General features: G+C 39.5%; 1 protein-coding gene across 4 annotated transcripts; it reads right to left on the reverse strand.

The window, feature by feature from the left end:
- Nucleotides 1-1,913: 1,913 nt before the first annotated feature.
- Nucleotides 1,914-45,150, reverse strand: tncb (tenascin Cb). 4 transcript variants are annotated; one of them, XM_060884358.1, is made up of 29 exons: nucleotides 44,744-45,148; nucleotides 33,287-33,841; nucleotides 31,124-33,088; nucleotides 30,763-31,026; nucleotides 30,538-30,653; nucleotides 29,574-29,727; nucleotides 27,660-27,929; nucleotides 27,316-27,501; nucleotides 26,302-26,391; nucleotides 25,061-25,324; nucleotides 20,725-21,000; nucleotides 17,854-18,120; nucleotides 16,927-17,049; nucleotides 16,131-16,274; nucleotides 15,899-16,021; nucleotides 14,455-14,598; nucleotides 14,143-14,265; nucleotides 13,605-13,748; nucleotides 13,341-13,463; nucleotides 12,451-12,594; nucleotides 11,786-11,905; nucleotides 10,426-10,569; nucleotides 9,067-9,197; nucleotides 8,180-8,312; nucleotides 5,802-5,953; nucleotides 5,104-5,200; nucleotides 4,800-4,961; nucleotides 4,144-4,307; nucleotides 1,914-3,482 (listed from the first exon to the last, which is right to left on the reverse strand). In XM_060884358.1, the coding sequence occupies exons 2-29, from the start codon at nucleotides 33,756-33,758 to the stop codon at nucleotides 3,372-3,374; spliced, it is 6,606 nt and encodes a 2,201-aa protein (XP_060740341.1). In that variant the 5' UTR covers nucleotides 33,759-33,841; nucleotides 44,744-45,148; the 3' UTR covers nucleotides 1,914-3,371. The 4 variants fall into 4 exon arrangements, with proteins under 4 accessions (XP_060740341.1, XP_060740342.1, XP_060740343.1 ...); XM_060884359.1 differs by lacking the exons at nucleotides 15,899-16,021; nucleotides 16,131-16,274 and having other exon boundaries at nucleotides 44,744-45,150; XM_060884360.1 differs by lacking the exons at nucleotides 17,854-18,120; nucleotides 20,725-21,000 and having other exon boundaries at nucleotides 44,744-45,145.
- Between the last annotated feature and the right edge of the window lie 26,939 nt (nucleotides 45,151-72,089).

Here is a 72,089-nt window from a genome sequence, read left to right on the forward strand (position 1 = left end):
ATAAGGACATTAAAAATTGACCCATGCTTTTTTGCTTAAAGGTGAAAACCCAACTTTATGTATGTTCTGTAAGATTCCCCTATCTGTCAAACATATTTTATTAGATTGTCCTGGACTTAACACAAGCAGAATGCTCTTTTATCAAGTTACTTAACTTAAGGACATATTCAATGACATTATGTCTGAAAAGGGTTTGGATTTTTTTTCTTTTTATCGTATGTTAATTTAATAAATGTATAATATGACTTGCTGTTTATATTTGTTTTGTTTTTATTGCATTTATATGATATTTGTGTTTTTGTAATTGAATTTTTGCCATGAAAATAGCTTTTGATTGCTGACATGGTATTAAATAAAATAATCTGAATCTGAATCTGTTTGTAGATTCCCAAGTGATAAACAGAGACGAGTTGCAGTTGCAGCACTAAACACTTTTTTTTTTAAATGGTTAATTCAGCTGACAGTCCTGGAAAGATGTCACCAGTTAGGTTGGCAGTTCAGCCTCAAAGTCAAACTTTGTGGGTTTTTTTTTGGTTTATGTGCCTTTAGTACATACATTCATTCATTCATTCATCTTCTACCTCGGGTCACGGGGAGCCTGTGCCTATCTCAGGCGTCATCGGGCATCAAGGCAGGATACACCCTGGACGGAGTGCCAACCCATCGCAGGGCACACACACACACACTCATTCACACACTAGGGACAATTTTCCAGAGATGCCAATCAACCTACCATGCATGTCTTTGGACCGGGGGAGGACACCGGAGTGTTCCTCCTTACATACTTATTTAATGTGGTAAAATATTGCGGGAAAAGAATAAATAAAAGATTCAACAGTCTTTGGCACCTCAACTATCTAACTTTCACATTATGTTCCTCTCAAATTTGTGATTTGCTTCCACCTGCAAATTGCTTTGTGTATCATATTTAATAAACCAATACAATTTAAATGTTTAAATGAACATGTATAGTCACACCATTGTAGCAGTGTTACATGCAGTAGGCTATAAGGTAAGTAGTGATTGTTCATTTAAAGTTTACTCAAGTGGAAGAATGTAACTAATAAACTTACACCTACTAGCACTATGCATTATATTGTGAAAAAGTAGATTATCTTGATATAAAAACCTTAATGTTTCTCTGAACTTAATGATAAATACATGTTAAGAGGAGGGGGTCCCCCGTACCAAGATGGCGGCTCAGTTGACGCATTCGCTCCAATGTACTGCCGTATACGAGGCGACATCTAGTGTATATATCTATGCGCTCAGTGATCTGTCATTGCCCTACTCAACATGGCTGACAGAACTGCGATATGAAATATATTATGATATGTATCTCCTGATGTGAATTATATTATGATATGTATTCTGAACGTGCCCGTAATCGTTATGAAAACAGTTATAATAAAATCTCTAGGAAAAAAAATAGTACAAAAATAGTTTTGAGATATTCTTATTTTCATTTTAGCATTCATTACTTATTTTAGTGAGTTATTTTGTATTAGTCTTGTGTGTTCCTCCATATAAATGCTCTTTATAACGTGTAGGTCTCAGCTCTTTAGCTGGTTTTGGCTAACAGCCTGCAGCGAACATGATTCATTATAAACTTATAAACTTATAAAGTTATTCTCCATATTAAACTAGTTTTCTAAGCTACAGTCAAGATCGTTTAGTTACTTCAAACCTTTTCACACACCTCACTCAGACTTCTGTTTCAAAAATGATGTTAAATTACATAAACAAAAAACGAGAAATATGAATAGCCACCATTTTGCCGTCAAATTCAAACATTGTGGTTTTGTTCACTTTTATATACCTAAAAACTTTAAACCTTCGCTTAGCATTAAGCCTTTGTGTGTACACTCCTATACGAAAACCGGTTAAGATGAAATAATTACTACGACATACCATTTTTTTTTAAAAACAAAATCCATTTTATTGTAATATGGGTTACAGAGAAACACCTGTTGTTCACCCAATTAAAAAACGAACAAACGAACAAACAAATCATATTCAAATACCAAACAAGAGACTTTAATTTACACAGGTATTTTATAGGGTCAGTGGTTTAGTCTATAGCAGGAAAGGTGTCAGAGTCAAGGAAGGGAAGGAAGGACAGTGGGGAGGACACGAGGACTCACTCTGTATATTAATTAATTTTGTGTACAATACCTTTTATATAAATGTACAATGTTGATTACAAAATGAAAGTGGCCTTTCTTAAGTATTTATCTGCTGCACAACATTAAATTTATGGCTCTTGTTCATGATCATATTCACTCCTAATCTGCCTGTTTGAACTTGCTTACATCAGTGACGTACTGATATAGGTCCTGCCTTTACTTCGGAGCAGACACAGTTGCTAAAAACCAAATGAAACACCTAGTTGTGCTTCCCAGTGGAAGTGACACTGCAAAATCATCAGGCCATCAAGTGAAAGATTCAGCACCAGTCATTTTAATGTAGCATGCAATAGGTTTTAAAAAGAAACACACCACACTGTGCATAGTGATGATAGTGATGATGATGGAGCAGTGTCTCAGTTTTCAGGCTGACAGACTTGTGTGTGGTATGTCCGGTGCAAACATTTTGGCTACATGATGACGTTCCTTCCTTTCTGTCTGGACAGCTGGAATGATGGTGGAAGGACAGGGGGATGTTTATTGTGTCACACTGAGGCTAATATTCACAAAATGGGTTTCAACTTCTCCACTGGATGCATGACAGTTTGACATGAGGCGCTTAAAACAGTGAAGAGGCACCAAACACTAAAAAAAGAACACACACACACACACACACACTCACTCACTCACCCGCACACAAACAAACAAAAAAACAAACAAACGTTCTACCCTTGGAACGCAAACCGTACTTGAATTAACGTGGCCAGGTGGGTACAGAAACTGATATGTTATTTTTGTAAATTGAAAAGCTTTTCAGAGTCACTCAGGAGGAGTACAGTGTGCTTTCTGAAAGATTTATTAGCTCGAACTTGCGGTCTTTGGTGTGTGTGTGTGTGTGTGTGTGTGTGTGTGTGTGTGTGTGTGTGTGTGAGAGAGAGAGAGAGAGAGAGAACTTTTCACATATAGACTTGTGAGTGTGAGTGAAGCTGTAGACTGGCACTTAAGCTACTGGTGCCGTAAACGATCAATGCCGAACTCTAGTCTGGAACAAGGACTCATAGATGTCAATAATAACTGGGTTATTAAGTGAGGAAACAGAGAGAGAGAGAGAGAGAGAGAGAGAGAGATGGATGAGGAAGATACGGCTAAGCTTCTGCTTTGGTAGCTGAAAATGTTGAACTGATGCAGTAAGGGCAGAATGGCAAAAAGGAGGGCATTTGATTTGTTTTCTTTTTAATGAATCTTTTACGATCGCTTTCTTCTTCCCTCAAAGTTTCTGAAGTTGGACGGTCTGAGCTTCATTTCAGCAAACTCAATGGAGTGCTCATGACCCTTCCAGTGGAACCAGTTGACACCCTGGAGAAAGGGGAAAAGTTATAGGTGTTAACTTTAAAGCAATCTTTCTATCAATATATCATATATATTCATAAGTCATTATAACTGTTCTTCTAATTCTAATAAATAGAATAGATTTAATGCTTTAAACAGAACGCTGTAATGAAATATACAGTATATATCACATTATTAGAGTTTTATGAAGCATTATTATGGGGATCTTTACCAACTCATTACCAACGCATATAAAATATTATAAGCGCTACTATAATGATAAATGAATGTGGGCTTCAAAAAGGTTTTATAGCTTAAACTTCATTCATGTATTGCTGTGCTTGTGTGTGTGTTGTGTAGTGTTGCTTATCCATAAAGCCTACCGTTCATAACTCCTTATAACTGTGCTCTTATATGACTTTTTAACTGATCTGGAATTGATCTGTTTATGATGTTTTGAAACTGTTGAGTAACTAAGTTATTACCTTTGTCCAAAACGCAATAATAAGTGTTTCTACGGGCTTATGTCAGTGGTCATACGAGTGTCGTAGGTTAATTAATAATTTATTATTATTATTTATAGGTCCAATTGTACCCAAAAATGTATGGTCTAAAATGTATACGTTCGTCACTGTGATTTCTTGTGTTTGTGTTATTTAGAAGAAAACTCCTCTGGCAGATGTCCTACTTTGCTGTGACTGTTGTCTCCGTATCTTCCCATGATGTTAACACGGTGGCAGTTCTTATACCAGAAAGCTCCCTTGTATGAGAGGGCACAGTTAGTGACAGCGATGTCATTATCGTGGTCGTAAGTGGAGAAAGGACGGCCATTGTGGTAAGTCATCGAATCGCCTATGAGATAGAAATGAGATAGGAGAAATGGTGAAGAACCACAAAGGAAATGGGAGAATCTTCCAGGAAGTAACTCAGTAATAGACAATGTCATGTTTTCATTCATGTGCATGAACGGATAAATTCCATCTGGGATCAACAAAGTGTCCTTCTCTCTCTCTATCTCTCTCTCTCTGTCTTTCTCTCTTTCTCTCTCTTCCTCTCTTTCTATCTATCTATCAATCTATCTTTCTCTCTCTCTGTCTGTCTCTCTCTCTGTCTGTCTGTCTGTCTAGATATTTATCTATATACTCTCTCTCTCTCTCTCTCTCTCTCTCTCTCTCTCTCTCTCTCTCTCTATCTATCTATCTATCTATACTGTATTATATAATATGTAGGATGCATACAGTATGTTTACAAATTTTACAATAACCATAAACTAGATTTTTTTTTCTCTATAATTAGCTGTATAGATGTTTAAACTATACTCCGTTTTCTTTGAAGGTTTATTACCTGCCGTGCCGCTGTAGCCACCAACGTGCACCTTATAGCGACTGCGTGGCTCTGACACAGAGAATTTGTCGTACTGAGCGTATGCATGCTCTCCCTTATCTCTCAGATCCACTCGCAACTCGTATTGACCAAAGGAGGTGATCTTATGCAGGTTTGAGAGACCTAGACGCAACAGGAAGGACATGAGTCAATAAAACAATTCATTCATTTATTTTCATCAACTCGTACGTGGCTCATGAATTCGTTTGGACCAATTTATTAAAACGTGTATTTTTCTACACAGACATTTCTGCATGATGCGTACCAAGCCAGAATTCGTCATTCATGTCCCCAAACCCTGCAGTGTAGTTCCTCCAGTTACGGAAGAAATCCACTTTACCACTCTGCCTCCTGACAAACACCTGCAGGCAAATAGCACATTAAACAACAATACACCACAAACAGTTTATGTTCCACCTGTTTGGCCAGAGTGAGTCACGAAAAATGAAGAAAGATCTTGAATCAAAACAGGAACATAACAGGGACAATAACACACATGGTTTAAAGGTGAAACTTCACAGATTCTATAGAAAAACAGCTTGTATGGTTCATGCTCAACGTTTAAAATTTGTGTGTTATTGGTGATATTTCTGTACAGAGATGTTTATTTAACTTTTATGGAAGGAGTCTCCAGTGTCAGTGCTTTGTAACAGTCAGAAATAAAGCTGTAATTGAAGGTTTTCTGAAAAACCCTCAACAATGCTAAATGAAAACAGGAGTTTGTTTCATGGACATTACTCCACAACTTTAAAACAGATAACCAGCTATTTTGTAACTAATAAAATAAAGTCATCATTGCCATACTGATGTGGTATAAAAGAACTAAAATGCTCTCAGGAAAATAAACAGCTTTGTGGAGGCTACAGAAACTTTTCACATCGGTTTGCGTCACATGATCATTTTTTCTGTAAAGCATGGTGTTTTATTCCTTCCTCAACAAGGGGAGGGTAGTGAATTACGTACGATCCAGCCGCCTCCGTCTGTAGTCATGTCGCAGTAGACCTGTAAGGGCTGGCTCTCGTCACCACGCAGGTAAATGGTGTAAAGTCCTGAGGTGGTGTCTCCATTCAGAAGAGCCTGGGAACAGTCCTTCGGGTATCTATAGAGAACTCCGACTGCGCCAAAAAAAACAGGATGCAAAGGAGTCGTCAGCGCAGTGACATGAGCAGAGTCTGGAATGGACTTCGTCTAACAAGCCTATGTTATTTCTGAGAGTCTTCTCCTCTATACTTTACAGTTCAGAAAGTTCAAAAATGTTCTCCAAACCTTTTAGCAAAACAATTTATATACATTATAGTTAATTTGTTCAGTTTTTGAATAGAAATATAATATTTCACTAATCATAACATCATTCTTTAGCAGTTATCATAATAACACATCAGACATAGAGTAGTTTTTAAAAGTGAGGTCTGGGGACCATCAGGGGTTTGGGAAGTATAAAGGGCCAAATATAGTCAAGTATAGCCAGGATGTCCATGAGGTCCAAGAGGTTTTTATAGCTATCTGTTTCAGCCGTTTCACTAGATGCTCTAAAGCAGTATTTGTAGTTTTTTTTAAGTGCATCTTATAGCGAATTGGTAGCTCAGTGGTTAAGGTGTTGGACTACTGATCAGAAGGTCGTGAGCTTGAATCCTTGGTCCACAAGCAAGACCCTTAACCCTTAATTGCTCAGCTGTATAATTAAGATAAATACAGCGTTCAGTGTCAGTTCAGGCAGGCCACATAGTCAAGCTCAGCTATCAGCTGATGTCAATTTTCTAACCCCGCCCATCAGCTGATCTGATTCCTAAGCGCGCTATTGGTCCCTTTCAAACAGGGCTCCCTATTTAAATGCTTTTTCAGTCTGTCTGCTTGGCTGTTTCCTCTGCATTGCTGCAACCCACCTCCTCCCCTAGCTCCTCCTAGAAACTTTGTGTTTAACTTAATCAGTGTCATTCTGTTGTCACTGATGCAGGCTCTGTTCTAAATGGGGGATTTTGTCTTGCTGCTTTCCCAGTTAAATGGGAGATTGTCCCCCCACGAAGCTGCTGTTGTTCCCTGACTAGCTTTCATGGAGCTCATGAAAAGGATTGGGAATTCAGAACAGAGCCATACCGCCAAATGTAAATTTTATAAGCTTGCAAATAAAAAATTTAAATATACGTCAAAGAATTGTTTTTATTTTGACTCAAGTGGTCCTGACTGAAATGTAAGTCGCTCTGGATAGTGGTGTCTGCCAAATGTGGTTAGAATACAAAAGAAACCCTGCATTTCTTGTAAACCGAAAAATAATGTCAAGTGGTGATGGATCAGTCATCGGTTGGCACAAAAAGGTGAAAAGTGATCAGGACAAATTAAATGACAGTCAGAAATAAGCGAGTATTTGAGGAACTGACTGAAAATTTGCAGAAGCTGAATATTAACAATCGCCTGATCATGTAACAATAACGTAAACACGTAAACGTTCTCTCTTCCATGCTTACAATAAATAACAAAAATATCTCTCTCTCTGGGGGCACGGTGGCTTAATGGTTAGCACGTTCACCTCACACCTCCAGGGTCGGGGTTCGATTCCCGCCTCCACCTTGTGTGTGTGGAGTTTGCATGTTCTCCCCGTTTGCATGTTCTCCGGGTACTCCGGTTTCCTCCCCCGGTCCAAAGACATGCATGGTAGGTTGATTGGCATCTCTGGAAAATTGACCGTAGTGTGTGATTGCGTTAGTGAATGAATGAATGAATGTGTGTGTGTGCCCTGCGATGGGTTGGCACTCCGTCCAGGGTGTATCCTGCTTTGATGCCCGATGACGCCTGAGATAGGCACTGGCTCCCCGTGACCCGAGGTAGTTCGGATAAGCGGTAGAAAATGAATGAATCTCTCTCTCTCTCTCTCTATATATATATATATATATATATATTAAAATAAAAATAAATAAATTTATAAAATTCTTCTCTGTATTTTTTTTTTCAGAAGGCTTAAAACAGCCAAGAAGGATGCGAAAGTGTTTAAAGCAGAGGTGCACTGTGCTTATACAATTATACTTGTCGACACAGCAATTATGCAAATATGTAGTTCACAAGAATGGACTTGTGATTGTTTAATCTTTGAATAGTTTTAACGGTAGGTTTGTTTGTAGCTACAGTATAGAAGCTGGGGATTTTTACAGGGAATCCTGGCAGCAAAGAAGTTTGAGAAGCCCTAGTAGTCTGTACTGGTCTGTAGATATAAAAATATTAGGGATATTCAGATTTCTTTAAGTTTCAAACATTAATTTGCACGTGCTCAATTTTTTTTCCAGAGTAAAACATTGGCAGCTGATGAGAAATACTATATGTTGTAAGTTTATGAACATAGATGGACTCACTGGTGGTAAAAACTGTGGAGATGATGTGGCTCCTCAGGGGGCCGGAGATGGCCTGCAGGCGTGCTGTGTACTCAGTGGAGGCGCTGAGCTGATTCATGTTGTATGACGTGGATGTGGGGCTGAGGACGACCTCCTGAAACAAGACAGGAAGAGGCAAGTCAGTATAGTACTAGTTACTAAGAGTGTTACTACCATCACAATACACTTTTCTCAAACAATACAGAATTCAGGTCACTACAAGTTTTAAAAACACCCTGACATTTCAATAGATTTCTGATGGTTTATGATGGTTATTTTTTTATTCTGGTAGACTTTAAATAAGCTCATTGATCTTATATCACATTTAAAATACGTTAAAAAACAAAACATTAACTAGAACAAAAGAGCAAACATAATGTATAACAAAAAGAGAATGAGGAATTAAGAACAATCCTCCAGCTTTAGTTCTGATAGATTGCTATCTCCACACTAGAATTAGTTTTGAGCAGAGAAAATCATCTAGCATGCATCGACTGGGAAGAAATTAATGTACGAATTACAGCGAAACATCCCAGAACCTGTGACAGTAAACTTGTACATTTGGTAAATGTGAAGTCACAGTCTGAGAATAACCTCCATTGTTTTTTTTTTCTCCTACAAAAATATGAATCACAAACAGATATCGTCGTATTTTTGCTACAGATGCTGCAGGGAATATGGTGCTTAGCATGTTTACACTCCCGCTTCAAAAAAATATCATGTCGTGGAAAGTTTTCGCACATCAGCACATCAGGGTGTGAATTGTGAAATGTGAGAGTTGCACACTTGTAGTATTCTAGCCAGGTGTAACTGTAACTGTAGCTGTATCATCAAACTTAAACACCTAAGGAATATTTTGCTCCACTGACCCGAACTGTACCATCAGCCGACTCGTAGGTGAGGATGTAGCCAGTGATTTGTGCTTGTGGTGCCTTCCAGGTCAGTGTGGCGCTCTCTGTCAGGATATTACTGGCTTCAAGGTCCTCAGGAGAATCAACATCTACAGCAGAGGATAATGCACTTAAAACTGGCTTTCAATAGATGCAACTAATACAAAGCATCATTGTCCAGTTTCAGACCTACATTCTTCAACACGTATTCCCTTCTGTTTTGTCGCCATAGTAACAGAATCAATATGCTCGTTACTAGTCGCATGCTTTACAATTACATTACATTGCATTTACGGCATTTGGCAGACGCACTTTCCCAGAGTGACTTCGGTTTACCTCATTTTATAGAACTGAAAAATTGAGTGTTAAGGGCCTTGTTCAGGGGCCCCACTGTGGTAGCAACCTTCTGATTGGTAGTCCAATAAACACCTTAACCAATCGGTGACCAGATAATGTAATGTTTACTGCAAAAAATATAACATCTTAGAGTGTCAAGTAAAACTATTTTGAATCTAGTCAAGTTTATTTACCATTACTTATTATTAGATTACATTAAACTACCAATAATTATAAGACTATTAATATTCTCTCTAGGCATCTTTTATCTTTTTTTAAAAGCCATACATTTTCTTATTCTATTTGTCAGATAATAAAATATGACCATTAAAACAAATGACCAAATAGTATCTACCAATAGAAAGCTAGAAAATAGCTTAGAAATAGGTTTAATAAACTAATATTGTAAGTATATCGTTTTATCGTGCTGTAAGATGCATATATATATATATACATATATATATACACACACACGCTTGCTGTGGTGTTACAGTATATGCCATGCAGTATAAAGATTAGCATGAAGAGCATCAAGATACATATATTAACCAAAGCTAAAAAATTAAATGACTGTTAATGAATTCATCTTAACATTACTTATAGGTTAATTAGTATAAATTTAGATGTTTATGGTTAATGTTAAATAAAGCAGTTGTTAATGCTAAGAGAATCTTTACATCACGTGTATAGTCTTGCTATAAATGTTTATTTTATTATTTTTTTTCAAACATCTGTCCTGAAGATTGTATGCCCTGTAAATGTATGTAACTGTACGAACAGTAAGTGTTCTACATCTTCTTATCCCCATTGAAATGAAACCAGGATCATGATGCTACATGAGACAACAGAGGTTTGAAATGTGGTTTTGAAATGTGGTGTTCAAAACAGCAATTGAGTGAATGTGCAAGACAGCATGTGCAAAAACAGCATGTAAACAGATTAATATGGTGGTGTTCAGTACCAGAGCATGCAGGTAGGTTGAGTGTTTGTGTGTGTGTTTACCGGTGGTAAACTGTGTGGTCGTGGCAGCACTCTTGGCTGCTTCCCTCACTGCGTAGACTTTGACGGTGTACTCAGTGCCAGGGTAGAGCAAGCTCATCTCAAACTCCACAGTGTTTCCAGAAACTTGCTCTGTTATCGGGGGCACTATCAAAACAAACAGCACAGCATTGGCGTCTGATTATGGTAATTCATGTAGCGTAGACAGTGTTGGACACATTGCTAACCCAAGCTTTCATTTGGTATGTAGCTACTGTACAATTCAAGTAAAGCATGATTTGTGATATGCCATCATACTGGTTTTGTAGTCAGGTTTGTGCTAGTTGTTTATAAATTCCTTAGCCTGCTCCATTACACACGTATAAGATATATGAACCGAAAAGGGTCATGCAGGAATCTAGAGACACTTACTGTACACACAACTGGACTGTTAAAACTCTCATGCTAGCATGGTGGTATACAATCAAGCAGGAGCCACACCCGATTCCTCCTCAATAATAAGATGATCTTGGGTTTTAGTAGAATCAGGTGTGGCTCCTGCTTAACGTGAATGACAATCTGCACACACAAACAAACACTAGACGGTTGCTAATATGAGCACACACCCCTGTATATCATACACACACGCTTAAGCATATCTATAGAGTGCTACAGAGATAATCAAGACCGGACGCTGGATCAAGTAATCATCTATTTTCTTTAGTTTGAATTATTGTGCTTATCTAGAAAAGGCTGCTAGGCATTTTTATATTATTTATATTATGCTATAACTGGTGGGGGGCACGGTGGCTTAGTGGTTAGCATGTTAGCCTCGCACCTCCAGGGTTGGGTGTTCGATTCCCGCCTCCACCTTGTGTGTGTGGAGTTTGCATGTTCTCCCCGTGCCTCTGGGGTTTCCTCCGGGTACTCCGGTTTCCTCCCCCGGTCCAAAGACATGCATGGTAGGTTGACTGGCATCTCTGGAAAATTGTCCGTAGTGTGTGATTGTGTGAGTGAATGAGAGTGTGTGTGTGTGCCCTGCGATGGGTTGGCACTCCGTCCAGGGTGTATCCTGCCTTGATGCCTGATGACGCCTGAGATAGGCACAGGCTCCCCGAGGTAGTTCGGATAAGCGGTAGAAAATGAGTGAGTGAGAGTGAGTGCTATAACTGTTTAGCCTGTTTACCTAAAACAAAACATGCAGCATATTGGAGCTTTTGTTTTTTCAGTGCACTGGCCAACAAAAATATACAACTCATTTGTTCTCCCCTGTTAGACAATATTCAGCTCAGTCAGCTCTTGGTAATTAGCTCATGATGTGTGTATGTTAAAGAAACTCAGTTTTGTTTTAGGATTTATACTGTGAACTTTTGCGGCTCGTTACTTGTTTCTGTGCTGTAGGTGATTACATATCCATCCACCGTGGCAATGGTAGGCTGCCAGTGCAGCAGCGCCGTGGTGTCGGTGATATTGACTGCCACCAAACCGTGAGGCTTGTCCAAAGCTAAAAAACAAAACGTAAAAAAACAAAAACAAAGGGTTTCACACAGCACCTTCTTCTACACACAAAGATATGTCAGTGTCACAATGTGTGTAAACTAAACAAGACACTGACACATCATAAACAGAAAAATGTTGTTGAGTAGCTTTTCTTGTTTCTCAAGTTTAATGTGAGTTCCTTGTTCTGAGAAGAAACCAGACAACCTGCTTAGTCTATTCAAACATCCATGTGAAAGTCTAAGAGTAGTTATTGGTTCAGTTTGAAACATAAATCCATAAATCTAAAACACTTCTTTTTATTTATTTTACATTTACAGCAATCTTTTTTCTAGTACCTAGATGACTTTAGGTTCGAAACCCTGTTACACTGAAGTACAACAAAGCCTTGAGGAGGGAGTGGTACTGAGCTACTGAGTACTGAATTCTTTAGTCAAATATGTTTGCAAATGAAGCTTTTTACTCTTACTACAATGGAATAAACTACAGAAATGAGAAATAAACACTTTCGAAGTGTGTGTGTGTGCGTGTGTGTGTGAGTGAGAACTGTACCAGTTGTTACTGTGTCAAAGGCTGGCTCACTCTCCTCCAGACCCTTCACTGATATGACGCCCACGCGGTAGGTCACCCCAGGGGTCAGGTTGGGCAACACAGTCTGGGATTCACTTCCATCCACTGTGATTGTCAAAGGTCTTCCTGCAGAGGGAGGTACAGAACCATCTTTTGACAAATGCATGTGATGCAAAGTACCATAAGAGGGCAGCACTATCAGACATAAGATGCTGATCAGTTAAACAGTCTCTCTTCTGTTCCAACTCTGATGGATTGCATCCATTAACAAACTTTATTGATTTGAAACCCGAGCAAACCAAAAAAGGACATTTTAAAGACCTTTGATACTTTTTTGGAGACTATACAGTTTCATGCCAAGCACACTACGATGAATAGCACTGCCATTCCTCAGTCAATATGTTAGAAATATAAGATACTGAATTGTGGACCTTCTTATTAGAATGAATGGATTGTGTCAACATTGTGTCTCTGCACAGATGATGGATGATTTTTGAGTTCTGGGCTTGCAGATCTACTTCTAGCATTTAAAATGACCATCCTACGTACATGCAAGTTCATTTGGAGATGAATCTCTATAGAAGGTCATGTAACAATAGACAAGTTGTGGGTAGTGGCGGCTTAGCAGGAAGTGGTGCCTCGCCGGATTAAACTCTCAGTGATCAGAGGGACATAAGCTCGAGCCCTAACACTACCCCGCTGTCACTGACAGGTCCTTGAGTACTACTACAACGGTGCCATGTCATGGATGACTCTGTGCTCTGACCCCAACTTCATAACAAGATAGGATATACAAACAGAATGAAAAATATCACCGTATATGTGACAATACAGACTGGCTAATATGTCAGAATGTGGAATGTAACACTTACCTCCATGAATGGGCACATAGGTGACTATGTAACTGTCAACATGATAACGAGGGATAGCCCAGTGAACGGTGGCAGAGGTATCAGTGACATCGGAGAAGCGAATACCCTTTAGTTTGCCCAGAACTTGCAGGAGATAGCATGAAACAAGACAACAAGAAGAACAAAAACCAGTGATGATAATCACACATATGTTACACTTGTACCTTAAAATGGTACAGAGTTTCATTAACATTCATCATGCATGTATGTGTGAGTGAAGTGTACCTGTTGTAAAGATATCAGAGGCTGGCTCACTCTCTTCCAGACCATTCACTGATATGACGTTCACGTTGTAGGTCACCCCAGGTGTCAGGTTGGGTAGAACAGTGTGAGATTCACCTCCATCCACTGTGACAGTTATGGGAGTTTCTGCAGAGGGAGTTACAGAACCAACTTTAGACCATTAAGTGCTACAGAGTCATGCACGGATTACAAAGCTCCACAAAACAGATGGTGCTGATGAGGAAAACAGATTACACAGAAATGCTGATTGAGCTGAAAATCTAAACAGATACCTCTAACTCCGGAAATGCTAGAAATTTCATGGTTACTCTTCATGTATGATTGCGCTAGTTACTAAAGGTGGTGTTACTAAGTACTGACTTAAAAGGGTGTGCAAACTTTCTCAACAAAATATATGCTTCTTTTCATTGGTGCACATACCCATGCTATGCTGAACTTAATCTTGGGAAGTGCGTAAGAGATAATTAAAGATACGAATCTCCATTAAGGCATAATATGTAATGAATGAGAAAGTACTTACCTTCATGAATGGGTGTGTATGTGACTCTGTAGCTGTCAATGTGGTAATAAGGGACAGTCCAGTGAACCGTGGCAGAGGTTTCAGTAACATCAGAGACACGAACACCCTTTAGTTTGCTCAGAACTTGCAGGAGACAACACATGATGAGCCAACACAACAATAAGTGCAAACACTCGACACAAATAATCATGAACATTTAGCATTATATCCAATTGTACAATCATTTAGTGAAGTATCTGGACTGAATTTGACTTATAATGTACATTGTCCTGTGAAAAAAATTGTCTGTGTGTGTCTGTGTGTGAAGTGTACCTGTTGTAAATGTATCAGAGGCTGGCTCACTCTCCTCCAGACCCTTCAGTGATGTGACGCTCACGCGGTAGGTCACCCCGGGTGTCAGGTCGGGCAGAACAGTGTGAGATTCACCTCCGCCCACTGTGACAGTTGTTGGACTGTCTGCAGAGTGAGTTACAGAACCAAATTTAGACCATGAAGTGCCCCAGAGTAGAGGTCTTCACGGGTCCACTTAGATCCGAAAAACCCGAGGTCCAACCCGAGACCTGAGCGGGTTCGGGTCTAAAAGTATCACGTGTGCCTCGGACACGGGTCGGGTATAATAATTGCGCCATCGGGTCTCGGGTAATTTAAAATGAATGCGTTTTTACCGAACAGACCCGAGAAGACCCGGACTACTGTATCTTGCGTGTGTGCATCGACTTGAGTCCTTTTCCAACCCCTCCTCTGTTTGCCAAGATCGCTTGCGACATTGTGTTGCTGGCGGTAAGCTAATTTTCGTTGAAACAGACCTGTCAATCAATTTTGAATCCATGTTGTAGTGATTACTTTTCTGTCTAACCGGTGCATGCAGGGCTGCATCGGTGTGTGCAACATTCGGGTCCAGTCGGGTTAAAAAAAATTGCCAACCAGTCGGGTCGGACTCGGGTCTAATCTTTTCAGGTTTGTCTCAGCTAGGGACTTTCTTAAAAAAATAAATAAATAAATAATGCACGTCGGGTTCGGGTTAAAAAGTGATTCGGGCCACTTCGGGTAGGGTACATTTCTTTAGACCCGAGAAGACCTCTACCCCAGAGTCATGCATGTGATACAGAGCACCACAAGATGGCAGCACGGATCAGACAGACAGGGCTGATCAGTAAAACTTTCTACAATGACGCACATTCATTAATATCCGAATACCTGAGTAGGTAATTTCCATGCCAAAACACATTGGGCTTTAAAAACACTTTGAAAAAAACTTCAAATTTTTTATTCATTTATTGCGTCAAAATGATTTCATGATTTCATTCAAATTTCTTATATACAGTACAAATATTGGGAAGACTTGGACAAAAGACATATTGATTATTAAATAAAAAAGTCCAGAGGATATTAAAGAACTAGATGCATTCTGCACAGAAGAGTGGGTGACAATGAATTAAACCTGAATAGAAATAATAATACCTGAATAGAATGGTAATTATAAGTACTAACTTAATTGGACAAACCTTTGGAGCAAAATATGTCATTTAATGAGGGATGTTCAAATTGCTGTATAAGGTATTTATATTCCAGAGTCGAATAAATGGAAGGATTGTGTCAAAATGTTTCATGGATGTTGAAGGATGATGCACGTTTGATGGATGGTTGGTGAGCTCCTTCCTTTGAGAAGATCTACTTATAGCATTTCTGAACCTCATCCTTTACTGACCTTTAGCTGGATAAGTAATTAATGTGGATTGATACAGGAAACAATTACCTTCAAGAATGGGTGTGTAGGCGACTCGGTAGCTGTCGATGTGATAATGGGGGACAGTCCAGTGGACAGTGGCAGAGGTATCCATAATATCAGAGAAGCGAATACCTTTTGGTTGTCCCAGACCTTTCAGGACACAACAAGCAGAGCAAATTTTCTATGATTATAAGACGTATGCTGCACACACTGTATGGTTGCGTTTTCCTGTGTGTGTGTGTGTGTGTGTGAAGTGTACCTGTTGTAAATGTATCAGAGGCTGGCTCACTCTCCTCCAGACCCTTCACTGATATGACGCTCACACGGTAGGTCACCCCAGGTGTCAGGTTGGGCAGAATAGTGTGAGATTCACCTCCATCCACTGTGACAGTTATGGGAGTGTCTGCAGAGGGAGTTACAGAACCAACTTTAGACCATAAAATGCCCCATAGTCATGCATGTAATAGAGAGCACCACAAGGTGGCAGCACTGATCAGACAGACAGGGCTGATAGCTAAAACAGACTACTCTGATGGATTGCCTCCATTAACATGCTGATTGACCTGAAAACCTGAGCAGATTATTTCCACTCCAAAAAGTACATTGTGAAACTCTGGAAGTTATAATTCTGTTTTGCCTTGGTTTTTTTTTTTTTTTTAAACATGATATGATAATGTCATGTCCAAGAAAACAATAATTTTCTTATATATGAGTTACTTTATAAATCATACATCATACAAGAAAAATAAACTAAGAACTCAGGACTTAAGACTTAGGGAACACTTGGGAAAACTTAGATGTAGGGAACTTCCAACGACAATTTGTTAGAGATATAAATGTGAAGAATTGTGGATATAAAGTTTTTAATGAGTATAACAGCACAGATGATGGATGATTCGTGAGGTTTAAGATTATAGTAGCATTTACGATGCCCAAACTACACAGACCTTCTGCTGGAAAAGTACTTAACACATACTAAGATATTATTCTCTACAGAAGGCCATGTAGCAATAGGCAGAAAGCCAGAACATGTCTATGAACGAGGGAACACTTACCTCCATGAATGGGCACGTAGGTGACTTGGTAGTTGTCAACACTGTACTTGGGGACAGTCCAGTGAACGGTGGAGGAGGTATCGGTGACATCAGAGAAGCGAATACCCTTTGGTTTGCCCAGACCTTGTAGGAGACAACACGTAACAGGACAACATGCAAAGCAAACACACAAGTATCAGAGGCTGTTTGAACACAAATTAGACAAGCGTTATTGATGCCAGTCCAAGATGAACCCTGTTAAGTACAGTACGGCTTCAGAAAGACAGAAATATGAGGCATGTAAAATACTAAAAGTTAGTATATCATGGAGAAAGAATAGAGTAGAGTCAAGACAAATGGATAAAAAAGAGCTCAAGCCTTTCGGCCATTTTTCAATGTTGGGCCGCAGAATCCTGCGTGACAGACATGGGGAGATTAACTTGCCCCCATTACGTGAGTACAATGGTGCAACATGCCAACGTCAGACTCAAGAGGGAAGAGAGGCCCCTTGGGACAGAGCCAGACAACCAAAGACAGACACATATTCAGTAAAAACACAGACCCAATTGCTCTGTCCAATGGGTAAACCCCGTGACTGGACAGTTGGTGAAAGATGTCGGGTACAAAAGAAGAAGAAGATTTTAGTATATTTACATTTCCTCTGGAAATCTAAGAGGTTAGGATTTGGTAATTTAGTAACTCAGGACATACAACAAAGAAGACATACAAAAAAGATTGTAAAAGTGGAAACATTGATTGTCTGTATGAAAATTATTCCATCATTACTCAAATAAACAGACCACAACTTCCCTAAAGCATTGTCATAAGTGTGAACGGGAGACTCAGGTCAGGTTAGTACTGTATTCACTAACATTTCTAGACATTGTGAAAAGATGGCGATGAAAGACTGACTTCACCGGCTTGCTTGGCCAAGATGTATCCAAATACCTGTTAGAGCTTTCCCAGAAATAGGCTTGAAGTTCCGTCCTGCAATTGTCCCAAAGAGCTCAATTTCATACTCTGTAGCCTCATCGAGGCCAGAGATCACTTCTGTTCTTTTCTCTCCTGATACACTCATCTGCCTTTGCTTGCCCGTTCGGTCAGAGATTTTGATAATAAACATTTCAAAGATTCCTTCAGGAGCCGTCCACTGCAGCATAAAACCATCTGGCTTGTTGTTGGAGGTGAAAAGATGCTCCACCTCAGGTTCTGCCTCTAGGTGGACAAAGAAATACACAAATTCTGTTCTTCTGTCTTTGCTCTTCAGACATGTTCAGGTCTTTTTAAGCCCCGAAGCCACAATTTGTTACCATGCATGCTTTTCAGTGTTAACCATCAATTGGTATATGTTATGTTTGTTATGTTGAAGAGATGCATACAGTAGCTGTCTATATGTTATGCCAATAAACGCCATCCAGTTAGAAGAACATGCAAAGAAAAAAGGTTGAAATTAATGAACAAAAACGTGCACAAACCATACAGGATTAATTACAGTACTCCTGTAGTCTCACATTAGTATCTGTGATTGGATAGACCATAGCAGTAGATCTGAAGCATAAAGTAATATTTGGTCCTGCTTTTCATGTTCCTTTTATATTCACTAAATTAAATCACTTATCTTTTCATTTGTTTTTTTTTCTTAGATTAACAACAAATCTCTTGCCGTGTGAAATATTTTCTATTTTTATGCAAGACATTGTGTAATAGTTTTATAGTATGTAAGAGCGTAAAAGCACTTGATATTTTATGAACAATATCATTAATGAAATTTTACCCAGCTTTTATAATGTGGGATTGTGGTATGTGGTACACTGAGATCATTTTAGAACATTGTGGCTGACAACCAAATAAACAACCATGTGTTTAATAAAGGATTTAGTTGTTGCCAGTAGAATTTGGTGAGTAAAGTATTAATAATCTCTGGTTGGTTGTGTAACTCACTTGGGCTCCATCATGTCACGCATTTCCTACCACTAAGCTTGGCCAGAGTCACCTACACTCTTTACCACAGGAAAAATGATACAGCAACCAGTTTCTATACATGAAGTCAACATGGTTGTATTTCTGATGCATTATGCATCATATTAAATGCAAAAAGATTCTTCTACATGATGGAAGTATAGCGAGAAGATCGGCTTTAGAAGGTGGAAATGTGAAATAAGAAAACGTGAAACCTAGCATACATGAATGTGACTCCTTTATTTAGTAAATCAAAAGGAGAGCCTCAGAAACTCTTGACCATTCTAAACCTCCTCTCTCTCCCTCAAGCTCGGGCTGACATGAGGTTCGCTAGTTGTTTTGTTCCGTGGAGGAGAAGTGGTTGGAAATGAACCGGAGCGGGGACAGATCCTGTGGAGCCGTCACTCTTCATTAGCATAGTGCTAGCTGGAGGGTTTGTCAGAAGGAGTAATGGGGGGGGGGGGGGGTGTCTGTTTGTGGGCGTTGCGTGAGTGCTAAAGTGGTAACTGCAGATCACTTTCATCAAACTGGTCTCTCTTAGTCTTTCGGCCAGGACAAAGAGCCATCTGTTCGTGAAGGAGGAACAAGGCGCCAGCTAACCTGCAGAAAAGACGAGGTCATGCTACTAAAAGGAACGCTCAGCTCGGTAACCTGACAGGCTTTGGCATTCGGATATAGTTGATGCTCTTAAGTTGATAGGAGGATATGTACAGATATGTTTTAGTCAGCTTCAGTACCAAGAGCTCACATATTTTCACTTTCAACGTTCACAGTTTTAGCCTTTGAATCCATTTTTGAAAATTCTTATAAAGTAGAAATATGATTTTACAGAATGTTTTTTTTTAAGAATACTCTGACTGCAGTCTGCTGTTTAAAAAAGTTACCGATTAGCAAGCATGCTTGAGTATGCACTACGACTAGAGCACTTACAGCCACAGCCTGATAAATGCCAAGAAAATGTGTGAAAGCGGCGCTTCAGAGTTTAGGCCGCTGCAGAGTTCGAAAACCGGGTCTGCATACTGACGAGATCTTTCACAAGAAGTGACAAAAACTCCTTAGGCTCACTTCCATGGCAAACTGCTTCTGCCCAGTCGGCATCTTTATTTGACGAGGAATCAAGCAAAGGCCAAACTATGACTTGGAGCTAATAACCAGCCGCTGTACTATTGTGGGCAGCGGCGGTATTACAGCTCGGTGTCTGAGAATATTTTAATCTCCCGTATTTGGAAGGTTTTTTTCCAACCTTAAACGCCACTTCACTGGCATGCTTAGCATATGCATTGTATATTATGGGTGGTTAAAAATAAAAGGGTATTATTCACTTGACTTTTCTTTGGCTGCAAAGCATAAATAAAGTCTGTGATCATAGAGGGAGGTCAGTGTGTGCACCTGCAGGCTTTGTCTGTGATTAGGCAAGGCACAACATGAAGGGCTCTATTTTACGCTAGTGCAGGTGTGCTCTGAATATCAGTATGCTCCAACACGTAATTGGGAAGTAAGTGGGAGCTGAAGCTTTAAAATATTTGGACCGGATCTACAAAATGCCGCGCTGACATAAAAAGAACTGCTGGCACTTTACAGGGGTAATGTATACATCAAAGAGAGGTGTAATAGCATGTTTGGGTGAAAAGATTAGCAAAAAAAACCTGTTTAAATATGTATTTTTACACCCAGTTTTACAGGAGAGAGAATATAGATGTTAAGAGTGATATAATTAGTAAGCTTATTGTTATTTGGAGGAAAATATTAGTTGTTAGTCTTCATTTGACACATATGTTATAAACTATAAGCTATGTTATAAACACTTTAGTATTCATTCCAAACTGAACCGAAGCACCAGGACTCGTCGAACGGTGGTACCTGTAAAAGCCTCCCCAAACACTGGCTCTAAGAGATCTCCCATGTACAGGCCATATAGAGCGACTCTGTAGAAAGTGCTAGGCGAGAGATCAGTGATAGTCAAACTGTACTCCTGTCCTGATACAGTGTGGTTCTGGGCCTGGGAGAGACCATCTGGGTCAGCCACCTCGATCAGAAAGCCATCGAACTGGCCCCTCTTCAGCTCCCAGGATATATTAAAGCCGTCCCAGGAGAGCGCCGAGATGGTGATGTTGCCCACCAGGGGCTTTTCTTTGTCTGGATGATAAACAGAAGAGATTAAGCGACAGGAAGTGGAGCATGAGTTTGATAGCTTGGTGTGTTTAACTTGAAGTATCAGATGAAGACCAGCAAGAGGACCAAAGAAATGTTGGTTTGCATGTCCATAAAGCAGTCAGTACATTCAAGAACAATACACATGTAGAAGAACTGAAACACTTACCACAGTGCTGTGCCAAAGTGTTTTCTTGTTTATTTTCATTTTATGATGCGCCTTAAATTTGTTTGTTCATCCAGCGATTGTTAGCCCCGCCCACTTTCCATCACTGTAGCAAAGCTGCGAGCATTGAGTACATGAAGTGTCCAACATTCCACACTTCGTTTCTTCGGTTGAATAAGTGCATTATCATGGTCAAACACCCTATTCACACTATGTATACTACACAATGCTATAGAATAGTAGATTTGGGATGCACCTTTGTTTTTTGGTTTAGTTTTTTGCCTGTTCTTTTCAAGAGAGTTAATAAATAGGAGGGCTGTTGAGGAGATGACGGTTTGGAAGCTGATGGAAAATATGTGATACCAGAAACATAATTTCCCACAACATTAAATATTAATCATTAGTTTTCTTGATTATTTTCACTTTAGGATATTTCCGCAACTATGCTCTCTAGGTTAACGGTTTCAAACGCTTAAAGATTAGCATGTACAATGGTATCTAAAGGTATATATGGTACATATAATTGTTCTCCAGGTCAAGGATTGTGAAGCAGGGCTCTACGAGATCTTCTCTTAACATCATATCAATTAACAGTAGGCTGTTAGGCTCAAACAATAGGCTGCTCATAACAAATAATGTGTTAGGAAATTTCCAAGATGTTTCCATGATGTGTGACAGAAGTCTTTTTTTTTTTTTTTTTTTTTCCAAAAACATCAACAAAAACCAACTATGTCAAATGGAAAATTTTTGATATTTTGATGGAAAAAGACCATCTCTTCTGTAAATAACATGTAACAGACATCTGTCTCTGTTAAAATTCAGGTTTACGTCCATCTGTTGCATGCAAAGCAAACATCTGCCCATGCAATCAAAAACTGGCATGTGAAGCCAGTGCAATAATAAACAGTCTTGTTTGCACAAGCCTCCATTTGATTGAACCTCATTCATAATAAATTCAAAAACATGCACGTGACTGCAGCTTGCTCTGGTATTAATGGCTCAGAACGAAGCCATTAATTTTTTGAAGGTTCTGCGTAGTCCGCTTGAGCAGAAGTACGCCGATTGCTTCAAATAAAGCAGGAAGCCATGCAGGGAAGCGCAAACCCGTAATTGAATATCCTTTCGCCCCATCAGCATTCATAAAGAGATGGGAGCAAAGAGCTTGGAGATGCACCATAGGCTGCCATTATCCTCTTAATGCACAATCAAGTGGACACAAGCGTACTGGTGAATTGAATGAAAGACAAAGAGGGTGAAGTGAAAGACTTTTTTCAGTTCCCAGGCATGAGAATTTTAAACTAACATTGCTGGGAAAATTTAACACTGTCAATTAGAGGCTCTAGAAGATCAGAACGATTAATCATTCCCATGCTTGGCCATGATGATTGATGAAATCATTCAACGGTAACTCAAGCATACACTACTGCGAGGTTTGACAAATTCTTTCACGAATTTGCCCTTCCTAGAAAAAATCATAGCAAAGGCTAATTTAGTTTATTCTAATTGAAGGTGTTGATTAATTTTCTATCACAGCAGCTCTGACAGTAGCTCCGGCTGTTATCCGGACACTGACTCCATCACAGGAACTTTGACACCGTATAACAATGTTTTTTTTTTTTTTTTAAAGTGATGCTTTCTGTATGACAGAAAGTTTCCTGCCATGGGAAAGTCCGAGGAATTTAGCTATGTCCCAAATGACATACTACACACTATGTACTTATACTCTGCAGTATGTACTTTACTGTAAAGTGTAGGAATCTTTGAAGAGTAGTATCGTCTCTATTACTAACCAGAAGTAATGCAACGTCGCTAGCCTATGGGGTCAGAATTGTTTCGTTATTCTGAATAAATATACTATGATCCACAAATAAATATAAATAGTTTCACAAATATTTTTTAAATCAACAGGAACAGGAACTAACGTGTCCCAAAACATTAAAATGAGGAAGGCGTAGCTCATTTGAATGCTATAATTTGAATAAGAAGAATAAAACACTTTGGGGTTGTAGCAGTGAGTCTGCCTCGCATCAGGACACGTTAGCACCCGGTTGTTGATTATTTTCCTGTAACAGCATGCTCTGAAGTGTTTTATTCTGTATATATTCAATCAAATGAATTGTTTTTTTTCTAAACAAGAAAAAAGCCAAGTGGCTTTCTATATCTGAAGCTGAATCAGATTCTCAGTTAGATCCTCCGGTGGTATGAGGAGGTAAATAAGTGCTAAGCCTGAAATGTTGAAACGGATCACATTTGACATTAAACGTATATAAAATTTCATCCTTGATTTAATCTTTTAGTATGTCAAAAAAATAATATATCAAGGAAAGTGATTTTCTGTTTTTCGACTTTTTCTGTTGCAGTTTTAAAGGTCATGTAGTGTATGCCGAGCTTTAATACGGCCTTCATGCAGATGGAGAAAAGAGGTTTTTACGATTTTCGCATCACAGTCAATATAAGGACCTTTGCGACACAGGCCTCACAAATCCCTTGTAAAAGATCACTGTTCATTTTCCCACCTGAATGACATTATTCTGTTAATGAGATTCTATTAAACTGCCTTGGGATGCTTGCTCAGAGTGTACTGCTCCATATTGATAGCACTTTATCGGTCCCAAGTGATTCTTGTAATCCTTTCAGTGTTCTCGATGTGTGTCTTTCAGAAAGAAAAAAAAAGCCTAAATCAAGAGGATTCCATTCAGCACACCCCGCCTTCTCTCATCCTATAATGGGCATGTGGTGAGTGTTATGCTTCATGTTTGTACTTCATGTCTGAGGCTGATAATGGCAGCAGAAATGAATCTGTGGGATTATAGCACTGCTGATTTCGGAGACAATGTTTTAACAGTTGCCCCGGCAGGGGGGCTATTTATTATCCCACCCCTCATTTTATCCTGGTCAAATCACACAAAACCAGAGGGGAGTGGCCTCATTTTGACAATTATCACATGAATGAGCTGTATGCGTGTGTGTGTGTGTGTGTGTGTATGTGTTTGTATGTGTGTCGTTGTTTTTGTGTGTGTTCCATATTCATACACCTGATTTTAGCCCAATTTCTTCTTGAGGTACAAATTAAAAAAAAACAAAAAAAAAACTGCAGACCATTTAAAGCCAGAAGAATATGTATATGCCTTTTCTATTTTTGTTTTCCTCTTTATTTTCTTCCATGCCTGCTCTCTCTCTCTCTCTCTCTCTCTCTCGCTCTCTCTCTCTCTCTCTCTCTCTCTCTCTCTCGCTCGCTCTCTCTGTGCAAATTTCACCCCCTTTAAAACGATCTTGTTACACAACAAAAGGCATTTAATGCAAAGAAATATTTGGTTTGAACGTTTAAACACCATTCCAACCGCACAACTTTAAACAAAAGCCATAAGCATCTGAATTTGTCTTCCTCTTGTTGCTGTAAGAAGTCAAATAAATCCACATGTTGTTGCTGAAATGGGACTCACACAGGATGTAAAGCTGGAACTTACAATGAATTCAATTCATTCCTGAGCTTGGCTCAGACGCCTGGAGGCACATTGTATAGAAGGAAAACGATCTCCCTGGCCAAGAGGCAAGGAAACAGAGTGAACCTCAAATTAAATTACACAGAGTGCTAAATCTAAACCTTCATACTCCAAAAGAAATATTGATACTTTTTTGTAGAAAAAGTCAGGATAATTCAGTCCTTATTCTTTTTTTTTTTTTTTTGCATGATGATAAAGTTACAAAACCCACAAGTTTCCCCTTCTTTAGAAAATAACTCTGAGATTTATGCAGAACTATTATTCATTTATTCATATTATTTAAATATTCTTTTAAATATCAGCAAGTTTTAAATAAACATCAGGCAATGCTGAACACAATGCCCTTGTTAAGCAGCGATAGTGTTATAGGACTGACCTGTAGATGCCTGAATGCTGGCTGGAGCGCTCTTCTTCCTCCCTCGTTCAGCAGTCAGGGTGATGGTGTACAGCATGCCAGGGTTCAGGTTCTTTAGTATGTAGGTGCTGACACTGTCTGGAACTTCAAACTCAGACCTGTGGCCATCAGCAGCCACGAACACCAGCTTGTAGACATCAATCTTAGCTACAGGTCTCCTCCAGATCAGCGTCAATGTGTTTTCTGTGGCCTCGCTCACCTCCAGATCTTTAGGAGCATCAAGATCTGACAAGAGGATGAGTTTCATTTAATTAACGTATACAGTAAAGACAGCTTTGGCACTGGAGCATCACGGTCATGTGGGACGAGGTGTGATACGAAGGATGTCAGAAAGCTACAGTGAATCCTCACAGCTAGTGTCAGATTAGATGATGCAGTAGTCATCGTGTTCCATATGTAGTTCACAATTGCACTTGTTCGTTCTTTATATACTGTTTATCTGTCCACATAGTGAAGTTATGTATATAGTATAATTTACGTTCTAAAACAGATATGTGCTTATCCCTCCATCAAATGAACTAATAACTTGAACAAATACAGACAAGTTCATTCATTCATTCATCCTTATCAACTGACAGTTACAGCTAGAGATGGGAATATTTGGAGCACTATACAATATATAGATACAGATAGTAGAACTGTGTTACAAATGTCTCTATTTTATTCATTCATTCATTCATTCATTTTCTACCGCTTATCCGAACTTCTCGGGTCCCGGGGAGCCTGTACCTATCTCAGGCGTCATCGGGCATCAAGGCAGGATACACCCTGGATGGAGTGCCAACCCATCGCAGGGCACACACACACTCTCATTCACTCACGCAATCACACACTACGGACAATTTTCCAGAGATGCCAATCAACCTACCATGCATGTCTTTGGACCGGGGGAGGAAACCGGAGTACCCGGAGGAAACCCCCGAGGCACGGGGAGAACATGCAAACTCCACACACACAAGGTGGAGGCGGGAATCGAACCCCAACCCTGGAGGTGTGAGGCGAACATGCTAACCACTAAGCCACCGTGCCCCACCCCATCTCTATTTTATTTTTATCTTATTTTATCAGTTTCACAGCTTGCTTTTACTTAATCCTTTATTAATGGAGGAAATGTCAAGTCATTTTCCTTGTAAGAAAAATATTAACATATTCTCGTTCTTTATTCTACTGTATATTTCTGATATAGTACAGGAACATCTCACCTGTCACAGCATTAGTGGTGCTAGGAGCACTTTCCTTCTCGTCTTTGATCGCGGTCACTCCCATGCCGTACTCAGTCCCAGGCCTGAGACCTAAAAAAATGCAGAACTGATAATTAAATACAGTCCCTAAAAACTAGAGCCCCAGAACGAACAGGAAAACCTCTGAGGGTCAAAAAAGACTAATCCAAAGTTTCTTGATTTTCACTGCCCATCTTGTCCATTACTGTTTAGTAGTCTATTTTCTAAATAATTGCATTTGGTCATTTTCAATTTCACTCTTTCCAGCAGCCACATTTAAAAAGCTCTCACTTTGGTCTAAAAGCAGAATTTACGTCTTCCAAGAGCCACTTGAAAATGATAAAAGGCCCCAGTCCAAATTTCTGTATTTTTCCTTCTCATTGATTCCACTGGCCCATATAAAGGTCAATACTCAAGAGGCTTTCAGCATGAAATTACACCTAAAACAGAGGAATCACTTATTACCAATAAAAATCGCAAGCGTGACGGCAATTACAGATAATAACCGTGTAAAAGAGATGAGTTGCTAGTGAAGTGTGTGTGTGTGTGTGTGTGTGTGTGTGTGTAGCATGCTCAGTTTTTAAAATAGACTCACTGCTTTATGTAGGACACAGGCCACCCAAGGACAATAGAGCCGACCAGACAAAGAATCTATTACACATTTTGAATTTCTACACATTCTCCTCATCCCGACTAATCCCTGTGCGCGGTAACACGTGGCCTTACAGAATGACACTGCCTCAAAGTAGTGTGTAACGAGTAAGTAAAGTAATGACATGGAAAACATTTCCTATGCATAATTTTCTAACTGAAACACATACTATTACTGTTTATTTTTTGCACATTTTAATACAATTGTATGTAAATTTAGAAACTAGAAAACTAGAATTGTTTTAGAAAACAAATAAGTTCTTTATAATAATTTATAGAAATTCATAAAAGTATTTGATTTTTTTTTACACTACACAAATAAATCTGATCTACTCTAACCATTACCTGAAATCTTGGCTTGAGTGGTATCCTGTGTGCCTGTTGGAAAGGTCAGCTCCCCGTGTTCCCCTCCTGACAGTGGTCCGTATTTGATGCGGTAGCTGGGAACATTGGCCTGGCTGTTTTTCCACTCCAACGTGATGCTCTCGTCGGTCTGATCTATGGCCTTCAGGTCCGTAGGTGCATCTAGATCTATTTACATCATGTTACATGTTATTTCTCCAGCAACTACCTACGGGTGTTGCGGCTCCAAAGTCAAGGTTTGTTTGTCTTTATTAGTAGTTTAGTCATTATCATCGTTATTTTTTTATATACAATAGCTCATATGGGAAATAAAACGACATTCTTACCTGTGGTGAAGGTCTCATAGACAGGCACACTGGTCATTTCGCCTCGACGGGCCATGAGAGACACACTGTACTCTGTGTCTGGGTAGAGTTCAGACAGGTGGTACTGGGTGTCGACTGATGACAGTTCCAGTGAGTGGCTGTCTGTGGAGCCAGTGATAGGGCCATAGGACACAGAGATGCCGTCCACCTGAGCTATGGGCTGGAACCAGGTGATCAGAGCAGTAGTGTCTGTTACATCCCGGACATCCACCTGGCTAGGAGCATCGATCTCTGAGACAGAAAAGAAGCAAGAATTTGCTATCTCTATCTACTACTACAATCTACTACTTTGGCATGGTATGCATTGAGAATGTCATATGACATAATTGAATTTAATATATGTTATTTGTTAACAGTAAATATACATAAAATGAAGTGAGGCTCCTGGGAGTGCTTGTCACATGAGGAACTATCAAAATATCACTTCTTTTTCTCTCCGAGCTGTAGATAAAACAGAAATGTAGTTTATCAGCTTGGCACTTGTGGTTAAGCAAAACTCTCATCCTCTTGAGGGAGTAACACTTCTCAAGCAGCTTGAATAGAAGGAGGTAGAACCTTTCTTTCAGAAATCAGTGCTTCCTCTCTGGGAAGTTCCTTATTGGCACATATCTCTGAAATTGACTGAGAGGCACACTGGGAGATTTGTTCAGCTGGTATCATATGAGCACACAGTAGCCTTCATTATTATAGCCTATGAATAGAGCCTACTGTTATAATTTAATTAATTGTGTTCCTGCAAGCCCTTTACTTGTTTTTTTTTAGGTCTTTGAGGCATTTTCCTGAAATTGTATCCTCTAATAATAAGCTACGAATGATTTACTGGTTGGTAGCAGTGACATTAAAAGGGATCACCTCAGGAGAAGCATAACATTTTACAAGCTCAGCACTAAAAACGAGAAGCAAATGGAGGGTACTCCAAAATATCACAAAAGCTAAAGCTTTTCCATAAAGGTTTAGGGCAGATTTTGTGCCAGACAACATTTTGGATTTACGGGAAATTTATATTATGGCATAAATACAAAGTATAGGCTATCCCTGGGACACTGAGCTTGAAGCAGGAATACACACTGGCTGTGTTGCTAGTCTGTCTCGGGTCAGCATAGACCCGTCCTTATTTACATGTATTCACACATTTTACCATAGCCAATTCATTTACATGCAAGTGTTTGGGATGTAGTAGGAAACCATAAACCAAGGCATTGTTACAGTACCTGCACCAACTGGTTCATTCATTTCATTCATTCATTTACAGCATTTAGCAGACACCCTTATCCAGAGTGACTTACAACTGAGCAACTGAGGGTTAAGGGCCTTGCTCAGGGGCCCAGCAGTGGCAGCTTGGTGGACCTGGGGTTCAAACCCATGACCTTCCCAGTAGCCCTACACCTTAACCACTGAGCTACCACATCCCTCACTGGTTCATTCATTCATTCATTTTCTACCGCTTATCCGAACTACCTCGGGTCACGGGGAGCCTGTGCCTATCTCAGGTGTCATTGGGCATCAAGGCAGGATACACCCTGGACGGAGTGCCAACCCATCGCAGGGCACACACACACACTCTCATTCACTCACGCACTCACACACTATGGACAATTTTCCAGAGATGCCAATCAACCTACCATGCATGTCTTTGGACCGGGGGAGGAAACCGGAGTACCCGGAGGAAACCCCCGAGGCACGGGGAGAACATGCAAACTCCAGACACACAAGGCGGATGGAGGAATCGAACCCCCAACCCTGGAGGTGTGAGGCGAACGTGCTAACCACTAAGCCACCGTGCCCCCCAACTGAATTAAAAAATTCTGAAAGAAAACATTTGGAAACCAAATCGAAAAGAAATGAATTAAAACATGTACTAAGAGACCTGCTTACTTGTAACAACATTCTTGCTTGCTGGAGGTCCACGAGTCTTGTTCTTTAACACCTCAAGTTTAACTTCATACTCCTGGCCTGGGCCCAGGCCAGATTGTTCAAAAGTAGTCTCAGGTGGAGACAACGAATTCAAAATCTCCCCATTCTCCTCTTTCTGGAATTTAACAACACCATATAGTCAATGTACAATAACACATAATACTTATGATTTCATGCTGTCAACTTGTCAAATGAATAATGAAGACAGTATTTACTGTTGTTGATTTATGTAGTTCATAATTTCAATGTGGATCATACAAACCATTTACTGTAGGCAGTACAGTGCGCCTTTGTGTTACTGTATACAGAATCTTTGTTCTATTTATGTGCATGTGTAACACAAAAAAACCACAAACGGTACCATGGATATGACTCCAGGCTTTGTGGACTCAACAGTCCCATGAAATACAGAGAAATTAGAGAGATCTTGGAAAGTAAACACTTGGGACTTTCAATCGCATCCACTTCACGTAAGGATGTGAGTGCTCCACTTCAAAGTGAAGGGTTTGTTTGGCATGGACTGCCTCAAACTTGATGTATGAATAAAGCTGCCAATTCTGAAAGAATGGAGTTTAGGAAGACATGGTTTGCATGTCCTTTTTTTGGAGTCTTCCTAAGCCCTTGAAAAAGAAAAGCATTGTAAAAACAGTACAGTCCTGTTGCACATGGTCACCAGAGTTGCTGCCAGAAGCTTCTTAGAAGGTTTTGTGGAACAAAACCGTAGACTTTCAGACAGCAGTCTTTGAATATTGGCACCAAACTGACTACTTTCCACAGGATACTCATACATTTTCTCATCTTGAGCAATTACTGGCTGGCTGCTTAATAAATGTGGTATTCCTACCACAGCTTTCAGGGAAATGCTACCATAACCATCCTCATGCTGACATGGCTTGTGGCATGCAATAAAAAGCAGAATACTCACTGTATTTCTGAAGATGAGGTTCCAACCATCAAACTTGACATTAAGAGGATCCCACTGAACTTCCACCGATGTCTCTCTCACGGCTTTAAACTTAAGACCTTCAGGTTCCGGAAGATCTAATTATGTGGTCAAAGTCATAGGGCAAATGTTACATTTCTTACTATTGTCTAAAACTGTATGAAAAAATATTTGAAAGCTTCTGATGACAAATAACTGATGACTCACGTGTTGCCACTCTGGCACTCACAGGAATGCTCATCTTGTTATTTAGGACAGCATAGACACTGATTAAATATTCCACACCAGGCTCCAACTCCTTAATAGTAGCAGACCTTTTTTCACCAGGTACTCGCATATCTAACTCTAAACCACCAGGAGCAGTAGGCATGTAGGTGATTAGGTACTCTGTCACCTCTACTTCATTGACCCAGGTCAAATCCACAGTCTCTGGGGTGACTTCAGTGACAACCAGGTCCCTTGGTGGGGTGACTGTTGATGGAGAGGACATACTGTAAAGGCATGTTTCAGGACTAAGCATTCAATGTGAGGTTGTACTTGTTAAAAATAAAAGCATAAACTGACTTACTTTCAGAGCAGTCTTCCCCAGTGAATCCCAAAATACAGACGCACATGCCATTCAAGCAGTGGCCTTTGTCATTGCAGTTTCCTGGGCAGGTCATCTCTGAGCAGTCGATACCAGTGTAACCCACATAGCAGACACACTGTCCATTGTCACAATACCCACGATCCAGGCAGTTGTTGGGACATGTTTTTTCACTGCAGTCCTCCCCAGTAAATCCTTCACTGCACACGCACTGACCATTCACACAGTGTCCTTGGTTGTGACAGTCATTAAGACATGTCAACTCATTGCAGTCTTCCCCAGTAAATCCTTCTTTGCACACACACTGGCCATTCACACAGTGTCCACGATTGTGACAGTTGTTAAGACACGTCAACTCACTGCAGTCTTCCCCAGTAAATCCTTCTTTGCACACACACTGACCATTCACACAGTGTCCACGATTGTGACAGTCGTTAAGACACGTCAACTCACTGCAGTCTTCCCCAGTAAATCCTTCTTTGCACACACACTGGCCTTTCACACAGTGTCCACGATTGTGACAGTTGTTAAGGCACGTCAACTCACTGCAGTCTTCCCCAGTAAATCCTTCTTTGCACACACACTGACCATTCACACAGTGTCCATGATCGTGACAGTTGTTAAGACATGTCAACTCACTGCAGTCCTCCCCAGCAAATCCTTCTTTGCACACACAGTGACCTTTCACACAGTGTCCACGATCGTGACAGTTGTTAAGACATGTCAACTCACTGCAGTCCTCTCCAGTGAATCCTTCTTTGCACACACACTGACCTTTCACACAGTGTCCACGATTGTGACAGTTGTTAAGACATGTCAACTCACTGCAGTCCTCGCCAGTGAATCCTTCTTTGCACACACACTGACCTTTCACACAGTGTCCACGATTGTGACAATTGTTAAGACATGTCAACTCACTGCAGTCCTCCCCAGTAAATCCTTCTTTGCACACACACTGACCATTCACACAGTGTCCTCGGTCGTGACAGTTGTTAAGGCATGTCAACTCACTGCAGTCTTCACCTGTGAAGCCAATTTGACAGACGCATTTGCCATCCACACATTCACCATGGTCATGACAGTCATTGGGGCATGTTTTGATGCTACAGTCCTCTCCTGCAAAGCCTTGCTTACAAATGCACTTTCCATCAATACAGCGTCCGTGGTTATGACAATCATTGGGACAGGAGAGCTCAGAACAATCGTCACCTTGGTATCCAGGACCACATATACATTCCCCATTTGCACATATACCCCTGCCATTGCAATTATCAGGGCAGGTGAGGATGCTACAATCCTCACCTTGGAAGCCAGGATCACATATACATCTCCCATTGAAGCAGTGGCCTCTCTTGTTGCAGTCATTTGGACATGTAAGCTTGGAGCAGTCTTCTCCACTATAGCCGAAATTGCAGACACACTGACCATTAACACAGATGCCTTTATTGTTACAGTTATCTGGGCAGGTGAGCTCACCACAGTCCTCCCCAGCAAAGCCCTCATCACAGTAGCAGGTCCCATTGATGCAACGACCACGGTCATAGCAGTCATTAGGACAAATAAGCTCTGAACAGTCAAAGCCGGTCCATGGCTCATTGCACAAGCATTCGCCATCCACACAGCGTCCTCTACCCAGGCAATTGTTTAAGCAATTGGTCATGGAGCAGTCCTCACCCATGTAACCTTCTGCACATATGCAAGCTCCATCAATGCACTGGCCAAATTCACCACAATCCACAGGGCACAGCTCAATTCCACAGTCCTCGCCACCAAAACCCTCAAAACAGATGCACTTCCCATCCACACAGCGGCCTTGATCTTGGCAGAAATTAGGGCAATCTGTCTCAGAGCAGTTGGGCCCTTTCCAGCCGGGCTCACAAAGACAGCTACAGGTTTCAATGCTGTAGTTGCCACGACCACTGCAATATGGCTTGGTAGAGACTTCACCTATGAAACACAGGGCAATCCTAAGGTTATAAAAACACAACCATCAACTGTAAAAAAAAAAAAAAAAAAAAAAAAAGAATGCATTTACACAAGATTATCAACATAAACCACTGACAAGAGAATTTAGAATGTGAAGAGTGCCAAGTTCAAAGGTTTTACCTGACGCTTTTCAGAGGATTCTAATCTAATCATACTCACCTGTAACTTGAGCTCCACAGCATCCAGCCCCACTGGTACACTGCTCCCTCAGACTAGACACTTCAGCCTCCAACATCTCTAGCCTGTTTAGCAGATCTTTAAGGTCTGGCATCTGGTTATCACACCCACAAGCCTGCTTGGGTATATTAATTCTGTGTGTGAAGACTATCTGGTTTTCTCCATCCACAGTGTGCTCGATGTGCTGTTCAGACTGGACAGACTTGGGCTTCATTTCTGATCCTCCAGGTGAATCCAGGTCCACAGAACACAAGGATCCGGTTGGGACATTGATGTTGTATACATGGTTGAAGACCACTGGTTGGTCTGGATTAGGTAGGGTCATGTTCTCAGATTTGGGTGGCGTTAGTGACTCTCTTCTGTGCCTGATCATTTTCCTCAGCAGGCCAGCCATGGAGAGATCCAAAAGAATGGCCGTAGTGACATAGGCCAGAAGCAGGCCTCGCATCCCCATGATGACACACTCACTCTGGTGCTTGATTCAGTCAGTAGTAGTGTAGAAGAAGGTACTTTTCTCTTTTGAATGGAACTTTAGAACTGGAAATTAAAGACAGAAACTGGGAAATGTCATTTATTTTGTTTTCCATTCTGTATGAGTCTAGACATGGATATAGTGAAAGTTACTTGTGAAGATTTTGATACTTTAACATTATTTGCCTTTGCAGTTTGTAACCAACAAATTCAAAAGAGTCCATTTGGGACAGCACAGGGACAAGGCATCTCAGCAAAAATAGTTAATCTTAGACAATTAGGCTATCTGTTAAAAGGCAACTCAATACATTATCTGGTTGCTATAACCCATATTAGTGACATGGTTCACATGGCAGGGGACACAGATTCTCAGCTGCCAACCTTAAGCTTTCCCTCTTCTACATTTCCCTCAGGAATTACTTTGCCAATTAAAAATGGAACTGGAATGCTTAACCTTGTATTTCATTACCCAATCCTTGACAGTGTTTCCTCTGACACTCTTCTGTAATCACATAGCAGGTAACACCTGCACCTAAGCATCTAGTCCCTCTCCTGGATTGGCTTTCCATAATCCAAGATGACAGATTAATACTGGTATAGAGGATACATCTGCAGTACCCCTAATATCATGGCTGGTCAGGGTTCATGCTACTCTCATATATCAGCATTTTTCAACTGCTCTCCTGACAAAAAACACAACCTTACGTAGAACTATAATTCATTTTTTGTAAAAATAAAAAATCAAAGATAAATAATATCTTTTCAGGCTCGGGAGACATAGTTGTTTTATGTGCAAAGGTCTGTTGGAAAATGATTTGATATGAATTGGACACAGTTGGGTATTTTTCATATTCCTACTTTTAAACCTGAATTTCCATAATATATCTGGACAGGCTCCAGAGAAGCTATCAAATGCTTTTTTTAAACACTTTATTAGCTCTTTTTATGAAAAGTATAATAGACTAATTTAGCATGGTTTTAACCACCTAGTAAAATGGTTAATGCTATGTTATGTTGCCAAACCACCAAAACTCCTCAGTATATAGTTCAAGTACAACGATATGACTTTTGGTTTTTAGCATGAAACTATCTTCCAATTTTTAAGCACTCCTAAAACCTGCCATATATTTATAATCAATATTTTTATCATATGTATTTTTTTATTCCTTGCAATCCAACCAGATTTGAAATTCATATCAAATTTGTACAAACTCTCAATATCAAAGATTATATACTTTTTATAGATTCACATAATCAGAAACCTTCCCTGTGGCATGTGTCCTTCAACTACAAGCACAGACGAGTGACAGCCTGTTCTATTCACAGCGTGTGAAGTCAGCCGCAGGTAATATGGTCAAAGAGGCAGTGCTTTCACCAGAGAGCTGTCTTGACATGTGATTAGCAGGAATGAGAGGGATCCCACAGCTGCACCACACATCCCTGATTAGACAGACAAGGATGACTGCCTCTGTGATAGAGCGCTAAAGAATCCTGATGATGGATATTCCTTGGACTCTCAAGGATGTCATGCACAACCCCCACCACCTGGGCCTGTTCTACACCTTACTCTATGGATTAAATCAATAAAATAGCCAGAACATTGCTTTGTGTCACTACCAGGGTTTTAATTCTTGGTGTATAGGTAGCTGCTTAACATTGAATCATAACCTCTTCCACAAGAATTTAAAGAAGAACAAACCCAAAGATACTCTTTGTGACTGCGTTTACCATTTCCGACCAGAATCTTTTGTCAAAGCTGCTATATTGACAGACGAATACCACAAAGTACAAAGGTAGCAGATCGTTTTGGAAAAATAAAGCAAAAGCCATTCATCTGTGCCAGAAATGAATTAATAATCCGACGGAAAGTATTTTAGTGGTCATGAATGAAAACCAATAGTTGTAGCAGTACTAGTGTTTTATTTTACTTTCCAGTGCTGAGAAACAGTCCTTCCTGTTTTCAGGACAAAACCATGTCTAGAACATACTTTTAAATTGGGACCAATACAATTACTGCTTTCTAACTTCCTGCTTCTAAGTAAGTTGGCCACCATGCATTGTATTCATTAGAGCTAAAATTATAGGCACATACAGTTAGCACGGTATATTTATATTAGCACAATATATCAGTATCGGTGTTGTGTTGCTACTTTATTGTTATGACAGCCGCTGGAAAAGGAAAGACTACCTCACACAGAGACTGAATGAAAAGTTTAATACATCGTTAAGCTTAGAAATAAAAGTTAATTAGATCTAAGCTCCACTGGCCACATTCTGCTGTAATAAAAAAGATTATTTGCTTAACTTGCAGTTCATTGGGTTCATAAAATGAAGCTTGTTTTATAGTAAATAAGGTGATAAATTGTACTCAGGGAGCATCATAATATATGAATAATTAAGACTTATGCCAACGGTTTACTATTTCATCAGGTAGTTACTAGCTTTCACCATGGGGACATAGAGAATGGAGCAGAAAAGTTTATATTGGCTTTGCTAAGTGCAAGATTAAAGAGTTATTGTGTGGATAAAATAAAATCACTCTCACTGGCATCAGGGTCTCAATAGCTATTATAAAATAGATTGGAATTACTCAAACAGTTCGTGAAATGGCCAGATGGAAAAGGTCTCATGCATAAATTATCTGATGGGAAATGAAAGTCTGGCGTATGTAATTTGGGCTTAGTCAGTGCACCTTGTCTGGGCTTTTTTTTTTTCTTTCTCCCTGGGATTTTTAATGCACTACAGCACCGATGCTCATTTCATAACTCTATACACTGTACTTTACGATCTGTAAAAATGGCTGCATTTCAATGTCATATATTAAACAGAGCATTATAGAGATAGGCTTTCTCAAATGAATGTTGATTCAGCTTCCCATACAGTAGTTTTAGCTGCTAGGTTTATATAAATATGCAGTTTCTAATACGCAGGAACCTGTACATTAGACACAGTATCATTAATATGAGATGTCTCTTTAAGGGGTGTTTATTATGGCTAAAAGGAAGGAGTTTCCAGTGTCAGCACTAACACTCAGGTATAACTATTTATAACATTTAATATTTTCTGACTATAGGTGTGTTTTTTGTCTTATTGACCTTCAGGAAGGGATTAAAGAAAGGCAAATAGTGAATGGCTGTTTATACTGTAACTGTTATAATGTACTGTAATAGGTATCATGAATAAATGTGTTTTACAGATGTTCCATAACATTAAATATAACTATACATAGACAAAATGTTTAATGTACCGCAGGGTATTTTCTACACCGTCCTTTAATGTATACAAATAGGCAAATTCTTGATGAATAAAATGAATAAAACATTTCAGTATATGCTGTTATTGGAAAATTATACCACCCCATTGTTGATTATGTTTCTTCTAACCACAGAGTCACCCTGTCTTTACATACTGTTTATATACATATGTAAAGAGCTGATTTTATTTCAAGCATTTCTATGCAGCTGGAATGAAGTTATTTTGTAAATGCGCTTTCCCTCAGTGATTGCTTTTCTGGAGCCCGTCTTACAGAAAGTGATCTGTTTTGTGCAGCACAGTTTTCTAATTTGTTCTGGGAGGCTGATGATTGATGATAAGGCTTTTCACTCTTGAAGTAATTACATACCTCAGGTGAGAACTTGTGGCTACTGAAATACTGATGTACTGCACTACAACTCAATCGTATAAGTACTTACGTATACAAAACAGTAAAGTGGAATTGCCAATGCACAGATGCTTAGCAATACAGGATGTAATCTAGATTAAATACAAAAAAAAAAAAAAACTATCAGATTTTAGATGTACATTATGGTAATCGTTCTTGATTATTACAAAAATAACCCATTGTAGCCACAGCAACACCGCATTTATTGTGACAGATCATCCTACTGTATAAAATTCCGTAGCTGTTCAGTTATGTGGAACATCAACCATTACAGCAAAGCGTCACAACACTTTGTGTTTGAAATCGTCAAGCTCACTCAGTTTTGTAGGTCAGCCGTGATAGAACATCTCTTCCCTTAATGTGGGTCACAGGCGATGCTGAATGAACTGGTAATGTCTGGAGATTTTAGTCACCTTGAGAGATACAGATTGATACAGATTCACTGACTCTGACTGTAAAAGCATAAAGAAGTCAAGGCTACAGAAATGTTTCCCCCAAAGCGGGTGTGTATGCCATAGACACTACCAGAGGGAACGTAAAATGAATGAGTTTCTGGAGCAGTCAAGGTCAAGTTTAAGCACAGGGACCGCAAAGTCTAACTTGGTGACAATACTGAAACTGGACAAATCATAATGAAATGGTCTTTGAGATATGAGAAACCTACTTATCTGTCTCAAGAAAACCAGTTTTTATTGATCTGCCAAACTGGAAGGTCACAACCATAGACAGAGTGCTGCTGAGGATAGCACTATGATTGCGCCTCCTAATCATCAAACAAAGAGATGGATTTCCAGGCTAGCTCATAAGGCTGTCTGCCTGTGTGTGTGTTTGGATCGATGGCCCAGCGAGCAGCGCTTGCTCATATTATCGGCTCATAAATGGATTTTCAAGTTGTCACTCACCTGAGAAATGAACATGGACTTCCTAGACGAGGGTTCTTTCCATTTTCTTTTTTCCTTTCCGTTTTCAATTTTTACTTTTCCTTTATTTGTACTTTTTCTCACTTATTCTTGTGCTGTCTGGCTGGTAGTCTTTTCTTTCTTTGTATATTACTTGAATATTTTCTTTGCTGAGTCAATATGGAGCATATTAAAATGAAATATATTGTCTTTAAGAAAGAAATACAGAAAGGAATAAAAGAGTGCTGAGATATTGTTGGTTTTCTGAGCCTTAGCTGATGGGTTGCAACAGTTCACTGGCTCCAAATAAGTCTTTTCAGAGCCTGTGCCAATTCTTTCTTGGCTCTTTATTTTTATTCGGCTCAATGTTCTAGAGAAAAAGCACTCATTTAAACATTGTCAGGAGTCCAGAGGCCAGATCGACACGAATGAATATCTTGGGTGATGATAGTCATGCATAAGTGCATGCACACACACAACCCCCAAATACAGAAGCTTTCAGAGCTTTTAAATGACAAATTAAAGTTATGAAAATTAAATAAATGATGGTTTTGTGGACTGAAGTGTTTAACAGGTAATGTAATTTAAAACAATGTATGAACATTACACTATTTTCATACACTGATAAGTCATAATTCTTTGGAGGTTAAAGTACATTTTCCATCTTCTCAGTAACTGAAAGGCTGATTTTCATGCCAGCCAAGCCCCATTTATAGAGCTTTAATGATGCTGAAGGCTCAGATGGCATCGATAAGCAGGTTGGTGTGTGTGTTTGTGTGTGTGTGTGTGCGATAATGGTGTGGGTGTGTGGAGAACGAGCTGCGTTCACACTGCTTCAAGGGATGGTAGAAGTTCGTTGAAATCACACCGAAATTTTACAACCGAATTTTGGGGGGTTGGGGGTTGAGTGACTTTGTGAAAGAAATGGAAAGTTTGACTTAGGACCTAGAAAGTTAAGAAGGCTAAATAATAGCTTTGCTAAAAGAAAGGCAGTACGAAGTGAATCCAGATGCCCTGACGTCTGGATCTGATGGCGTTTCAACATCAGCACAAACGATCTGTCTGACGCCAAGACTCTGCTTTATCGTTCTGTCTAGTCATCCAACAAACATTCTGACAAGCTGGATATTAAAACATGTTGCAGTCTATGGTCTGTCAACATGCAGTGAAACGAACTGGAAACAAGCAGCATATCAACTTTAACCTTAATGATGAAACAGATACAATTGACACTAACCATGACCTTGGAATTGAGGTTAACCTTTCCTGACCCGAGACGCATGTGCACCTTGAATTCATCCCATATGGTATAATTAGAGAGGAACATTTGTTACACAGAGTCTGGTTTTACCTTAAAAGCTCTGTTGACCTGATGTTTATTATCCTGACCCCTGGAGCAGCCAGAATAGCGGTCCTCAGATGTTCTGTTTACAACACAATATTATTATTCCCCCCTATATTCAGAAAACTCTTAACAGAGCAGCCTTTATAATCCCTGTTCCCAAATCCCCTTGCTTTCGTTAACAACTTATAGCAGTGAGTATTAAAAAACCTCTCTCTAATTTGATTGACGTATAATCTGTTAGTTAGGGTCTGTATTCGAGAGCGATGAATACCACAAGGTAAGCAAACGTTCTTGATGGGATGACTGCGAGAGGATCAGGTTACTCTGGAAGGTAAAGTCAAATTTCTGCCGAAAGCTGGAGTATAGAGTATTTGTCAAGAAGCTTTTATATGTATGTGTGAATATGAATACACAATTAAATTTTATGGGTCATAGTCATAGCTGAGTTAAGCATGCTTAGTGTGTAATACTAAAACAGTGCAAAATATTCCAGTGTTTTTTTTTACTAGCGTCAAGTCAAGAGTCAAGATGCTTTATTGTCATTGTGTCCCTATATAGCTGATGCAGGTGAATTCCATGTTGAAAAAATTCAGGTCCTGCACTAGGATACAAGGTTTCTATTAGATGTTTATTTCTGTGCTTGCCATCTTCTCATTCCCTGATCATCATATTCATCTTTAGTTCATGTTTAAATCTAGCTGCTATTAAGAAAACCCTTTCTCAAGCACTTTAAATCTTGGAGGGATCTTTGGAGGTGTAGCACTACACACAAATGAATTACATAATTGGATGACTTGTTTCTCCGCTTTTTCTAGACTTTTCTAGAATCATTTTTGGATCTCAGACACGAACTCTGAACACAGCCCAGATTGATAAAACATTACACAAACATTAAAGTGAAGTAAAACACTCTCTCTCTTGTGGATTCCTGCAGCACTTCGCTCTTGCCAAAATGATGATTGAAGGAAGCTGCACTACTTTCTGCACACGTCAGAAGTGAGGAATTTGCTGTTCAGCACTTACAGATAATGAAGGATTCGCTCTCAGTCTGAGACATGTGGACAAACGCTTCACTAGTCGCCATCCACAGCTGCGTCCGTTCATTTCAGACCTGCAGGAATTTCTCTGTCCTTGGTCCTGGTTCTGCTTCTTTGAGCTGCATGGCAGTAAAAGCCAACGGCTCTGGAATGCACACAAATCTGTCTACGGAGCAACATGTACATTATGGTGAAAGTGTTGAGTTGACAAAACTTCTTGGAGGACTTTAAAATCTTAAAAGGAAAAGGGTGATGAGAAACACATGATCCTCTTCATATGAGCATAGTGCATTATGACAATTGTGGGGTTGTTCAAGGACATTATCTGTTTTGCCTGATATAATATGGTTATGGGAAATACCAGAAGTTCAGGATGAACTTAACTGCCACCCTGACAGAAAAACACCCGTTTTCCAGCAGCTGGAATGTTGGCTGTAGGGTGATCACATCTGTTTTGCCTTCTGTTGCAAAGGCACAAAGATTAACACACTTTAAGGTAGAGAACTCTGTCCACTGGGGTCAATGAAAAGGAGGTCATGACTTCAAATCCCAGCACTGCCAGGCTGCCACTGCTGGCTCTCAAGTCAGGCCCTTAACCCGTAACTGCTTATTTGGATAACACAAGATAAATGTTGCTCTGCGTAATACCATCTTCCAAATGTCATCCGTGTAGACGTAAACTCTGAGTGACAGGTCGAACTATACTCTAATTAATCTTTTGAACATTTCCAGACTAAACTTTTTGTCTTGGTCATGTAATGGTGCACATTCCTGTTCGACGGATCACTGGCACTGACTCAGACGTGTGTTCAGCAGAACAGACACTGGCAGTATAAAGAGCTCTGAGTCGACGGCTTTTCGCTAGACCTCTTGCATTAGCATCAGACAGACATTAAAACCATCTGGAGTTTTACTCATCAGAGTTAGAGGAAATCTTTGTTCATGGAACCTCATGAATCATTTAGAGTGCCTTTGTGGCTAATTTCAGAGGGAAAAAAGTGATTATTTATAGATTCATAGTCCATCTGACAAGGACACGATTTAAGTAGTGATTTATACAACAAGGCTTGGATGCTATCGTGTGAAGTTTAGACTCAACAGTTTTTAGCAGAAAGTTCTCTGAATACTAAGAACTTTTGGTTCATTCTTGAACCATTATTAGCTTAAGCACTCTAATAACAACTGTTAGGCAAACCGTCATTACACCAGATGTTGCTAGAACACTTCAGGAACCTTTGAACTCTGAAACATTACATCATGTCCGTCTAAGAACCTTTTAAAAACTTTAGACTTTTTAATAAAATAATGGCACCATTGCAGATGTATTGAATTGGAGACTGGAATTGGATGTGTTTGAAAAACATGATAAGGTTCTATTTGTAGGTTCTATATAGAACCTTACATCACAAGGATCTTATACCATTTGGGTGCTAGATGGAACATGAACATTGCAGATGTCTAGCACCAATAGGGTTCTTCTGGAATATCCCATTATATGAAGAACCCTATATCAGATCATTCTTTTGAGTGCTAAGTAAAACATTTGGTAATTGTATAGAAAAAACCCACCCAGCACCCAATACGGTCCCCTAGTGCTTCACCTCTTGAAGGAAGTTGGAACACGCTGATGCTAGATAGAACCTTATAAATTTTTTTTTAAATATTATTAAAATAATTAAAAAATATAATTATACCATTTTCTCTAGCACATAAACTGGTTGTACATAGAACCCTACATCAGATGACCTATATGTATACTTAGAACCTAATGTTAGTACATTGTGTTCTATCCAAACAAACCTTGAGTCATCCTCAAGCCTTCTCACTGTGTTTAAGTTTCAGGTTCTTAAAGGGTTTTTTTTTTGAAAGGTTGATAATTAACAGTTCTATCTCTTTAAAGACAAAATGAAATATAGGTGGAACCTTTTCCCTCAAAAGTCTATCTTTATGTGAAAATATACAGCGTAAGGTTCATTCTTTGGTACAAATTGAGTTTTACCTAAATTACCTATGATATTCTACAGATATGTTAAATCTAACTAAATCAGAAAAAGACGTACTGTTTCAGTAACCACAATGACACTTTTTTATTTTAACACCTCAGATTATTTCTTTCATTTTCTTTTTGTGTTTTTACTCTTCCTAATATTCATCTGCGTGGCCAGCACTCTGATCCTAGCAGCTGTTGAAACAAAGCCTGCTTTCCCATTCATCTGTACCCAGTGTCAGTGAATGTCCTGAACATAGCACCAATAAAACATTTACAGTCTGTTCCAGTGTCTGGGAAACGCCGCTGGCTGGCAGGCTGGCAGTCATAATCAAAACCCTAATCATTAGATACGAGAAGTCGAGTGGCAATAATGACAAAACAGCAACGCTAGATAGACATGTGCTGTGCATTCAGCTATATGTAATAAATAAAGGCTCTATTAAGAGCTGATATGGGTCAAAGATTTCTTTTTGAGATGTTTCCATTAGAAGAAGACCAAAAGATATGAACATGGGTAAGTACTGAACGACATCATTATATCATTACATGCTTTTTTACAAAATATATGTGTGTGTGTGTGTGTGTGTGTGTGTGTGTGTGTGTGTGTAAAGAAGTTCTAAAATAATCTTCATTTACAATTTTTTTTACCACCAATTTGAACTCTTTTTTTATTCTATACTGTATATATTTTCTATAATTTATTTTCCATGTTATCTTTATAAATTATTCATTCATTCATTTTCTACCGCTTATCCGAACTACCTCGGGTCACGGGGAGCCCGTGCCTGTCTCAGGCGTCATCGGGCATCAAGGCAGGATACACCCTGGACGGAGTGCCAACCCATCGCAGGGCACACACACTCTCATTCACTCACGCAATCACACACTACGGACAATTTTCCAGAGATGCCAATCAACCTACAATGCATGTCTTTGGACATGGGGGATGAAACCGGAGTACCCGGAGGAAACCCCCGAGGCACGGGGAGAACATGCAAACTCCACACACACAAGGCGGAGGCGGGAATCGAACCCCCAACCCTGGAGGTGTGAGGCGAACGTGCTAACCACTAAGCCACCGTGCCCCCCTCTTTATAGATTATATATTCTTTAATCGTTCTCTCTTTATATTCTTCATCTTTGACTATTATACAGAATTGACATTTAAAAAGATGGAATTAAATGTTGAATAGAAAATGTATAGAATGTGCATATGTCTATAGAAGTGTGTGAAGTGTGTAAGCAACTCTACATACAAATAGCAAGTGATGACAATCTGTCTCTTTAAAAAGGAACCCGGAGATCCTGGGGGTCTCTGTCAGAACCCCCGCCCCTTCTCTCTTTCTTTCTTCTCTCTCTCTCTCTCTCTCTCTCTCTCTCTCTCTCTCTCTCTCTCTCTCTCACTCTCTCTCGTTCTTTCATAGAGTCACACACACAGAGGATCGAAAACTCTCTCCTCACACGAATCTCTCCTGTAACGATGCCCTAAGCAGGCACTTGTACTGTCTCATTGCCGTGAAAGGATGTGAGAGGAGAAGTGGAATCTGATGCCCGCTGTTTACCAGGATCTGAAAGAAGACTAAATAACAGTGCTAACACTAACCAGCTGGCATTTTCCTGGCATGGATGAGCAACAGAGAAAAATCCAGATGCAGACATCCTGGCAGGTAATATGTACTGTCTAACCCAAAGTGAACGCACTGCATGCACTGGCAAACAAAACAAAACAAAAATCAAACTAACTACAAAAAGAACGAAAAAAAAAACCCTTCCCTTATGAACCAGCCTATATCTTCTACCATCACATATATCAATCAACTATCAATCAAATCAATGTATATACAGTACAGAAAGCCCATATTGTCTCTACATGCTGTAATTTTTATTTTTTTGCCTCTTAGGTAGTCACAATATCATTTATACCAAAATGTCAAAACATCATGTAACTGCAAAGTCTCAAAATTGATCATTTTAGTTCACAGCCACTCAGCACAACTCTTACAGGTCGACAGAAATGTCAGTAGCTCTGCTCTTACCTTCGTGTATGAAATGATGCACTCTTCTTTATTCTACTATGTGCCACTCCAAACTTCAAATCTCTGCAAAGCTTCTTTTTGTGACTTTTTCTTTTTCTTTGAGCTGTCTTGTTTTCCCTAGAGAGATGCAAGTTGTGTCAATTCTCTCTCTCTCTCTCTTGCTCTCACTCTCTCTCTCTTTTTTTTTTCCCCTCTCAGCAGTAGTGATCCACGGAGGCAACGAGCCTGCTGGCGCTGCAGCCTGAGAGAGGGAGCCACTGAAAGAGAGAGAGGGGGGGAGAGGTCCCTTTCTCTTAAACAGTAGACACTTTGCGGTCAGACCCCACTCCCACCTACCATTCTTATATACCCCCCTGCTTTCTCCTCTCCCTCCTTCTTTCTCCCTCTCTCTCTCTCTCTCTCTCTCTCTCTCTCTCTGTGGAAGCTGGAGAACTGAAACGGGATGCCTCTAGGCTGAGCTGCATGAGAGAGAGTCAGAGAGGGTGTGTGAGAAAAAAACGAGTGTGGGGGGTGAGAGAGAAAGATTTTCAGGAGATGGAGAGCTAGTGCGAGACGGAAAGTGCGTGAGAGAAAAAGTATAATGGGAGAGAAAGGCTATGTGAGAAAAGAAAGAAAGAAAGAGAGGGCATGTGTGGATATGTGTGTTTGTGTGTGTGTGTGTGAGAGACAGAGAGAGAGAGACAGAGAGAGAGAGAGAGAGAGAGCATTAAGTGGAGCAGCAAATGGTGGGAGGAAGAGACCCAAGGCTGCATTAACATACATTTCAGGATTAGAATAAACGAGGGGTGAAAAGAAAAGCGAGCTTGTCTATGTGTTCAATGACGGTGATGACACCGGCAATGACAGAATTTGCATGCCAATCGTTATAATCCCACTTCCAACAGCTCAATATGAAAAAAATAAATAAATAAGAAAAAAGTCATTTTAGTTAAGGTAGATGATCCAGAAAGCTGCATTGGTTCTACATTAAAAGGGATGGATCACAGATTTCTGGTGCAATTCTGCAAACACACAGCACTTAATCACTGTATCTGAAACCTTTCCAGCATCACACACAGACACACACACACACACACACTCTGCAGGTAGAACGGAACCCCAAACCATGCTGGCTTCAATTACCATCCCACGTGGTGCCCCCGCATTTCTAGTAAACAGGATCCCCGGTTGAATTAAACTCACTCTAACAAAGACGCCCCACACACTTGGTTCTAAACCGCAAAGCAGAAATGCCCTTCAAAGATTTCCAATGAGCCTCATCAGCTCTGGAGATGATGACACTCTATGGGTGGGGGAAATCTGACCCCGGAGCTTTTCAGTGCCTGGAATAGGGGGTTGTGGAAATCATGAGGGCTTTCCCCAAGGGAAGAATTTGAAATGTGCTCTGTGTTGAGGGAGAGCCAGCTTGATCAAAACAGGCTTGATGGGTCACGCGTTGCTGCTGATGCACACCATCCATGTGGGATTTTAATCTGGGATTCGTCCGGGACACTCATGGAATTCACACCACTCATCTATCAAGTGGTGCAAAACCCTCTGTACATTGAAGGGTTTCATTCATATCAACGCCAAACAAAGAAAATTATAACAGTCCTCTCATCCTCTATTACTTTTTGCCAAACCACACACCTTGCGCCCTCATAATAAGCCGCGTCTTCTGCTAATGGCTGAAATCACACCAAATATAGAAGTCGACAGTTTTCCTAAAGTCTCTTCACACCACAGTAGACCACCTGCAAGAAGGGTTGTTATTCTGTGTGTGTTTGTGTGTGACTGGATGTCTTCAAAGGGAGGTAGACAAGTTCCCTGGCCTCATAAGAATACACTGCAGCTCTATCCATCTGTTCCGCCTCTCACCTTTCTCTCACACGTTCTCTCTGCCCTCCTACTTATGAGGATCCGTGTTTGGAGAAACACGTTCCCCAGTTGGTCAAGCTTTCCCATGATTCAAGCATTCAGAGAAAGACTTATCCTGCAGTCCTGATTTCCCAAATGACAACATTGCTCACCACCACCACCTTTCCCTGTTTTCCTTACATATGGCTCTAGCAGGTGATCCAGATATATTTACTCCAGTCGTGACAAATAATGTGTTTTTTTTTTTTTTTTACAGCGAGAGTAGGTGTGAGTCTTATTTCTCAACTGCTGAGACTTGATTTCAACCGTTTTCCTAATGGCTTTGAAAGCAAAATGGTTGCTCCCAAAGCAACAGGCCATTATGCAACCATATGTTTGCGATGCACTTTAGCGAAACAATTACAATGCACACTTTCTTCTACATTGCAGTGGCCATTACAAAGATCCATCTACAGGTATGTATCTTAGGGGGGGAAGGTTGTTGAGTTCAGGCAGTACTTTTTCCTCCCTGTAATTGGTAGCAGTCCACTGAAAGAAAAGCACAAGGGCTCGACAGGTAGCAAGACACTCTCTGTCAGCGCTAGTGGGATCTAATTATAGGAGGAAGTGGCTCCTGCCTATGGCATAGTCGAGTGTCAGGAGCTGCAAGACTGCAATAAGAGAACAGAGGACTGGAGGGACGTGGCCTCATCTCGCAGACACTCTGGTGACCTGCACAGACCTGTTTACCTCATTAAAAATGAATTCCCAGGTAATATTGGCATTTCTCCAACCTCACTTTTTCCCTTTTCAGCCTTACGGTCATCTATTATGCAGCAGGGAGCCAGAGTCGGGTGGGTTAACACAAGAAAGGTCATATGGCCAGTTTGGCTACAGAAACCGTCACTTCCTGCCATATTTATTACTTGACTGTTGGCTCATGTGTTCAGTTTTAACACTAATGATCTGTTTAAAGTGTAAAGTCTGCAGACGAAGTGAAAAACTGGCAAAACAGGACCATGTCTTCAGTTTGTTTAAGGAAGCTATTTCTTGCTTATATTCTCAGCTTATTAGTCTTGCAGAAGCTAAGAATACATTGTCATTACGTTTAGACTAATGAAAAACAACCTTCACTGTCTCTACATGAAGAGAAATCTTAGCAGCAGAAGTAAAAATAACAAAAGTAAAATATATCGTATAAGATTAGTAACAGGCCCAGGTTTAATTGCTAGGGCAGGGTAAAACAGGCTGAATGATGTCCTGGACCACACACAGGTCAGTAACCTCTGTGTATGTGTGTATAAAAAGCCTGTAAATTTCTGCCAACGGTGACAGGAGATTAGAAGTTTACCGTGACCCCTGTGACCTCGCTCGTCTAGCGTTCCTCAGGCTTGGGGAGCTTTATCTGCTTCCATGGTGCTTCTATGTTTTTATTAAAGCACAGTTTCTATTAAAGCACCGTGACATGGTGAAATCGGTGCATGGAGACCCATAAATATCACAGATTAATGACTACTGTGTGGTTCTACACCACTGAGAACACGAAGCTTTATTGTATGTAGCACGCGCCATCGTTTTTCCAGCCTTACGATGGAGCTTTTATTCTATTCCATGTGATCATAGGGGGTGGAATGAGGTCCAGGACTGCTGAGAGCACCTCCAACAATGGATCACGATGATTTAAGGAAGTCATGACTACAATCCTGTGGGTAAAGTGTACATCTTTCTTTCTAATCATGCTCTGTATGTTTTAGCAAATTCAAAACTTTGACGTTTTTCCACTCACTGAGATAGTATTTTTAAACAAACATTGCTTTGCATAGACACAAAGGCAAATACACGGTTTTCTCTCAGACAGCTTGTAACAATAGCAACTCAATGAATGGATCCTTTGGCCCAAAATTGGAAGTGTTGAAGGAGAAGTTTATTGTGAGGAACAAGAAAGACCTGAACTGTTACTCCTACTCACTGTTCCTTCATGCAGACATCACAGACCCTTGTCCAAAGTAGAAGGCTTTTTTTAGGAAATCTATCAATAGATTAGACAGGGTTAAGAGCAATAATTCATGCATGTGACAGCTGTGATTAACAACTGTAGGATCAGATTACTGTAAGATGATCGAACAAGATGCCTTCAACTGAAACTGAGAGGAATTTGAGATGCCGTGTTGTCACCTGCTCAAGAAACTGGCCCTAGGGACTCTAAAGCACTACTTAATCTGATGAAGGCTGTGAAATGTGGCCAGAGAAAAGAAGGAATGCAGGAAAGGCTGACCTGAAGGACCTCAGACGTGACCTTGGGTCCCGAGGACTTCGACACATGAGTCAACTGTGGTGCTGCCATGTAGCTTTGGGAACTATGGCCCAATAAAACACCTTAAGAAAAGATTGACACAAAAGTCAATGAATAAGTTTTATTTAACCCTTTTTACCAGAACTCCGGTGTTCCACTCTGTTGGCATAATGGGAATTGACTTTCAGTCAGGATAAACAAATTATTTTATAGCCGCAATTCTTTTCTAAATATAGTCAGGACCCTGTTGGCTTTCAGTGTGAGACATTTTTACCTCTGTTGGGATAACCTTATAGAAAACGTCTGAGAGCAGAATGGGTTTGATATCACCACTTTGAAGACAGAAACATTTTGTGTGAAAAAACAATATCCATTTTGGGTATTTTTTTGGAACATTTTTAAGAAAATATTGCCCCTAGGGGAAAACAGAAGTGTCTAATTTTATACGAGCCATAAACCACTACAGTGGACTGTGACACGACAGAATGAGAAATTCAATGCTGAACATGGACACAACCAAAACAGGTGCAAATTCCAGTCTTGGTCTCTGGTAAAAGGAGTGAAAAGAAAGAAATTGATGATCTAATAGAAAGGACCTTCCAGCTTGTCTCTTCTGTCCATCTCTGTTTGTACTTCCACACTATTCTCACTATATCAGAGGTTATTACACCATGACTAAGAAACCGACCTTGAGCTACCATTCTGCTGCAAGGCGAGTTGCTTGGGACCTTCTCTGACTTCCGAATCAAGGAGTCTTACTATCTCTCCTTACTCCATAACAACATAATACATCACAATACGTTGGAATGCAATGGCATTTTCATCACAGGTACACGCTTGCTATTCTCACGTTAGCCACCACATCCACGATGGGACGGACAGATTTGTGTGTCTAAGCCCTCTGAGAATATGGGCCTGTCTCTGGCAGAATCGAGAATGATGCCGTATCTCTTTGTGAGAGCCCTGGAAAGACGGGAAAGCTGCTTGATTTATTAAAGCTGTATGGGTAAAGCATCAGAGCTGAGTGTCAGGGTGTATTTCTGGTGAGATTAAGATGTCCCAGAGGTTTACGTCTCTGAGTCTACAAGCTGCGAGCTTGTTTTCAGCTCGACAGCCGATGCCGACAGCGCACTGTAAAAAGCAACACAGAAACTTTACAATGTAAGTGATCCTCCTGCCAATGAGCCAAAGTACACAGCAATTCACTTTGATTACAGAGGCTACCTCTGTACACTGAACTGACAGTGTATAGCAGTGTATGCTATTTAAAAAGCACAAGTTTTAAAAGATTTAAAGAACAAGCTGAGGTTGCTGAGTTCTCAGCAGGGTTGATGATTTCCTGGATGGTCTCATTGAGGAAGCAGCTTTTGTGCATCTGTTTCTCCCCACCCTGTCTGTGGCGAGAGTCGTGCCCTCCATGCCCTTTGTCTACTCGCTGCGATGCATCGCTCTGGGAATGAATGGGACAGCCAGGAGCAGAACAAAGAGCAGATCAGGGCTCTTTACTGGGACACAGCAGCTTAGCCAAGGATATAGCCCCCATTGCTGTGGAGTACTTGGTAGGAGTTTCCTTTTAACGCTGACCTACAGTCGAATCCCCTCACCCAAACCTACACGTTCAATGGTATATAATGGAAAAGACTTTAGACCATGGTTAGCTTCCACTACAGTAATCAGAAGTTTATAAAGAAAAAAATATTTATATAATCATATGACGTTAATGCGTAGCATTTTTCAAAATAATGCTAATCTTTGAATTAGAACGTAACATTGTACTGACTTATACGATATCACTATCGAATGCTTGATTCCGGTGAGTAACTTCTCCTGTCTATTTATTTATTTAATTGGTAAAAGCCGCATTTTGTGTCTTGTTTACTTCACAAGAGTGAAAAAAATCTTGTGAGGGAAACTGATGAGGTAATAAATCTGTCATTGTTGGATTTAGCGAATTTTGCGATTGCAGAAAATCATGCAAAACTCCACGATATTCAGGAAGCTTGCAGTGTTTTCTAAATAAGCGCAGATTTTTCACAGATTGGAAGTAATTACAAGAGTTTACATAAATCATAAATCATTACCTAATGCTTCAGTATGCTGCTATTTATACTAGCTAGCTTACAGTGTAGCTTAAGATAACTGCATTAAACAAAGTCTTTTCCTGAGCTAAAGGATGTTTCTTGTAATCAAATGATGAGAATATTTGTCCTTGGGGTAGGACTTCTTCTGCAGACTAGTAAAAATATATATTCAGTTTCACACACTCCTCCTACCTGTGTTTCACACAGCCGTCTTCCAAGAAGCCAGATAAAGCAATATCTCCAGAGAGACGTGTGTGAGATGGATGCTGATGGGTCTATCTGCTGCTTTTATTCAAACATTATTAACACTCGAAGAAGTCGTGTGCTTTTTTTCAACATATACAGTATAGATGGATATGTGTGCGGATGGAGACTGATCGTATTCTAAATCCTATTTGTACAGACATGATGATAAAGGGTTTTTCATGTAGACTATAGATAAGAGCATTTGACAAATATAAATGCAAATATTTATTTAATAAGAACTGACACTTTAAATAGTCAGCAAAAGAGCATCAAAATCTATATATTCAAACATTTCTGAGGCTAAAATTAACCCCATGAATGCATCTATGATGACCATTTTTGCAACCTGTTATAAGCTACGATTCCCTGAAATGTCAGTCTTCGGTATAGTGGCTTGTCATTCAGAGGGTCTTCATCATTCCTTCACTTTTTTCTCATCCCTCCTCTGAAATTTCAAAAGAAAATTCCTGACAATATGGTATGCACTCTCTCTCTCTCTCTCTCTCTCTCTCTCTTGCTCTCCATCCATCTATCTCTTTTTCCCACCATCCTGCACTCCCATCCCCTCTCGTTCTGCTGCTTATCGCCACTTCCTTTCATCTGCACATCACCATCCCTCGTGTCAGTAATCCTGCAGGGTGTTAAATAGAGGACACGTCACGCCTCAGAACCACCAACCAGGCAGCTCTCTCTTTCTCTCTCTCTGACCCCCCCACACACACACACTCACACACACACACACACACACTCAGTGTGCATATTCACACATATTATATGCACACATATTAAAGCGTGCTTGCACACACAGCACACATGCAAATATAGCTTATCTCTGAAGACCTGCAACTTGGCAGTGATTGGTTAGGTAGCAGTTGGTGTTCTGTGAATAATTCTTGACACTTCTCCAATTTTTGAAATTAATTTGAGAATGTTTATCATATTGTACAATATGATACAATTTCTGACTTATTATTAGGGACCATTTTGTAATTATTATTATTATTATTATTATTATTATTATTATTATTATTATTATCATTGTTTTTATTATTTTTATTATTATTATTATTATTATTATTATTATCATTGTTTTTATTATTGTTATTATTTTTATTGTTATTATTATTATTATTATTATTGTTTTTATTATTATTATTATTATTGTTAGTAGTAGTAGTAGTATTAATATTATTATTAAAGGATTATTCAACATTTACCATTTACTACACCCACAGCTTCAGATATCTCTCACTCTATATATATCGAAAAGCCCAATATACATTTCTGCAGTGTTAGCTGTTTAACGGCCCAGAATTTATCAGAGGTGAACTCATCCATGAAAATGGATGGAAACATGAAGATAAATGAGAATTTCAAAGCACAGACTACACAGTATAAATGATCCCCATCATATTCCATTTTAGCCTTAATGATCTCCTTCCTCTCAGCAATAAATGGAAGCCAGTATTAGCTTTAGGTTACTTCATAAACAAGTGCAAATACAAACTACATCAGGAAATTGAATTTAATTCCCACTACTGCAAATGATCTAATAATATGTCCCATACCGAATATATACAGTAATAACTGCTGAAGGGATCAGTCATCTTCACCTTCTCGTAGCGTGACAAGGTCAACTCATCAAAATGATTGAATGCACTATTTTACAGCAATCAGGTGTGAAGTAAAGCTAAGGTCATGGAGTCTAAACCTATGAAATTTGACTAAAAGATATTTCCATTTGCAAATTCGGTCTGTCTGATCATATCCAAATGTCTGTATCATCTGAGAGTAAATGAATATCCATGATGGATGCTGAGTTTATCATAACTATATTCCATACCATTTGCACAATAAATCCGTTTGCTTCCAGACAGCTTGTCTTGTGCAGCCTCTTCAACGTGATCTCACCAGATCAGATTCACACACGGAGCCAGAAACTCAATAAATTTAACCTACAAGCAGCCAAGGTCAGTGTCTGATTATTTGGTACTTAAAAAAATCTCAATCTGTGCATCAACACTCTTTGTGTGCTTCTAAACAGTAAATACACAATACGGCCAAAAGTATATGAACACCTGATCATCACACTCATCATATTTGAGGTTCTTCTCTAAACTGTTGGCAGAATGTTACAGTAGAATCACTCAACTGTATCAAATGTCTTTGTAAGCTTTAGCATTATGATTTCTCTTCACTAGAACTAAGAGGCTGAAACGTGTTCCTGTATGACAATGCCCCTGTGCACAAAGTGTGAAACGTGAAGACATCAGGTTTGCCAAGATCAGTGTAGAATAAATCGAGTAGTCTGCACAAATCCCTGACCTGAACATCTACTGTATGGAATGAAGTGGAACGCTGACCAGGCTCCTGGTTTTCTCTCCTGATGTCAGTGCCTGACATCTTAAATGCTCCAAAACCTACATAGCGGAAAGCCTTTCTAGTAGATTGGAGGCTATTTCAAAGGCAAATTCTGGGATTAAATCTGCCTTTGAGGGTTGAAGATCTTTTGGCCATATAGTGCAAATTTTATTTGAACATTTATGAATGACAAAATACTCATTTTAATTACAGGGCCATGTAATTAAATCATTTCTCTGGAAATGATTGCTCTGTATCAGAGTTCTGAAAGCCAATCTGTATCTATTACATCTGTTTATCTATTACAAATATTTGTGTTCTGTCTGGACAATTCTACGTTCAGATATAAACTAGAAGGATCATTTTTATATCAATACTATGTTCTAGGAACCTTTAGGAAACACTCAGGGAAAACCCAGATCAAAACACCATGACTGTCAGCCTGGTCTGGGAATTTATAGGTTCCTCAAAATAAAGATGAGTTCCCCACAAATTATTAGCCTAATTTAAACTACCATGACCCTGACCACGAAACTATGTAACTATGAATTACCTTAGATTAATGTGCATGTCCATATGCATACCACTAATCTCAATCAGATGCAATGTGCACTATTCTGAAAAAAAATATTCATATCTGTAACTGTATTTGTTTCAAACACGTGCATTATTTGGTTTGATTCCTACTGCACTGAAGATCTGCTAACTTAATATCATACTCATAACAAGACTAAATATTGTCTGATCGATGGTCCAGTAGACTGGTTGATGTTTTAAGCATTGACGCTTTTGCAGTGCCTTGTGTAAGTATTCCTCTCCCCTACTTTGAGATTGATGTGGAATGACTCTGCAAAAGAGATACTGAATATACAAAGAATGATCCAGTGAAAGCACAGACCTCAATCTAATTGTGAATCTGTGGTAAGAGTTGAAAAGTGCTGTGTTCAGCAACAGTCTCTATTCACTCTGACAGAACTTGAACAAGGCAACTTTCCTAAGAAAAAATGGCAAAAATTCACACAATAAATTATACACCAGATGACTTGAGCTACTCCGTCCAGGGTGTATCCTGCCTTGATGCCCGATGACGCCTGAGATGACAGGCTCCCCGTGACCCGAGGTAGTTCGGATAAGCGGTAGAAGATGAATGAATGAATGACTTGAGCTGTAATTGCGCCAAATACTGACCCGGGGGTGAATACTTATGAAACCAACAAATGTTTTTTATTTGTTTATTTATTTATTTATTTTTAACTGAATCTTCGTGACATCTTCAAATGTTAGTTATGATGTGTAGAACTACAAAATATGGACAAGTCCAAGGGGGTGAATACTTATGCAAGTCACTGCAATACTCATCACTGTTATAATACTTATAACATTAAGTAAATTTTGTTAAATAGATTTTCAATATAAAATATCATGTTAAATTAATATGTACTTTTTAAGGGATAATTATCATGGCTACCTTAAGCACTTAGAGGCTAATGTAAATTTTATTATTTAATAAAATCAATGATAAAAAGTCAAAAACTACACTAACAATTTCACATTAACAGAATGTTTGTAAGTTTGTGAAGATTCCATCTTTACCAAGCCTTTACATCATCATTGTAAAAGTCTTAACAAGTTGATATTCTATCTAGATTTCCTTGTTTGTTGCCTAGCAACAACTTCACATCGGTCATATCATGTCTTTTGTGTGTCTAAACAGTGTGGTGTTCTCCACTTTGGAAGTGGAAACGTTCTGATAGATCAGAGTTCAGGCTGTGACACAATGTTGATGTTTCTCAAAACGACGAACACCACGGAAATTTGGTTTGCGGTTGACATGAAGAGAAATTACAGTGTTACAGCTATAGTCGTGTGAAGTCTTGCCTACAAATCTGAGGAAAATGTTAATAGTCCCAATAGTGTTGTCTTCTTTCCACTCTCACTATAGCTTGACGTTGTCTAAATAAATGACTTTGTTAGCTTTATGTATTTTGCAGTTGCCTAGCAACAGCGTTTTTATGAAATGCGAGGTCGAATGTTGTTTCTCACTGTGGTGATCAATGCTAGGTGTCATTAAAGCACCTAGCACCCTTTTTCAGCTTTTGTTTTACTCAGCAAGTCACTCATACAAGCTCATCTGAGAAAAATGACTATTTAGCCAAGATTCCAGTATCTTTTGTGTGTTGTGTCGTTTTTACATATAACAGCCCATAAACATTCTAGGTGTAATTTATATCTACAGAGTATTTTCTTTGTAATATACCAACACATCTGATTAATATTTCCAATATTTCCAATATTTACATTTACAGCATTTGGCAGACGCCCTTATCCAGAGCGACGTACTTAAATCTCTAACATTGGATACATTAATGCTGGCTCACTAGGTTACATAATATACCATGAGTTTAAAACATTGTTGAAGTTACAATGAAAAAGTGTCAAAGATTTATTTATTTATTTTTTAATAACTGCAAAAGATAGGGAAAGAAGTGCTAGTTGAAGTGTTTCCTGAATAAGTAGGTCTTCAACCGCCATTTGAAAATATCCAGTGACTCAGCTGTCCGGACCTCTAGGGGAAGTTCATTCCACCACCTTGGTGCCAGAACAGAGAAGAGTCTTGTAGTACACTTGCCTCTTACCCTGAGAGATGGTGGAACCAGTTGAGCAGTGCTGGTAGATCGGAGGGTGCGGGGTGCAGTGCGAAGGAGTGATGAGGGCTTTGAGGTAAGAGGGAGCAATATCTCATTTGTACTTGTTAATCTCCCTATACATACAGTAGAACATAAAAATACTACACTTAACAGCTACATGATATTTTCGCTAAATCATAGCCTTAGCTCAGTTATTAGCTAGTTTATTCTCTGCGTCTGCGTTTCCGTATTCGTTTGCAAATTGCATTGTCATCATTTTGCATGTGCTGAGATAATGTATTGTAACACAATTTGGTTTCACAATATGGCAGCCTGTGAAATTAGGTTTGCATTCAGTTTAGGTGTAATTACAGCATGTTTTTTTTAGTGGTATGGAACATTTTTCTTAATAATTTACCAACATATTTGAGGAAAATGTTGTCATTCTGAGGTTTTTGTCTCATTTTGCTGCCATGCTGCCTTTTTAAGAGCAAAACAATAGCTAGCTAAATCAGAGCTTCACTGATTTGCTAGCTGCTTTTTTTTTTTTTTTTTGCTTTTTTTTTTTTTTTTTTTTTGCAAAAAAGTTTCAAAATGAAAGTTTTAATAACATTCACTTTTGGCTAAATGCTGCCAACATTTCTGACCAGCTACAGGTTTAGACTTAAAGAACAAGCAGCCATTGAGGGTCACTCAATGGTGGATAAAGAGCTTTCAGGACTTTCTTCTTGGCTTGGCTACATCATATAGCTTCCTATCACATTGCACCCTGATTACCATACAGCCATATAAAAGTCCTGGATGGCTGGATGAAGAAAACTTTCAGTTAGAGAATCGGTGCTTTTCAACAGCTTTCAGTCAGTGCTGAGATGTGGAGAGAAAAGAGTTCTGCAACTTCAAAAAAAAAGGGCAAAATGGCTCACAGAAGAGGGCAGGAAGAGCCTTAAATGAAGGCAGCATACAGTACAGAAGATCTCATGAGGCGCTTTCAAGAAAGTCTGTGAGTGATGTTCAAACATTCATTACAGGAAGGTAGATGTATGAAATGGATGCACCATTAGGCGGATGCAAGATGAGGTCAAGATGCACAATGCATTGCATTTTCAAAGCAAGCACCGAGATGGATGAGTGTAATCAGGACGTGAAGAGCAACCTGTCACATGATAACTGATCAGAGGCGTTAGAGAAAACAATGCTCGACTTCACAAAAAGACACTCGTTTTGCAGGTGTGCTGCCCTACAAATGCAAGCTAGGTAGCAGTGATACATTTTGTGGCTCATCATCAAAATGCTAACAAACAGAGATGTGCTTGAACAGCACCAGGTGTCCACTGCTCCCACTGTGCCTTTCACTTGTCCTTTTCACCATCCCTGCAGCCATTTTATTGTACTCTTTCTTCATGTCCTCACTCAGAAAAAAAAATTGACTCCAGGCACCTCAAGTGCCAGTCACCGTAATTGTTTGTGCTTACGTTTTCTCCAGAGAAGTTTCAACCTGCAATTACCGACCGCACACTTTCTAGCCATAACGCTCCACAAATCCCCAAGAAGTCCCACAGCACCAATGGTGATGCTTTTCACATCTAATCCTGCATTAGTAAGGATTTTTTTGCACTCTGTAAATGATAGTAAAACCTCCAGCAAAATGATGTTACATTTGCTTTTTCCCACATAACTGCTCTTTTTTTACCATCTTACAAAGCAGGTGGTAGTAATAGAAACCCTGATATTTTCCCTTACAAAGAATGAAAAGTTGAGATTTCTGCCAGGTCCAGTTGCCTCCTGCAGTGCTGGGTCTGCTCTTTATTTTTTATAACCTACATATGCTTCTTGAAAAAAAAAAAAAATCAACCCAGCCTCAATGTCTTTGTATGCAGAAATTCTGCAGTGCAGCTTGCCATTGTTCTGTCCAGTCTAAATCTATACGCATCTATATTACACACGCGTGCGAGAGATAGTGGGATCCACATGTAAAAATGCCCTTCTATGCAAATAAACACATTCTTAAAGATGTATTGAAGAGCCAAAACATTCTCTACAGTTTCTCATGGGAGCATCCTTTAGAATAAAAAGCAGACATACTGTACAGGTCTGGCATAATTACACACATTGCAATGCAGAGAATTCTCCACATTTAAAATGCAGAATAGTGGAAATGACTAGCATGGGATCGTTTTTGAATCTTTCAGTGCACCAGCTGATTTGTTTTATTTATTTTTACCTACAAGCCACCTGGAAAAGATATATAGAACATGTTGGTGTTGTCCTGTCTGTTCAGGGTCGCTGCAGTGGATCATCCAAGCCACATCTTTTGATTTGACACGTTTTATGCCAGTTCCCCCTTCTGACGCAGCCCTCCCGTTTGGTCCGGGCTTGGGACCAGCACTGAGAGTTAACCCCTTAGTGGCTGAGGTGGTTCCCTGCCTGGGGATCAAACCCAAGAATTAGTGATGGGAACAAGGGATGTTGCCATTGGTTCACCAAGGACACACTCTTAAATAGAACATATAAAAATAAACACAATAAAATAATTGTTCAAGCATTGACTTTAGCACAAGTGTGTTACATGGCTGATAAACACCTGTGCAGTCTGGTGTGAAACGATTATCTGTGTTTATATGGGCCTCCTTTCAGTGTTTTTAGAGACATGGCTCAACACCTCTTCACTCTGCTCACAACTGCCCTGATTAAAATAGTGGCAATAAAAACCCTCAGAAATATATTTTACCAAGAAATATAGCAAGTTCCAGGGATTTAAAGGAGCAAAACCTGCCATGCTGTCAGAGTGGGATGCTGTACTTTCTCACTCTTCTGTCAGTCACAGCAACAATAGCCAATCGTACTGTAGGTGTCTGTGAGATTGTATATGTGAAAGAGGGCAGATCGAGATTTATGCTGGATGTGTTTGAAATGGATTGCTGGCTTCACACATCACTCAGGAAGCATGTGCTATGCGTCACGCTCCCCATTTGGCAGCTATATAATAGGGGAGTAAGGGCAGGTGGGTGGGAATTAGAGGGTGACCAAAATGGAAGGAAAGAAGTTCAGCTAGAAAATTATTACTAGTGAAAGAGATTAAAACTTGGACATTGAACGTTTCTCCCGAATATGAAAGTAAACGCAATATACATGTATAAAGCTACCATGTTCTTACAGAGATCCAGGTAAGGTAATGCTTTGGATGAAATATTCATGCATTGCTTGATAGCAGTATCAAAGCTCCATGCAGCTATGCTAGCTAGCTAACAGTGGCAGTGGTGACATACTGAAAAACCCATGAAAGCTCATTACAAGGAAAAATAGAACAGCAAAAGCACTTTTTCTCAATATGAGTGGTTTTGTGGTATAACTTGGCTATCAAGATGCTGAATAGTCTAGTGGATAAAACCACCTGTAATGATTTTAGCTGAACACTGCTAACCAACGCAAGATTCCTGGTGCCTGCCAATTTATACTTGAAATGAATAGGTACTGGGTTCTGGAGAATAAAAATTGTTTGTACTTCACCAACCTACCGACTACAGCTACAGTCTGGACTAATCTTGAAAGACAAAGTCATTTTATTTAAGCGAATTTCAACAACTCAACATATTTTGAGCATATTTCAAAAAGAATGCTCAAGCTCTGCAAATGTGGCTTAAACTACACCACAGCTTGCGTTTTGGCAGCAATCACGACATTTATCCAACTCCTATGACTTTTCATCCGGCATTCAGTCAGACTTTCCTGCCAGAACCTGAACTGCTGAATCATACTCCATCCTTTTTCCATTGAACATAGTGAAAAGACGCTAACACTAACACGGCATCCACAGGGCTTCAGGTTGCTTAGCAACACTCAAGCAAGAGTCATTAATCTCAAATTTCCTTAAGCTTTCTTTCACGTAAATTCTTAAGACTATAAAAAACAGGATCTTCTAATTAAGCTCCCAGGCTTTAAATCTACATTTGAAACTTTAAAAATACACTTTGTTAGGAGCAACTCAGTAAAAAAACTAAAAACGTAGCAAAAAAAAAAGGAAAAAAAATGAGAACAAAGCTTTGTCTTTGCATAGATCCCATGAGAGCCTAGACATGCTGTCTTCATATATTCATTTCTCTCACTTTGCAGTCCTGCCGCCATGTTTGTGTAGTTGGAAAAAAGACCACATGGAGCTCTGAGATGATGGACGTGACTCCGGTACAGTAATAGGGAGTCAAGTTAATATACTCCTCAAGGCTGTTGCTTATACCGAACGCATTTAAAGAGACAAATTCATCTCTGATTCTATCTCGCTAAAGCAATACAGGATTACAAATAACACTGAATCTGAGAGAACCGCACTGCAAGCTCAAATGTGTACCTGTAGTTTGTGATAAGTAATTCTCAAGACAGGACTGTCTATCATTATAAATAAAACAGATCTTTCTGATCGGAGATTCTTTAAATATTTGCTACCTTCGTTTTCCAGCACATTCTGGCCGGTTCACTCTCTCCCTGTGGATTAGGAAAAGGCAGGGAAAGGTTACAGCCTTGTCAGAGAAATGTAAGGATTTATAGCAGATAAAGACCCTACTGCATGTTATAATATATAGCCATCACTGGGAGACTACCGAGTTCACTGTGCCATAACGCTGAGGGCCATTTGAACCAAGAAACAAATCCTACACTGACCAATTCAGAGAATAATTTCTAATATATTTCACAATAAAATCTTTATAGAGAATGAAATCATCCTTTTAGATCATAGCCCCTACTGAGTCTGATGTAAAAGTTAAAAATAGTCTTGACTCAGAAACTGGGCTTGTTAGACATTTATTACAAGGAGATGTTTGTTTTATTTGGAGATTTGCCATTTAGGTATCAGTACAGCTCTAGTATTTTCTCCATGTTGGGTTCTCTCCTCCCTCCCCAAGGTAGGTGGGATTGGCTATGCTAGATTTCCTTGTGCATTTTAATGAGTTACTGTCCCATCCTAGATGTATTCACACATCATAACTAGTATTTTCTGGGAAAGCAACGCTGACCGAGATGAATCAGTTATTGGAGATGAATGAATGAATACATTTTCTGTACATTTAGTTTATGACTTTTTAAATATTTGTGGTAATTCAAGATTGTAGACACAGAGAAAGTCCAAATAGTTAATCAAATGTAAATGCAGGTGAATAAACCACAATGCAAAAAAACAAGACAGTTCAGAAACACAGTTTGTCAATAAGAAGCATGAGTAAGGAACGTGTGCAGGTGATAATAAGCAGAAAGTGACAGGATGTGGATCAATCAGGGCCAAAAATCCTGCGTATGCAAAGACACAGACATAAGTATCATATAAATGATCATATCTTGTCCTGAGGAAATAATATTTTATTTCAGTAAAAAATGCAGTGCCAATTTTCTCTATGGTATGGTATGGGAAGTAAATCCAGTTCAAATTCATTTTATACACCCCATAGGATGAAATAATTTTTTTCCTACTCTGGGGAAAGTGCAAATGAAAATTTATTGCAGAAAAAATATCAGTCAGTTATTCAATCTTGGAAAATATACTGTCGCTAATGCAATTACAGCGCGATATATCACCTAGCATGGTTGCCAAGGTAACGTGTTATTACTTTTTTGCGCTTGCTTGGATGAAGACCATCAGTTCAGATGGTGGATCTTTTGTGCTGGAGCCTGAGAACCTGCACTTCTTTTTGAGGATGAAGCTTCAATTTAATATTTTAAGCCTTTATATTTCAGGTTTTGTAATTACACAATCTGGTGTTGTAAAGAATGAAAGTAAAATCATTTTATAGAAGAAAACAAAGTACTGGCCAACAAAAGTGAGTGTAATGCACAGATAATACTATAATACTGAGATACTCACTCACAGAGCAAGCAACCTTCGAGCAAAGCATTCGAAGCGTACAAAACCACGATGCATCCAAACAAACACAATTCTATTTCACATCCATTACCCTATGGACCAGCCATAATAATAAACCTGGATATATTTGCGCCCTGATCTTGATGGATCTCTCAGTGCATGTGTAAGTCGGAAAAGATTTCATGCAATGACCAGCTTGTTATTTTATGACATCAACTTGGCACAGGACAGGATCTTTGCCCTTCAAAATGCCACACTCATAGAGCTCCTCTATAATTGTGTGTTTAGCTTCAAAAGCTGTGGTTTGCTTAATAGTGAAGGAAACTCCTCGATGGTGGTCTGAAACCATAACACACAGTCCAGCTGGGTTACAGCCCAAGGCCTGTCTCTGTCACCCCATAACCACCTATTCTCACAGACCCCCGGGACTGTAAATCAGGAAACTGGACAGATTTGTCTAACTGTGCTCCAACACACACCATCAAATTCAATTTCAATTAGCTATCCTTCTAAAAATTCACTACCAGGTCTTCATTATTGACCGGAGTGATCCAAACATTCAGTTCATTAATGCATATTCGACTGTCTAGTTCATTCTTTTATTCAGTAAGTATATTTTTTCTGATCATGGCCTTCCTGGATCCATATATGATCCCAGGATCATTACCCTTGAGGCAGGAATACACACCGAACGGTATGCCAGACCATTATGCACATGTACATTCACACCTGGAGTCAATTTAGCATAAGTTCAGCTGGAATGAACTAGAGATAGACAGGAAGAACATTACAAATCTTGAATAAACAGTAAGCTGTGCTCAGGATCGAACATGAGGATCTACTACACATTCATTCATTAATGTTCCTAGCATGAATTACTCTGTAATCAAAAGCACCATTTGGATCCACTAAGCCTTGATCGTAGAGAAGTACTAAAATAGTGAAGATGAATAAAATAATGTATTGTACTTAGTCCCTAGTTCTTTGTTATTTTATGTAGCTCTGTATCTTTATATAGGACTTGTATTGGAGGAATGTTGTTTCGTTTCACTTGAAACAAATAGGTAGGATTCACAGCTAGATATTGAGTAAGAAATTGGAGTTGAACCCATCAATGGATCCTGTTAGTTTAAGGGATTAATAAGAGATCAGGGTGCCTCTGACATAGACTAAACTATAGACTAAGAGATAATTAATGCTCAGGAAGCAGAGTAAATGACAGTTTGCCAACAGGATTTAAGGGTGATTGAGCACATTTCACATAAATGCATATCACTCTTACTTTTTCCTTGACCAGATCTATGATCTAGCTTTCATTGTCTTCAGTCAATACCAACCAGACCTGACAACCAATCAATCTGCTGGGCATCATTTTAAAGCTGTTGAACAGTTCAGTCTAAACATGTAGTGTACTAAAATCTAAGCTGAATCTGATCTGATGTTAAGGTCTGAAATTGCTGTAAGGATTTGAGGTCAGTGTTTTGGAACTTTACATTCGAAATGCATAAAGTACAACTTTAGTCTCTCATCCTGCTGGTCTTACTCTGTCATATCTGTTCCTTGCCCTCCATTTGTCTTAATATTTCCTCTAAAGCATGAAGAATGACTAAAAGGGTTAGGCTTACATGATTCATTCGTGTGTGACTGACATGCACAGCAGACCCCCGATCCTATTGTGGGTCTAAGCTTTAGACGCCTGCAAAGTCCATTACTGAAAAGAACCAGTGCATTAAAATGCTGAAGGAGTATCATGAGGAATGAATGGGCATGGTGGTCCTCTTGTTTTTGTTTCCACCCGTAACCTCCGATGTGTGTACCACTGGGTAGGATTCAAAAACAAAGAGCGCACTGTTTCAGGCTCAAGGTGTAGAGCAACCAAAAGAAAGCACACACCAGCAAATACTTCTTTTTGCAAGCACTGAGAAAAAGCTTCGTTTTTTTTTTTGTTTTTTTTTTAATTTGGAGACATTGTATTCACTTCCATGTGTTGGACATTACAACGAGCTTTGTGTGCTATTCATGGATACCGAAATACAACTGTTGTTGATTACAGAGACTGAGTCAAACTTCCAAACTGCCATAAAAAGTAAAACCAGAGTGATGTCCTGCCATGACTTAAGAGACCACTAGCTAAAGCTTCTGAAAACCTCAATGACTTATAGAGAAAATGTTAGACAAGCATATTTACAGCAGCCTTCACTTAAAGTCATCTAAATGGTTTATTTCTATTGTGGCTTAGCACTATAATCAGTGCTTGGACCCCTAGACCAATGGAGCATACTCAGTGATAAGAAGCTTCGGATCATCGACATGTAATATAGCTCAGGTCGATAGAGGGATAGACGAGTAGTCCTGGGTCTTCCAAACGTCTAATAAGCTAGCGAGTGGCTTCAGTCGTTTTTTTAACCATGCCAAAGAGTCACCTGCAGTTCAAAAGCATTTCAAGACACTTGTGAATGGTACTAAATCACTAAGCACTGAAATATTATACTACCGCCCCCATCAGTCCCTTGTTCTTCCCTTCCATCTCTCCTCTCCATCGCTTACAGAGAAGGAATAGAGGGGCTGTTGACTGGGTGATTGTTTTTCTCCCCACAATCACCCTGGCTGCCTGGGCCTCCTTAAGATACATTTATTACAAGAGCTCTCCTCTGGAGGCAGACATACAGCTGCTCAGTACTTGAGTCAGAGAGTCAGTACTTTCTAGCCGGCTAAGTTACGATTTCCTAAAGATTACCTGTGAGCATGTTTAAGCTCGTTGACTACTTATCTTAATTCACATGCAATTGAAACTTGCACACAATCCAGCACATGTACTATAGAAATAATAAATAAAGAGTTTGCTGGAAAACCCAAACTATAAGAATCAATCTTGACTCTAGAGTCATAAAAACTAAAAAATGTCTAATGCTTCATGAAAAATTGCTTGTATCTTTCCTCACCACGTGTACATTGAGATGGTCCATATTCACTAAGACTAGTTAAGGACAGTAGATACCATATCTGAAAGATATTTGTAAGAAGCAAAGAAAATCCATTAAGGCAACCACTGACTTCCTCCAGAATTACAGCATTACTAAAATATTTTTTTATTTCAGCAAAGGTTTAATTTTAAGAACAGCAGGACAAATATCGACCACCATATTCATTTATTTCAGTCATTACAGCCCATCCTGTTGGGCTGCAGATTAAAATGAACATTATTTACACTTCTACTACAGTACTTGAGTTTCAGATTAAACTTTCGTTTCAAAAAGATAAGTATATTAGACTTACAGTTATGATAATTAAATAATAACCATAACAACCGTGGCCATATTTAATAGTAATATCCACCATACAGACAGAGACCCTGTGGATCTACATGATGAACCAATAAAGACCCCTGCAAATGTAACTGTCGATGGAAAACCCCTTTGTTTGGTTCATTTTGACCACAAACAAGGATCTGCCTTTTGAAAAACTCTACATACAGTCATACCTAGATGGAAAACACAACAAGAGACCTGTTTCCATGGCCTCAGGTTACGAAACTAGCGCTGCTTCTGTTAACAATTTTGATTGCGGTTAAATGATCTGCTGTTCATGCATTCTACTGATTCTACTTTATCCGTGAGGCAGAGTGCAGACACACATGGAAAAGCGATTAGACAAACCTGCGAGTCATCAAGGTGATGATGAGTGTATTCTTATCTTGGCTAGCACTAGTTTTTATAGTCCTGTGCGGTATTTTGGCAAAATCTTTCTCCTGCACAGTTTTCCACCAAGTGGAGGTCTAGCGGTAACGTAAATGTGAGCTGAATTTATTTTACTCCACAAATTGGGATATTACATGCCCTATCTCTTTATTTTAAGACAGCTTGTGACTGGTGACAATCTGGAAATTAGCAATGTATATAAGTCATTTAACTAATACTAATCTAATATTTAAAAAATATTCTGTTTCATTCCCCTCCCAAAAGTAAGTGATAGCACTTCTAGTCTCCGTCCAACTGATCCAGCATCAGGATGTATTTACTGAAAGAGACTATTCTCTGGATAAGGGATATCTGCCAAATACCATAAATGTTTATATAAATGTCATCTTTACATTCATAAACTGCTCATTTGTGACTATAAGCAATCAGGATCGATCCTTTGGTGTGTTGTTAAATGTGTGACTATGGGCAGCTTTTTCAGACCATAAAAACACGGGTTTAAAGGGGTTACTTGAAATTGTCTGGTGCTGTAATGAGTCTGTCTGTGTTTCTGCCCTGTTTCTGTCTGCTCTCTTTCCCTGTTGTTAATTGTTTGCTCCGCCCACTCATTGGTTACCACGGACATTAATTGAACTCCATCTCTCCTTCAGGTGTGTTGTCTTTGTCTCTGATTGTCTCTGCTTTGTCATTGGTTTTTGCCAGTTATATATACTCTGTTTGCTCACTTCCCTGTTGCTAGTCGTTGTCTATATGTTTGTGTTCCTGTTTCCCGTTAGCTCTGTGTGTTGCCTAGTTTTTCCTGTCTGTTATCTGTCTCTTGACTTGGTTTATTAAAACGTTTCAACTGCATTTGGATCCTCACTCGCCTTTGTCCTGCACCGTGACAGGTGCCTTGTAGAGTCTGCTTCAATTATATTACTGGACTAACAATGTTACTTTTCAGAGTTTAGTTATAAAATTAAAAATACACCATGTAGACTGATCCTGAACTACATGGAGCTTTCTATCTCCGACATATGAAGATATTTTTCTACCCTGAACCAGTATCTTTATCACCTGTTCTTCTAATCCCCATTCTAATCTCTGCAGCATTTCTCACGTCGCCTCGTCACATTGAGTTTATGAAATGTCACTACACTTCTCAAATATCAAGACAAATGTCATTTCATGGAGCTCATTAAGACGTATGGACCCCAGTTCTGACCAATCAGAATTGAGAAATTAACAACACTGTGACTTTGCAGCCAAGGTATGAGAGATGTGATACCTTGCCATAACCACACAAAACTTCTGTTGTCCTCAACTTCATCATTAATGGTATCACTGTTGGAATAGTTTGGATTTAAAGAGCAGTAAAAAAAAAAAAAAATTTGTAAAGCTTGTCTGAGTTTCATAAAAATGTTAATCTTATATCATCTACAACCTGCATCTATAACAGTAGCTCTGACAGTAGTTATGGTTGCTAGGTTAGTAGTAATGCACTTAGTAGTAATGCACTACAAATGAACAAATGTATTATGAGTTGTACTGTAATTAATTTAAAAAGTGATTATCATGAATTTGTTATAAGGGACACAATGGCTAAGTTAGTATGTTTGCCCCACACATCCATGGTTGAGGGTTCAATTCCCACCTCCTTTTTGCATTTAATGAGGTTTGCATATTCTTTCCGTGCTTCAGGGGTTTCCTATGAGTATTCTGGTTTGTTCTCCCATTCCAAAAACATGCATTGTCAGTTGATTGACGTCCCTAAATTATCCGTAGTGTGTGATTAGCTGTGAGTGTGTGTGCAAATTGCACTGTGATGGTTGGCAGCTGGTGCAGGGTTGTTGTGCCATGAGTCCCCTTGGATAGACTCCAGGATAGATGGATGGAAGGATGGATGAATGGTTCGATGGATGAATGAATGGATGCTAGGATCGATGGATGAATGGATGAATGAATAGATGGATGAGTGGTTCGATGGATGGATGAATGGATGCAAGGATCGATGGATGAATGGTTGGTAGGATGGATGGACGGATGGACAAATGGATGGCTGGATGGATGGATAGTAAGATGTACGGATGGATAGATAGACGGACGGATGGATGGACGTTTGGACAAACGGTTGGATGGACGGAAGGACGAATGGATGGGTCGTAGGATCGATGGATAGTTGGATGGATAGATAGATGGATGAATGGATGGTAGGATGGATGGATGGATGAATGGATGGTAGGAATAGATGGATAGTTGGATGGATGGATGGTAGGATCAATGGATGGATGGATGAATGGACGGATGGATGGTCAATTTGCTGTAGTATAAGAAGGATAAACACTTAGAGGTGTACTGTTATTGGAAAATAATGAACTTCAAGGTGGTAAGAGTAACTCCAGAGTAACTTTCACCAGGCCACATCATACCACTCTGTTATTGATTCATTTTCTATAACAGCATGCCTCAGAGTGTTTTATTCTTTACCCAAGGCTGGACATATCTCAGTGGTTTATCTAAGAAATGTCAATACGTTGCAGTATTAAGACTGAACTGCATGTAAAGTTATAGTGTTCCAAGGGTTTTAAGCTCAAATTTAGAAAATCTTACGAATAACGTTATAACATTATTGCTGACAAAGATAATATCCAGCTGTGCATCACTGTGAGTTTTGGTAAATTGACTTAGAGAGAAATAAAGATATGTTTATTTGAGAAAGCACACAGCAGGGTTAGAGTTCACGCCCAGGATTGAAGCAGTAGTTTGTTAGAATTCCAGCAAATTCTGTAACAGATCAGATTGCACCACTTGAGGTTGCCAAAAGAAAGTCGAGTAGCCATGGATCCTTTTGTTGTTAAGGAGAGGGCATGGATCCATGGCACGCTAAATCCTATTTTAGCCTTCAGTGAAGACTAGCCAGCGTCTGGTCATTAGCATTACTTACTGAGTGAAGCAGAACAGACGCCAAACACGGGGCCAAGCACACGAAGACACGTTTGTACCATGAAGTGTCCTGCTCCTACATACAGTATACTACAGTAATTCAGCTGTTTTGCCAAAGTAAGAAAGAATTGTAATGCAGGAATGATCAGGTAAGATCACACCAGAGATGATTCATGGCAATGCTAAAATATGTGATAGAAATTGAATTCGAATTAATTATGAAGTGGAAACTGAACTTCTGAAATATCACCAAAAAAAAAAGACCTAAACCCACGCATCCAGCTTATCAGAAAGTATTAGGATCATTTAATTTTATTAAATTTTTTAATTAAAATTTTTGCCCTGCGATGGGTTGGCACTCCGTCCAGGGTGTATCCTGCCTTGATGCCCGATGTTGCCTGAGCTCCCCGTGATCCGAGGTAGTTCGGATAAGCGGTAGAAAATGAATGAATGAATGAATGAATTAATTAATTACAATTTTTATCCTAAATTTAATATATTTCTGTAAAGATATGTCGCTGTGCTTTCTTTAAAGCAGTGAAGTAAAGGGTTGTTTTAAAGACATGGACAACGAACATACACCTTTGAGAAAGTACTCTTGCTTTAGTTACAGTACATCGCATGTTGATGTAACACTGAAAGAACTGAAAAAGTGCTGGTGCCCCAGTTTGTTCAGCATGCCTCCTTTTCTCAGAGAGACACTGAGATCTAAACAGCCAAACAGGCTTGAAAGAGGTAAGCAAAAATCCAACATGCTTTGCAGAGACTGAAACTCGTCAATCGATACCAAGAAAATAGAGACAGGTATTTAATTGAGCCCCAAGGACCTTGCAGTGCTACCTGGTTTTGTTTAGAGAGAAAGTAATGGCACAGCAAAATATAGTGCGAAAGGTGTTGTTTGGGAAGTAATTGGCTGCCAAATGCGCTTGACTGTGAAAAGATGAAAACCTCTCTCCATGAGCACTATGTTTGATTCACTGGAGTCGGAGCCAAATGAGTTTTGTTCATGCCAGTGCACAGTGGGGAACACACGGGCAGCTGGGCGGTGTGTATTCACTGGCTTTACATAGCCGTTATGTGTCACACAAACCGAATTCCTCAGTTTGGGAGCCAAATGGGATTGTGATCGGTGAGAAATTTCATTGAAGTGCATCAAAAAATGCAAGCTGAATTACTAACTAAATATAGTACGATCGAAAACATGATAACTTGGTTGCTATTCTTGATAGTGTGTTAATCAAGTGTAGCTATTTTGTTACGCAAAGCTGAAGACAGACTTTCGATTAAGAATCTTTATAAGAAGAGCATCGATAATTCTCTTCGCTATTAAGGAATTTCATCATATTCATCGCTAAAGTGCTAGCCATGTTTATTTTGGGTTTACAACATTTCTTCTCGTTAAGGATTTGAATGCTAGACTAAAAGGATCTGGAGGCTTACTGACTTTCTCCATGCTTTTCCTTTATGAAAAGACTGAAAAGATCTGGGTTGAGTGAAGAGGTGTGTGTGAAAAAAACTGACAGGAAGCCTACGTAATTACAGCAAGCACTACAACACAGAGCACAGGGTTTCCTCAGCCATATATTGCACTCATGCTGATGCCACTTAAACAATTAGAATTTCATCATTCTCTATGTATTTTCCAGGTTACCATTATCTAACTGATCCTATTTCCCACTTCTAAAGTAGTAATTACGAATATGTCTTGTTCATTTTCTGATAACAAAAAGACTGACACCAGATTCATTCGTTCGGATTTCTTTTTCTTTTACTTTGACACTGTAACACGTATTGATCACGTGCTCATGATTATGCCATTCTGCCTTGCGGTATTCATGCTGGAAAATGTACAACATGAATAGAACGGTTGTTGATTTATAAATGAATAGGTTTATTCGGTTTATTTACCATAGTGTAAATAAACCTAGAATAAACCATAGTGTGCATAATGTAGTCAAAAATGGTCTTAATACATAATTTAATATGCAGCCATTTTGCTTCTGGCTGTATTTATTTAGATCAGTAATTATACTTCTACTTGAGTAAAGCATTGTGTTACTTGGAAAGGTTAAGCACATGATAATACATCTAAAAAAAGACTAACAATTGACACGTACAACACTAAAGGAATCACCTTGTCATCTATCTTTGGACTGGTCAAGAAAAATTTAAATGCATTACATTGTCTCACGGCTCCACTTAGGGTATAAACCAGAATGTCGCTCTTTCATGTTGCCCAGGAATTACCTGCTCACATAGCCTCTTGTCTCCTTTGTTCCATTAGAATGGAACTCAAGTCACCACTTTGGCTTAACTTGTCTTTCAAGCTGCTGGATCTATGTAAACACTATTGACCTATGTCGACGTCGCTTAGCTCATCTAACTAATTTGCTGAAAACTCTTTACAATTGGCACATTTCTGTTTACAGAAACATGTCATTCCTTAGCCTTGAAATGCAATTATCCTCTTGATCCTGACAGTTATGGTCATTCCATTAGTATCAGTTTACAAGAGATAACCTACATCTGCGAGAAAAATTGTTTGGATGCTTTGGGGGGAAAAAGTCAGCTCATAAGCCCATTAGCTTCCAAGCTGTCACAAAGCAAGATGATTGCTTCTTGTGTCTCGGGTTCTAGTCCTACAGCTCATTTTATAGACTTTACAGAATAGCTAAAAATGGAGCTGTTTGTATCTTTAAACAAGGTTAGAGTCTCAAGCTTAGCATGAGCACTAAGTAGAAACGGTTTTCAGTCACCGATCTTCCATCATTTCCTGGTGCGGTACCATTAAACTTTAACCTAAACATTTTACTGCTTCGTTCATCAACACGTCATATCAAGCTTCTGTCACTGCTTCAAAAGGGAAATAATTTTCAAGTAGCAGTCACGCCTGGTCATTTACCATGATTATCATTAACAATGATGTAATCTTATATCACAGCTCTTTTGAAATCTCAATTCTGATTGGTCAGAAAGTGTTGGCTCATTTCCTAAACAAAATTACAGACTGCAATTAAAACCACAGTTTTAATTGAATGGGTTTGATCTAAAATGTTATCATTTCTATAGTAACAGTTTACACAGGGACTTAAAGGTAGGGTCTCTGATGTTTGAGAAATGCTACAGAAAACTGCGTTGGGCCGACAAACTAAACAAAAGTCAAAACAAACGTGTAGCCAAAGAGCAGAAAGGGGCGTGCCTTGTCAATATGGGTGGAGAGAGTGTTCAGTGCGCATGTGTGACATTAGCAGAAAGCGGTTTTAACATTGACATGGAGGATAAAAACAAAGAAAGAAAGCGAAGAAAGGCTTACGATAAGGCAAGAAGTAGGACCCGTGTTAATATAGGATCAGCTTTCCAGCGCTGGAAAGAACTGAAGGAGCAGGAAGTTGGTCACATATTCACAGATTGGAGTTTCCCGAGTCAATACCTCC

Source organism: Tachysurus vachellii, chromosome 12, assembly GCF_030014155.1.
Source record: "Tachysurus vachellii isolate PV-2020 chromosome 12, HZAU_Pvac_v1, whole genome shotgun sequence".
In the NCBI taxonomy this organism is placed as follows: domain Eukaryota; kingdom Metazoa; phylum Chordata; class Actinopteri; order Siluriformes; family Bagridae; genus Tachysurus; species Tachysurus vachellii.

Bases quoted from the DNA above. Each gene is read 5' to 3' on its own strand.
- tncb (XM_060884358.1), bottom strand. From the start codon at position 33,758: ATGGGGATGCGAGGCCTGCTTCTGGCCTATGTCACTACGGCCATTCTT. The intron at 29,728-30,537 runs GTGAGTATTCTG...GTTAAATTCCAG, and splicing joins ACCTCATCTTCAGAAATACA to AAAGAGGAGAATGGGGAGAT. The intron at 25,325-26,301 runs GTGAGATGTTCC...TCCTCTTGTCAG, and splicing joins CACCACTAATGCTGTGACAG to ATCTTGATGCTCCTAAAGAT.